This window comes from Bidens hawaiensis, unplaced genomic scaffold (assembly GCF_021521415.1).
Source record: "Bidens hawaiensis isolate Kalapana, Puna unplaced genomic scaffold, B.hawaiensis_p1.1 tig00028094_1, whole genome shotgun sequence".
In the NCBI taxonomy this organism is placed as follows: domain Eukaryota; kingdom Viridiplantae; phylum Streptophyta; class Magnoliopsida; order Asterales; family Asteraceae; genus Bidens; species Bidens hawaiensis.
Window position 1 is genome coordinate 65,129 of NW_027505111.1, and position 72,089 is coordinate 137,217.

General features: G+C 35.9%; 1 pseudogene across 1 annotated transcript; it reads left to right on the plus strand.

Moving 5' to 3' along the window:
- The first annotated feature begins 48,935 nt into the window (after positions 1-48,935).
- On the plus strand, positions 48,936-51,203 carry LOC143610804 (putative WRKY transcription factor 40; annotated as a pseudogene). Its single transcript, XR_013149653.1, has 4 exons — positions 48,936-49,183; positions 49,284-49,563; positions 49,678-49,794; positions 50,668-51,203. The product of XR_013149653.1 is annotated as a putative WRKY transcription factor 40 (transcript).
- Positions 51,204-72,089: the final 20,886 nt, after the last annotated feature.

Consider the following 72,089-nt stretch of genomic DNA (forward strand, 5'->3'; position numbering starts at 1 on the left):
TCTGAACGAAATTATTATGGCTGTGTAGATGCTATTTTCGGACTCCATCGTCATTATTTTCTGCCAACATATGGTTTTATTTGGGCTTTTATTTTGTAATAATAACGGACTCTAAAATAGCGTTTACACAGCCACCACTATTTCAGAACGAAATTATTATGGCCGTGTAGATGCTATTTTCGGACCCCGTCGTCATTATTTTCCGGTGGTGGTGGTGGTTGTTTTGATGGTATAATCTGGTGATGTTTTGATTGAGAGGTTGAGCGTTTTTTGTGGTAACTGGCGAGTTGAACGGTTATAACCCGTGGGTATTTAACACAATCAAAATGGATCAGATCCGCCACATATCGACCTATCTGCCACGGATCTGATCTACAGAATCCGTGGCATATCGGTCGATATGTGGCGAATCTGATCCGCAGACAGATATTTCTTGTATTATTTTATATATTTCTTATTATAAAATATATTATTTTTAAAAATATATTATTTTTAAAAATATATATTATTTCTAAAAATATATATTGTATCATGTTATATCTTATTAAAAAATTGTTGATAACACAAACATTTTACTTTAATTTTTTTTAAATATATTATCAAAAATATATTTTATCATGTTATATCTTATTATAAAAATATATATTTTATCATGTTATTTCTTATTAAAAAATTGTTGATAACACAAACATTTTATTAATAATTATTCATAATAATACAAACATTTTATTCATAGTTTCTCAAACATCGTACATATCATCCTAAATAAACTGGCTCTTTAGTTTGCACTCGCCAAGTTTCCCTTATTCGCAGATACTCTTTTATACGATCTTCGTACAAGGACTTCCATTCGTGTGCCGCCTCATTGGCGTATCCTTCCCATTAACGTTCTGGTAGCGACACGGGGAAATTCCCTTCTAATTGTATGTTGAGCCAATAATAATCTTTAACATTTAAGATAGCTATCACTGGAATATGAGATTGTGGTTCCTGACTCATTCTCATAGGGAAGTAACTCTCACTGGAAGTCAGATGGAGATTGATTAAAACACAGTCTTACGTTTGAGCCACTACGTGTCCATGCCCAGGTACCATAAACCAGCTACTCTTTTGCTGGAATAAAGCAGACGTCGAGTAGTCTAGCGAATCACGAACCGTGTCATAATTACCGGTTGTCTCGTAGTTCAACCTGTGCCTCCACCATGATTGGTTAGTGTCCATCTCTTTCCTCATACGTGCTCTAACGTCCTTCCAGTATACTTGACGCATGCCTAAACCGAGAGCCATTGCTCGGAAACCGCAATAACCATCTGGCTTTACTTCGCTTATTCCTGAATGAACAGGAATGCCCAGGTGGGAATGAGGCGCGTATACTTTTTATGACTGGGACATGCTTTGTGTTACGCAGTAATGGGAACCCAAGGTCAGTTGCGGTCTGTTGCCTTTTAGATGACCGTTTTAGTGGTTTAGGTATCTTAAACCGGGGCTGAGACTGAGACTGGGAACACGATAACGTATGGGTGGGGGGTTTTGGGTGTTGGTTCCCGTAACAGGGAGGGGGCGTAAGAGCTGTGTCTGTGGGGATCAAATGACGGGGACGGGCCGTACGAGGTGTGTCTGTAAGGATCAGTTGACGGGGACGGGGAGTACGAGCTGCGTCTGTAAGGATCAGTTGACGGGGACAGGGAGTACGAGTTGTGTCTGTGGGGATCAAATGACGGGGACGAGGAGTACGAGCTCTGTCTAGGGGTTTCTTTGTTTTTTTTTTGGTTTGTCGGTTTAGATTTGAACGCCCCCGAGGGTTCTCTCGTTTCTCAGGCTTCTTCTTGTTTGATTTCCTAGGAAGAACATGCATTATCTTTGAGAGTAAACTTTTTTTTTGCATTCGGTTGTTTAGTCCTAGAACTTGTTTTTTCACATCTTCCAGTTCCGCTTCATAGTTTGGTTCTGCGTATCGAACAAATGCTGGACTGAAATCGAGCTTCCTCCAAAAGGGGTATATGTCTTTTAATGGAATACGTATATTGTTAATAGTGTACCAGTTAAGCTTACACGCACACGGCAAGCCCCATGATGTTTGTAACCGGTGGTCGCACGAACCCCCCGTATCTTGCAATGTGTCAAGCAAAGTCAGCTCTTTGTCAACTTTAGCGAGAGCTAAAATTGACACCCTATTACGTAGCTTATTAAACAAAGTCAACTTATGGTACTTCTTGATCCTAACACGGGAGTCTTCAAGGGTCGCACCGATTTCTTCAATTTGGAAATTCACCATTTCAAGGGCAAACGCCGCAATAGAGTCTAGCGAATTGTTCGGCCCTGGAAGGTATCTCTTCAAGTTCGCGTGATGGCACTTTACTCTGTTTGTTGTCTGCTCACCGAAGTTTAGTCGGTCGTCAATCCAGCAGGACACGAACTTATCTTCGTATGGATCCAACCAGTTGTCGCGAATATAATACCAAACCTCTACAAACAAATAAAAAAAAAATTAGGCAATGTACAACTAGAATCTAAAATCATGTGTATATACAGGACAAAGACTTACCACGTCTTCCGTGCCCAGCTAACGTTGCTTCCATTTGACCGCAGTTGTAGTCGTACATATATTTTGTTGGCGACTCGTACAGTACTTTCCACCAGTAAGAGAAGGATTTAAAGATATCTCTCTGAAAAAGACTCTTATGTTTTTTCTTTATGTTCTGTGTGATGTGCCACCTACAAAGGTTTCTGGTAGCTTCGGGAAAGACTGTTTCACAGGATTTCATCAAGGCTTGGTCCTTGTCAGTCAGGATCACACGCGGCTCCCTACAATCGCTGAGCATGTCTTTCAGTCGTTCCAGGGCCCATGTGAAGTTACACTCTTGTTCCCTAAAGATAACCGCGTGCGCAATACAGAAAGACTTTGATGTCGACATCACACCAACAAACTGAACAAACGGCCACTTGTACATGTTGGTGTTGTACGTCGTGTCAATCAACAACAAATTTGGGAACACACTCCACATGGTATGCGACTTCTCATAACAGAATAAAACATTCTCCGTCCTGTTGGTGGAAGGATTCTCCCATGTGTAAAAGGTAAACCCATGGGTTTGAAGAAAGTTTTCAAGTACCTACGTTGAATTTAACAAAAAAAATACTAAATCTTACAAATATTCTTATTAAATATCAGTATTATAATAAAAATAATATAATAAAATAATATTATAAATAATATTCTTATTAAATCTTACTGAATATATATATTTTATATAAGATAAAACCAAATAATATATATTCAAAATAATATATATTAAAAAGAGTTTTACAAAATAATAATATTCTTACAAAAAGTACCTGCATGGGGGTGTCACCAATTTTATCTTGGTCATCAACGAGCTTCACGACGTTGTATATGTCACTAGTAATACATTTGTTACCGGGAAAGCATTCCTTTATGGCCTTAATTTTAGTAGGCCTCAGACCCTGCCTATATAACGTCGTAACCATATCAATTTCCTCGTCGGTCAGTTTCCTTAGATCCGGGTGCCCCTCCTCAAACAGAACGGGATCGTGGTTGTGCGTCTCGTTGACAACCTCTAACTTCCAACAATCACCTGCCGAGTTGTACCTCCCGACAAGTTTAAATGGACAACACCTTTTAATACTTCCAGTATGCCTCACCCTTGCCTTGAGTTTTGGTTCCCCACCTCGGTTGCATACAAGTTCAACACTTTTGTTCCTTGAACGTTGGACAGAGATAACACAACCATGCTCCCGTCCTGTCTTCTTAACCCAATCCACCAACTCATCAAGAGAATTAAAATATTGATATCAAGCAATATAAATAAATTAATATTTAGTAACGTGTTGAAAAAGAATAATAATAACTTTAAAAAAAACACAGGTCATACATTATCAGTTACATAGGAAAATGTCGTCTCCCGTATGTAACTATCACCACCACCACCATTATCATCATCATCATCATCATCATCATCATCATCATCATCATCATCATCATCATCATCGCCTCCTTCGTCGTCAGCCTTTTGAATGCCATCAACAACGTTGCTCGTGACTGGTCTTGACATGTATGGTTGCTCTCCTAAAGGTAACTTGTACGAATTCTGGGTTCCGTAATACGGACTGTCTACATGTAACTGCTGCGAAGACTGACCATAAGGCTCCTAAAGTCTGAATTCATATGTATTCGGCGATGTCTTATTATCCTCCGGCCAAGAAGGGTGACTACCGTCGTATATGATATACCCCTGATAAAATATAATGGCAACGTATAATATTTAAAAAATAACTAACGCGCTATTGTACTATATAAATACACTAAATAACCTGTTCAGGATTTGGTAAGTCGTACTGCTCGATATTTGCATAGCCCGGCTCATGGTTCGAGTCTGGAAGTTCATTCAAATCTGGCAAGCCCGACTGCTCCGGCTGATCGTTATATGCGTAGCCCGACTGCTCGTCGTTCCCATCACCAAACAAAATATCATACAACGACATTATCTTGTTTTAACAAATACTAGGTTCATACTTGTTTTTATATTTCACAAATTGAGGAAACCTTCAAATATATAGAGAAAGGGAGACGAAAACCTTCAAATTGAATTATTGACTTAATCTGTGGCATATCGCCCGATCCGTGGCATATCATGTACGAGGTTTGACTGATTTGATAGTCCGAGGTTGACGTGTACGAGGTCTGTGGCGGATCGCTCAATATGTGGCGGATCGGGTATAGACATAATAAGACAAATCACTTTGACCTAATAAGACAAAAACCTGTGATGTGTGACGGATCGCCCGATGAGTGACAAATTGGGTGGGTGTTTTTAATTTTGGGTGGTGTCTCTAGTAGGACTCATTAATTAATGATGATCATTTACTTGCAGCCCACAAAAGACTCATGAAAGTACTGATGTAATTTACTGATATTGCACTTTATAATGCACTACGCCTCGACCAGGCCCAAAAACTACGATCGGTTGTGAAAAATTAGACCATCGAAAAAAGTGAAATAATTGGAAAAAAAAACCTGCATCTGTCACTGCAAGTTAACAACATGTTGTTATACGTTTAGAAAAAAAAATACTCAGGGCTGTTTTAAGAATCTTTTTACTCTTTTGGGCCATTTGGAAAAACATGGCAGCCATGGTTGCAACTAAAAATGTAATGGTGTTGATAGATGTTAAGAACAAGTTGTTTTACATTTAGGAAACAAAAATGAACTTGGAAAAGAGATATACATGATTCGAAACCAGGTGCTTTTTCAAGGAAATACTTAATGGGCAAGACTTTTACCACTCTACCAGACTTGAACTTGTTACGGATTCATTTTTAATATTCTTATAGGTTCACTTAAAATTTTCTACAATTCTACGAAATTTTCAAAAATCATTAGGTACCTGTAAACCCACGGGCTCCTATGTAAGTCCGCCACTACACATGTGAGGACAAACTATAATTTCTTTTAAGTGGAATTTTATTCGGCCACGTCAAAAAGCAAGTTCTTTTGTTATTGCTATGGTCAATTTAAAACGGTAAGACCGGTATGTTACGGCTGATGTAATACTCTAGCACTTGTGACGAGTTGAGAACATTTATGTCGTTGCTGGACTAGACAGAGCCAACGTAGGCCGACCAAACCCAAAGGTCGTATGAACAAATGGCTTGAGACTAACCATTAGTACTCCATGGTCACCACAAGTGTATTGACATCGCCATGCAAATAGACAGTTGCCCCACTCCCAATACATGCAATTTATACTCCCGATCATGCCGGGAAAAGAATGTTTACTTTGTGTACATCGTACATGCGACTTAGGTCGTTTGAAGTTGGAATCCTCAGATAATGAGGACCGTATAATTGTATTATTCCTATAAAAATAAACAATTAAAACAATTTAAATTAAAAACAAGTACGTTAAAAAATAATTAATTTAAAACAAATTAAATTTTACTGATGCAAAAATTCTCTAACGTGTCTCACAACGTTTTCTCCACCATATTAAAATACTCTTCGTTGATGTCGGTCGTGTTTCCAAATGCGAGGATACGTGGCGTCGAAATACACTTTTGGATAGCTGTGAACACTAAATATCCTCCTGCGTCACTTTTTTGTTGGAAATACGAATTTTCATCTCCAAATCTTCCGTAAGACGCAAAAAATAAACGTCTAGACATCCGAAAACGATGTTCAAACTTAGCGTCGTCATATCTAAGCGTGTCGTTGACGTAATCTTTCATTAAACGATCGTTCTCATCCACACGTTCTCGAATGATATACGATAGCCTACTACGCGACTGAGAACTAGTAGTAACAAAAGCTATCCTATTTGTTATGGCTTGAAATGCACTCATGATCTCACCCTCCTGCTCCGCCGCCTCTTGCATGATCTCATCTATCTTCTTCTTATTCTTAATAAATTGTTTCACATGTCGGAAGTATTTGTTGAATCCATTTTGTTAAAGAAAATTGGATGATATTGGTTTTCAGTGGTTGATTTGGTATATGAAATGAAGAAAATGGTTGAATTTTGTTTATTTTTTTTTTACTATTTTCGTATGTATTCTTCCAACGTTTACAGTGACAAGTTCATGCCCCCGTTATCGCTCCACTTATCGCCGGTGGGGGGGGGGGTTATCGCCCCTTATTGCCCAAACAAATCGCCCAATACGCATAGTCTTATAACTAAGATCTCACTTTTGTAGAATTTTCTTTTAGTCCTCAAAGCTCCAATTTTTCCTATTACTATTACTAATATATATATAAAAAGAAAGTTTGGCAACGTTGATATATAATTGGTCCACTTGGCAATGTTTCATTGGACCAAGGTTTTTTATATAATTTTTGTTTTTTTTGCTTTTCTTTTTCTAAGTTATATAATTATATTTCTAATTAGTTTTGTATGTTTTTTATTTATTTTATATTATTTTCGATACCGTGACAAATGTGATAGAAACTGACCTAATTTGCGTAGACTTAACGCATTTTGTTTTAATTCCAATACCGTAACGAGTAACGAAAATCAACCGAATGCCATTTTTCTTTAGTTTCCGGTTTCGTAACGGACGTGAAAAAAACTGACCGAATTTGCATAGACTCACCACTTCAACATCAGGGATCAACAACGCTCGAGTTTTACCAACTGACGCCACCCCATTTATCAATCTCAACTTTTATAACCTTTTGGTTTTAGTTCTCGTACAATAACACACGTAACCAAAACTGACCGTATTCACTTCGACTTACCGCCTCAACACTTAGGACCTTTAATGCTTGAGCTTACCACCGTCCGGATTTACCAACTTGCCCGGCTTAACGCGCCAGGTAAACAACTAGTTTAATTATACAGTACGTTTAATTATTTCTCGTATTAAGCCATAACTTTTCTTATATCCTATATAATAAATAGAAACTTCACTTTACTATTCCTTTTCAGTGGGTTCTACTTTTTGACATTAATTTTTATCTAGATGTGAGCTTATTTAAGTTTTGACATGGTTTTTATTTAAGGTGGAGACAGATATGGTGTATTTTTACATTTTTATATACACTTTCATATTTACGCTCATTCTTTAAAGGAACTAACTTTCTATTGATTACCATTGTGTCGTATGAATCAAATTGCCCCAGTTCACTGGTAAAAGTAATTGTAACTATTAAAAGGCAATGATGGTTACCTCACATAACTCACATAAAACATAACTCACCAAAGTCATTATTCATAACATTTTAATATTATTTTAATTAAAATTTGTTATTATCATCATTGGTAACCTACTTCAATGGATTTTATATATTAATTTACTTTCTAAAATCCAAAAAAACAATTCATTAAGGCCATGTGTACTGAAGGGCTATAATTGGGGGCGAATTGTGACACGTGACGTCTAGTCAGCATGGAGTGAAAATTTGTTTTTGAGGTGTAATGGTGTAGGGGCTACAAGTTGTGCACACAGTGTCTTTTTTTATTATTTTCTTTTTATAATTAAACTTGTTAAATACAAACCAATTTATTTAAATAATTAAATAAAAATGCATTAAAATTAAAAAGAAATAAAAAAAAAACATAACTAAAAATATTAAAAAACATAACTAAAGAAAAAAAAAACAAAACTAAAAAAAAGAAACTAATATCCGTAATATTCGCGCATTTTTTCACGTCGGCGTTGAAACAATAATGCGGCATCCTCGTTAAACCCCTCTGCTTTGAGGGATTCGTAGTCGTCTTTCATTTGTTTTAATTCCGACGTCTGGTTCAACTTTTCTTGTTGTTTGTTGGATGCTCGAAGGTCGGCTCCAATTACGGTGGCATTTGTTTCCAAACTACCGACCAACTCGTTTATTTCAACGGGCTCCGTATTGAATCGTGTTGATAACAAACCTTCCCCCTTATTTTTCCTTGATCTCCCGCGTGGTCGAGGCAACTCCTCTACCTCATCGTCGTCGGGTATATTAAAATCTTCGGCTAAATTAACTGTGTCGTCCAGGAAGAAGCTACGAGCATCGAAGGGTGTGTTTGGTGTGCTCGGATTTGTCGACGACGATGTCTTCGACCTTTTTGATTGTCGGGATGAGCCGGCTCGTCGGGCGACGGGAACGGTTGGTGCCCCGGCCCATTTCGCGCAAACGCGTAGTTTTTTCCAACAATTCAAATACTTGAACGGTTTCCCGGGCAGCTGAAAAGTTTGGCCCTGAGCTCGAAAGTCGCTCAAGGCTTGAGTTATAATGTCGCCGTCGTTATGCCCGCTACGCCAGCCTGGCCCCTGCAACCGATAATTATGCCGGCAAATTTTTGACAATCGGCGTTAAGCCCCTTCCAGTGGGCTTGAACCGCTTATTTTCCCCGGTAGTCTTCGGGTTTATTGGTTATCTCGAGCCAAGCTTCAAATACTTTCTTCCAAAACACCCTGGTGGATTGAAAGTTAGCTACAAATTAAAATTATTTTTCACAATTAGTATATATTTTAATAAAAACTAAATACATTTTTAATAAATACTTAATATTAAAAAACTTACCGACGTCGGGATCCTCCGAAATGACGATCCAAGCCCTTGCAAGGGCCACCACCTCCTCCTCACTCCAATGCTTGTATGGATCACGTTGCGCCATCGACTCCCCCGGTTGTTTTTTTTGTGTTTACGGGTCGGCTTTTTGCTTGAACCGGGGCCCGTGACGTTTGCGTATCCGGTACCGTCACCGGCTCAGACTCCGGTGGTGTAGACCCGAACGCCGGCGGCATTGTGTTTTGGGGGCTAAGATAGTTGGCGTACATGTTTAGGTTTGGGTCGGAAAATTGATACGGATTCATCGGGTTCCATTGTAAGTTCGGTTGGTTCGGTTGGCTCGATTGCGAACCATACGTTTGACCGAAACCAGGGGATTGGTAGTTCGGTTGGTTCGGTTGGCTCGATTGCGAACCATACGTTTGACCGAAACCAGGGAATTGGTAGTTCGGTTGGTTGGGGTTGTTTCTATGATTCATTTTGTTAATTTTTTGTAATTTGGGTATGATTTGTATATAAAATGGATATAAAATGGACAAGTAGGGTGTATGTGTATATATATATTGTTTAAATTAAATAAATTTTTTTTATATTTGACCGTTTGACAACGGTAAGAATAATAAAATATTATTATTTTTAACACAAACCTGGCGACAAACTAACCCCGCCCCCGCCCCTTTTCGCCCACATATCGCTGGGGGGGGGCGGTGTTCTCGCCCCTCTTCGCCCCATTTCGCCCAATCCGACGCCCCATTACACACAGCCTAAAAAACAATTAAAACTTGATATCATGATTTAGTACTTTTCATGCAGATACATATGTTTATTTATATAACTATACATGACAGACGTAAAACCCGTCGCGAAGCGCAAGGTCATTTACTAGTTATGTATTATTGTTAATGTGCGAAAAACTATATATAAATATTAATAACTAATTCTCGCAATTTAACACTAAGTCTTAAAATAAAATGGACAACCTAACTAAGCTTCACACAAACGGCAAGTGTACCGGCCGCGTAGCAGCAAAGTCTAGTAAGTCCGAGTATCGAACATGAAGACACGTGAGGTGGCTCAAATAGCAAACCCTAACCAAGTCCCTCCTAAATAATATATTTGTTTAGCTTATGTATCTAAACTAACTTAACTAATATTAATGAACTTAACAGGAAAACTTAACGTAACTAACAAACCTCTTATATATGATAAGCTTGAACCACCTAGGTAAGGATCCTCAACAACTATCAATGATGCTTGGGTGTCAACAAACCCATGAAAATGGGTTCTAAGGATAAACTAACTAGACAATGATGAGGGTAAATAGGTCCCTAGAGTCAGTTTTGCTAAAAACCCCTAAATAAATAAAAAGTAGAATAATGCATGGTTGATTCTCTAAGTACACTAATGACTTACCACTTGGTCAATGTCTAAGCCACAAATCCCTCTAAGGCTCGTAGTCATAACAATCCTAGGGAATAAGGGGTAATTCAATATTAAGGACCATATAACTCGACTTACAAATTAACCTAAACAACGGCTAAAAAACCGCACGTGGTCTCGTGACGGCTAACTAAATCAACTAGGCCAAAGAGATCAACCGACCCCTAATGTTTTGGTCCAACTAAAAGAGGTGAATTGTTGATCTAAACAACTTCAACCTCACAAAGACTATGGTGATATCTACCACAAACAACCAAAAACACCAAGTAATCAGTAAACATGCAACCCTAAACTAAACACGAAACTAATTCATGCAAATTAAGATCACATGAGGTTCAATGAGATCAAAACTAATAAATCATAGAAACTAACACATAATAGAGTCACAAAATATAAACTTGACAATAAAAAATCAATCAAAGACTCGTTAATTACCCAAGACAATCATCAAAACATCGTTAATTCACCAAACCTAGGTAGTTTAACGGGTTTAGCTACTCATAACAATTATAAAGCAAAACAAATCATAAATAGAACTAGAGCTCATGTCTAATTATTCTGGAACGAAGAAAAATAATGTCTAAAGCTCAAAACCGAATTATAAATGAACCGACTAGTGCTTCAGACTTGCGTCAAAAATCCCTTCTCGAACAGCAACCTCCAGATTAATTGCCAACTCCAAAAAAATCTTGTTTGCCCCCACTCTCTGTGTTCTGCCTCACAAAATTAAATATATATTCTCGCCGTCAGACTTTCTTTACCTCGTGACCTATTATTAGCAGTAAAGCGTATTTTTCTTGTGTTTCAGTGGAGCCCAGCTAATTGTCTTGGATATATTAATTCTTTCACCGGTGGCTCAAAGAAATAATTGAAGACTTGTGAACTTTTCTTGAATTTCATTTAATATGTGTAAATGTATAGAACAAGTCTTAATTTGCACTTTGAAATCAAATCTTTTTCCCAAGTTAAAACAATTCATTTAATGTCATTTAATTTGTTGCTTTAATTTCACATTAAGAATTGTAAAATCGTGAATGCTAAAATATGTTAACTAACTAATATAATATAACTAGTTTGATCCTCCCTTATTACGGGGGTTTATACAAGTTTTTGTTTTAATCATTTTGCTATTTTAATATGATTTATTTTACTTTTTACGTAGTTTAGTTTTAATTTAATATATATATATATATATATATATTAGTTTGTTAGGTTTTTTCAATTGAGATGTGTAGGTTTTTTAGATTTTTAACGAACAAACATAAACGGACACGAGCATGTTGATTTTTTTTAAATGAACAAACATGAATACAAATATTTGTCTAATGAAAACGAGGATGTTAATGTAGTTGACAATGGTGGGTAGTATCGGAAGTTAACCGGCGATGAAGATGATAGACCAGCAACAGAGAACATGTAAAAGAGATAAATTAAATTAGGCTTTAATGATAGTGTTTAATAATAAATGAGATCTTATAAGCCATTTGAGGGCTATTAGGGTTTGGTAAGACCCATAACCCGTGTAAACTATTCTTTGATGATTAAGGGGTTCGTTATTTCACAAATAAATGAGATGTTATAACCCGTTTAGGAGTTATCCGGGTATGGTGAACCCCATGACCCCAAAAATTCTTGTTTGATTATGAAAGAGTTTCATAAATATATGAGATGTTATAACCCATTTAAAGACTATCCGGGTTTGGTAAGACGCATACCCGTGAATTTGGGTCAAATGCATGAGAAGCCTCCATTTAGAAATTAAGCAATTTGGTGGCTCTAGATAATGAAGGGAACAATCTGTGAGCAACACATAGAATTTCATGTTAGATAATTATATAGATAATTAGATTATTATTCATTTAACCAAATACTTATTAGTTTGATATAATTTTTAAGAAAAACTAATTAAAAACTATATAAATTGTATGTATTAGCTAGATCACATCAATTGCTCAACTACATATAAAGATACGGTGAAAATTGTATAGAAAGCCTACTCAATAATATCTTCTAAACATGATAATAACATATTAATAAACTCTTGTGATTATCTCTAATATTCCCCTGTTGTTTGAATGGGAGGAAAACAAACCTCACATTGAAGTTAAAGTTTATGAAAATACATGATCAGTATTCATGTCGAATGGGAATGCGATTGACGATAGTTGGTTGTGACATCCAAAACTTTTGGGTCAATTTTGTCAGCTTATGAAAGATGAATGACTAAAAATAAAAAAAATATAATTTTCAGACCCATCACGTTACGCGACGGCCCAAAAATAAGTCCCTCACGATACTCAACGGACATTCAAACAAACCAAGAAGTGGGCAGTGTCGCGATATGCGAAGATCTGGTTAAGTAACCGGAGACACGTGTCAAACCATGTGTCAACACGTGGCACAATGGTACAGGACACGTGGCAGCTTCCGAAGAAGTCGAATCACCACACTATGTGACGGCTTGTCTTCTATGCCATCGCGATACACGATGGAATAAAATATTTTGCCTATAAAAGGTGAAGTCAGGCTTTGCATTAAGGCATTCCAAACACACCTTATAAACACACACATAACCTCGAAATTCGTACCACGAGCCGAGCTCCAAAGTTCCGACGGTTTCAGCCCAGTATGCGGGGTAGAGCAGATGTGTTGCTTGTTCAACCTTAGGCGTCTAACTCCAAATACCCGTATGTGGTAGGTGTTTCACTTATGTATTTTATTATTATGACTTAGAGCCTAATCGGAGGTATAGCTTAAACTTTGATCAAATGTAAGTGTGACATAGCTTTTCATATACAACGGTTATAGTCAAATAATGTTTCTTTATAACTAAGAAGCAAAAAGTTTTATATACAAGGGGTATAGTCAAATTAATATTTCTTATTGAAGAACAAACCTAACAAACACATTTCTTCATGAGGAAGAAACGTAAAATATAATTGGTAAATAAACAGGAAACTAAAGGTCTTAATGATTTATTTAAACAAATAATTTATCATGGTTAAAGCTATGCAAAACAGACTAAAGGTCTGAAGCTATATTGTTGATCTAGATATTAATATAAGGTTATTCTCGTACTATAGGTCTGAGGTAACTCAAAAACATAAATCAGTGGAAGTATTGATCAAAACAAAGGTGAATACGTATAATCTTTTTATAGGCATAAATATAAACAAGTCGGTATATAAAAGTTTGCATGGGATTACAGATCCCTACTTAAGTATCTGTTGGCATTCAGGCTAGTTTAACGTGTGTATGGATCCTTACATATGTGGGCACAAGGTACATATACCTCACCACGCTTAGTACCATGCCCCCGTCTCATTGAGCCCTTCTATAGGGCTGGACTGTATGATATAATTGGTACGCCGGTCTAGAGGGTCACTGATTGTTTTGAGTGTGAACTAAAGGTTATATAAAATGTTTTAAGTGTCAGTGTCTTCACCAACATGTGTTGCTAGCGTATTTTATAAACTGTTCAACATGTAATAAGGAATAAAGGTTAGAAGATGGTGTTGTTAGTGTATTTACAAAACATGTAACAGGTTGATATCGGAGTCATCTATCTTAGAGAATTAGGAATTTAAATGTACCTAACCTTTGATCAGATATAAGTTTATTACATTATATTTATAGGGATAAAATAGGTTTGCATTTTTTCTTATCCTTCCACAATCTCAACTTGACAGATGTCAACGAATCCTTTAATCCACAATTTTGGTCGTATACGTAAGACAACCATTCTTTCAAACCCTCATCTTGCGAAGATGTCAGACGGTAGTGACAGTTATATTTCAGACTTCTTTAACCGTGAGCATATCTTCAAAAGGATGATTGACGGGCTAGTATATTCTGACACAGAGCAAATGTCAATCGAACTATCAAGTGATTCTTCGACTTCAGGTTATAATAATAGATATTATACCTAAGAAGAACTAAACGCAATGGAGGAACTGAAAATAATTGAAGCAAGAACCCAATCCAGCTCCTGGATATTATCCATCAAATGTACCAGAGTATCACCCCTCAGATGTGATGGAAGTTAAAAGTTTGAACAAGAAGGAATCAGACAGATTAAGCTGGATGGAGTGTCACTCGGACCAGAGCCAGTGGCAATTTGGAACTCTGAGATACAATCCTAGAATATCCAACATTGAATCAGGCCAAAGTAACCCCCACAGACCCAAGATGAGAGCGATGCAACCACAAGAACGGTTTACCTTTCAAATTGCGGTAAACATAAACGATATAGAAATAGATTTTGTGGAAGACCCAGAAGAGTACCCAGATGAAGAATCAGGAGAAGAATCAAAGGGAATATCCATTTATCCATCGATCAACATACCATACACAAGGTATGTACCAACCATTTCAGAAGAAACAGAAGAAGACTCTCGTGGACCACCAGTCCACATATCAACATACACCAGATATGTACCCACTATATCCGAGGAAGCAGATGAAATTAGGCAGCAAGGAGAGGCTATTTTAGCATTTTAATTTTATAATTTGGATTTTCAAAAAATTGCGCCGCAGCCATACCTGAGTAATCTATATGACATAGTGATGATGGGATACCGGGATCCACCACCACAATTCGGTTATCCAAACGTCATCCCACAGTCAATGGATGAGCATCTTGATCATGCGTTACACGAGACGGATGACCTCATGAAGGAAATAATTAATGAAAAGTTGAAAGAAAAACATAATACGAAAGAAATTGTTATATAAATGTAATAAGATGAAGTAAATAATCAAGCGATTCATTGACGACTAGAATTTCGATCCTTTGAAATTGTACTAGTTGTATATGTGTCAGTTTGTAAAATACTCATTTGTATCGATGTCAGTTGTTAGTAAGCTTGTAATATACTCTATCCGTCAGCGTATAAACAAAAAGTTTTATGTTATCTTAATCTATTGTACTTTGATTATAGAATCTATGGACGTAACAACCTTTTGCAAAATGTCACACCCCATCTTAGGTCCTAGAAGTGTGAAACCGGTTGGTACCTGTTTTGTAAAATATCAGAGTTGTGGGTATGTTTTAACGGAAGAACTTTTGTTACAAACTATTGATTTACATTGAAAATTTATTTGGGAATTAAATATCCTAGTATCCGGTTTACAAAACATTTTCTCAATATATTACAAGGACGTTTAATTATCAAAATTGAGCCATCTTCATAATACAAGCGTCTAACTCCATAATCACTCCTAATCCTTGCTACATATTGTTTATGTAATTACCTGAAATGTGTGGGTTGGGTGGGGGGGGGGGGGGTGGGGGGGATGAGTCAGCGATTTGCTGGTGAAACTTTTGACTCTAAAATCTTTTAAACTATTGTTACAATACAAATAGAGTTTTATGTACAATCTCAGTGAAAACGTCTCTTATTTCCAGCATTTGTACCACTGCCATAGACACACAATTCAGGAGTTCTACGGGAAGAGATGACCCCCAATGGGGAACTAGTTATGATTGATAATTGCATGCTTGCTTGGTCAGTTATGTTTGGATCTAGACACTTGTGTGATCGGTGTGAGTTGCTTTTATTTTCATGTAAACTTTTTGACCGACTCTTTAAGATAAACACTAGCTTCTCTTATAGAGTTTAAATCTGTTTGTAAAGGTAACACATTCACATGTACCGTCGGTGGTTCATTTGAAAACCTTCGTGAATGAATAATGTCAACCTACAATAAAATAAGTTTGCATTAATACCTGGATCATATCTCTTGATCTAGCTACATACCACACTGGCCTGGTTTAGTCGTTTCAAAGCTCATTTATAAAGACCGGTTCGGTTTACAGGTTCAAAAATTTAATTTCCTTTATAATAATGAATTTTAATATAAGACGGCCGTATCATTATGAGACGATCCGTCTATGTGTGATAGGTCGTCACAAATTATATTTTGACCCGTATCAAAATTGGAGATGAGACAGTCTGCATAATGATTAGACAACCCATCTAATCTCACTGTTTGGCCTTTAAGGCTGAGAATGAATTTGACATGTTCATGACGCTTGTTTAATTGTTCTATGACCTTATGCATGTATAAAATCACTTATATAACTTATGTAAATCATGTTGACTAAGGTTTGATCGATAATAGCTTTAATACTTTGCTTACACATTATAAACTAACTTAAACGAGTGTTTGAACATACCTTTTTTTTATTTCCAAGCTAGGTCAGAACCTAAATATGGTTTGTGATTGCTCCTAACACCATTTCAATGCTTGATTAGAACTTTCACTCGTCCAGAACTTATGCCCTTGGCTTGTTCATGCTTAAACACACTTGAAACACTTAAGACACTATCTAGCTTTGATCTTTGAGTAAGGTATGATATTCAGATTATTGATGCATGTTATGGACGTCCAAAACTCTCTATTTATAGGCTAAAATGCGAGAATGAGTCATCGATGGGTGTTGGACACATTTGGGCTGTGTTTTGACACCTCTTGATGACATGTGGTGAGATGGACTGTCAGAAAATGAGACGGTCCGTCTCATCCATTATAGGCGGATGAGACACCCCATCTCAATATAGTAGGCGTTTGTGACACCCCGTCACAAATGAAAACTTAGTACCCATGTTATGTATGACACGTACCGACACAAAACGAGACGGCTCGTCTCATCTGAACTTTGAAAAAAGTACAGATTAGACCTTGGACTTTAAGTTTGGAAAAATGACCAAATAGTCCATAAACTTTGAAAGTTGGCAAAAAAAATGGTACGAAAGTCTTGGGAATGTTTCATCCTCCCCACCTTTAGTATAATCTTGTCCTCGAGATTTACTGGAATAGGTAAGGGTATTTCCTTTTCATTTCAGTCTCTAATTCCCACTTATACTCGGGACCACGCCTACAACCCTAATGAACCTTTCCTAACTTGAGTCGTTTTCGTTTAAGGAATTTGGTAATACTATCTTAGATTCGGATTGGTTGTTCAACAAATTTGAGATTTTCATTGATCTTGACATCTTTTAAAGGCATTGCCATAGAAATATCAGCTAACCACTTGTGTAGGTTTGACACATGAAATACATTGTGTATGCCTTTCATCTTACGGTAGTTCTAATTGGTAAGCAAGTGGTCCTATTCTTTCTAGAATCTTGAATGGTCCAACGAAACGAGGACTTAGTTTACTTTTCTTTCCAAATCGAACTACACCTTTCCAAGCTTATACTTTGAGTAACAACTTGTCTCTTTCTTGAAATTCTAAGGTTTTGTGGCGAATATCATCATAACTTTTATGTCCATCTCTAGCTGTTTTCAATCGTTCCCTTATTTGTGTTACTTGGTCTGTTGTCTTTTGTGCTATTTCAGGTACTGATAACTAATTATCACAGAATTCTGACCAACATACTGGCGTTCTACACTTTCATCAGTATAATGCTTCGGATGGTGCCATTTGAATACTCGATAATTGTAGTTATAAGAGAATTCCATTAGAGATAAATGAGTGTCCCAACTACCTCCTAAGTCTATTACATAGGCACGAAGCATGTCTTCCATAGTTTCAAAGCTTGTGGTCCCAAAGAATTATATGACGATAAAGGAGACATGACCGCTCTACTATGGCTCAAAGAGATGAAATCAATCGTATTTATCAACAAATGTACTAAAACCAAGATAATGTAATATTGTTATATGAAATTCAAGCGAAAAGCATTATATTGGTGGAACAGCATAATTATGTCCAAGGGTAGAGAGACTTTATACCAAATGAAGTGAGAAACATTGAAAGAACTGGCACTCCAAAAGTTATGTCCGATGCATTAAACAGATTTGATTCAAACCAAGTTCTTTAATCCAAGAGTATAGTAGATTGGTTCCACAGCTGGTAACACCAAAATCCAGAAAAGTAATCCGTTTCGTTTAGGGGTTACCAAGGGATATCCGAGACATCATTAGGTCTCATCTACCACAAGCCATTGATTCCGCCATTGAACTGGCTAGATATTTGATGAATAGTCTTATCCGCTACAAAGAAGAGGATAAGAAGGAAGAATTAGGTGAAAGTACAAAGGATGCCCGTTTCAAGGGTAAACAAGTGGAAAATAAGAGGGGAGGATTTACCCTTACAATTCTAATGTGCAGAACGTGCAAAAGATGCCACTTGGGTAAATGTAGATATGAAGAATCAACGTCAAAGGTCCATGACTCCTACAAAAAGACAAGAGATATTGCAGTAGACTGCTGGAAAAGAATACAACTTTCTTTAATTGCAAGGAATTGGGGCATCTCAATCTCGATTGCCCTAAAAAGAATGTGTTGGAGGAGGTGCAGGAGGAAGCGGCACCAAGACTGGAGAAAAAGTAGGAACTCCCAAATGTTCATATTAGACACCAAAAAGGTTGTAGACATACCAGAGTCCATCACTGGTATATTCATAGCCAATAACGTTTATGCTAAGTTTATTTGATTCAGGTTCCAATCAGAGTTTCATTGATGATAATTTTGTAATCTATTAAACGAGTCCTTAAGTAAATTAAATTAACCCTTAAACTTTGAAACCACCAACGGTGATTTAATTAAAATTTCCGAAGTAATTAAAAATGACACAATCTTGTTAGCATAATATGTCATACCAGTTCAATTGTTACCCATGACATTTGTTGGTTTTGATCTAGTCTTAGGTATAGACTGGTTATCCGATAACCATGCCCATATAATTTGTAACTAGAAACCATAGAACTCCAAGCCCTAGATAGAAGAACAATTCAAATAGCTGGAGAAAAAGATGCTGCCAAGTTAGCATAATCTTCATGATTAAAGCTAAAATATGCTTAAACCAAGGTTGTTTAGCATTTATAGCATATGTTACCGAAGAACCCAAGAAGTAGGAAATCCAAGACGTGCCAGTGGTAGCAGAATTTCCAGATGTATTCCCAGACGAACTACCAGGAATACCGTCCAACAGGGAAGTCAAATTTCGAATAGACTTAGTTTTTGGTACATCTCTAATAGCTAAATCCCTATATCGTTTAGCCCCAACAGAGATTAAGGAACTCAAGAAGCAATTTGACGAACTTTTAGAGAAAGGATCTACCCGACCAAGTTCGTCACCATAGGGAGCTTTGATATTGTTCGTTAAAAAGAAGGACAAGTCGATGAGGATGTGCATTGATTAGAGAGCTTTGAACAAAGTAACTATTAAGAATCAATATCCGCTACCCAAAATTAATGGACTATTAAATCAATTTCAAGGAGCGAGTTACTTTTCAAAGAAAGTTCTACGTTTAGGCTATCATCAGCTCAAAGTCCCAAAAAAGAAAGAATATATCCCAAAGACAACCTTTAGAACAAGGTATGAGCATTATGAGTTCACGACTATGCCTTTTGGACTTACTACTGCTCAAGTTGCGTTCATGGATACGATGAACATAATATGTAAACCTTATTTAGATAAATTTGCACTCGTATTTATCGATGATATACGCATTTATTATAAATCAAAGGAATATCATATTGTTCAACTAAGAATTCTACTTGAATTACGTAGAGAAGAGAAGTTGTATGCTAAGTTCTCAAGGTATGAGTTCTGGCTACATGAAATGAAATTTCTGTGCCATGTTGTGAGCGTGAGCGGGATTCAAGTAGATCCTTCAAAAACTGAAGCTATTGTCAAAAGGGAGGTTCCAAAATCGTCAACCGAAGTTAGAAGTGTCCAAGGTTTGGTTGGATATTATAGAAGATTTATTCAAAATTTCTCTCGAATAATAGTCCATTTAACCTCATTAACTCACAAGAATGTGAAGTATGAATGGGGACCGAAACAACAAGAAGCATTTGATGTGTTAAGGCAGAAGCTTACTCATGCACCCATACTAGCCTTGCTAGAAGGTGCAGAGGATTTTTTTTGTATTTCGCGATGCATCTCATTCATGTTTTGGCTGTGTACTAATGGAAAAAAGATAAAGATATAGCTTATGCTTCTAAAGAATTGAAATTAAGGAGACACTATCTTTATGGAGTTAAGTTTACCATGTACATTGATCATAAAAGTTTGAATCACTCAATATGTGTCAAAGAAGATGGACGGAGAATTTGAATGACTATTATTGTGAGATAGTCTATCATGAAGGAAAATCTAACATTGTAGCTAATGCATTAAGCCAGAAAGTGCATAAGAAACCTAAGAGGGTTAGAGCTTTAAGATTAGAACTTCAGATAGACCTAATTGAACAAAAAAAGAAAGCTCAAAAGCAAGCAATAGAAGAAAACCAAATCTCGAAAAAAAAAACAAAATGGCACCATTGATTCACTTGTCAAAAGAGATGATTATATTCTCATAATTGAGAATGAAATCTGGGTACCAATTATTTGAGATTTACGTCAAAGAATAATGAATGTAGCTAACGTGTCAAAATACATGATGTACCCCAATAGTGATAAAGATGTACCAAAATATTAAGCCCAACCACTGGTGGAATGGAATGAAGAGAGAGATTGCTTTATATGTTGACAAATGTTTGACTTGTGTGCATGTCAAGGCTGAACATCAGAGGCCATCAAAATTCTTTCAACAGCCCGAGCTTCCAGTTTGGAAACGAGATAATATAACTATGGAATTCATCACGAAGCTTCCAAGAAATTCAGGACATAATTATGCTATCTGGGTTATCATTGACAGATTAACCAAATATGCTCATTTCTTACCAATCAAGGAAACATATTCTATGGATAGATTGACACATATATACGTAAAAAATATTGTATCATTATATGGTGTGCCAAATCTATCATATCCGAGCGAGACAATAGATTTACGTCTCATTTTTGGAAAAGTTTCGAAGATGCTATAGGTACACAATTAAACCTTAAATTTACTTATTATCTACAAACAGATGGGCAAAGCGAAAGGACAATTCAAACCTACAAGATATGCTCCAAGCATGTGTGATAGGTTTAGGAGGAAGTTGGGAAGTCCATCTCCCTCTGATGGAATTTGTAACATCACGGAATTTTGAGCCAAAAATGTCAACTTTTCAAAGTCTAGGGATAAATTATGCCAAAATTCCAAACTCCAAGGTTAAAAATGGAAATTCTGATTTCTTGTCCTATCGCGATACGCGACGGGACAAAAGACAAGCCCATTGCGTATCGCGATGGGGCTTGGTCAAAGCTTCTAGAAGAAATCAATGGCGATACGCTATAAGTGTAGTACCTACGTCATCGTGTATCGCGATGACGTGGTCTGACAGGTTGTGACACGTGTGCTACGTGGCACACGGTGGCACCGTCTGCCGCCACGTGGCAACACGTCCGCCACGTGTCGCCACGTGTCTCCATCCGGCACAACGCCTGTCACGTGTCACCACATTGCAGGTCTAGTTGGTGAATCATTAGGCCTATATTGCGCTACGCGATAGGCTAGCCTAGGGACCCATCGCGTATCGCGATGGGATCCAAAATTATGTCAATAAATAGCAGGTCCGGGCTTTCACATTTTCACACCAAAATTCAGTGTTCTACTCTCTCTCTAACATCTCTCTACACCTCGAAGTTTGTGCCCTCGATCCACCTCGATAACCGTGCTCGATTCCTCGTTTTCCATGCCATACCTCGATAATCGTGCCACTTCCCGATGATGTTAAGCATGATGATGTTCATGGAGTGATGTCCCGACAAGTTACCTCGTAAAGCGTGCCGACTTGGAGGAATATTGGAGTGTCTCGTTGTGAGTGACGAAGTGAAGTATTCTAGCGGCGTCGGAGTGCTGCTCAAAGTTCTTAGGGTTTCGAAAACGCCAACAAGGTTAGGCATAATGTCAAGTGAATATAATATAATATTGTATTAAAGACTTAAACCTTAAGTTGAGGTTATACTCGATACCTCGATAAAAGAAAAGAAAAGAAAACATAACAAAGAGAAGAATAAAGATAGAATATGAATGCTATAAATGTGTGTAATACATATTCTTTGTTATGAAATTATTATTTAAGTAATAATGAGTATTCTTAAATAATAAAGAAAAGAATACGTTTCTTAAAAAAAAAGAAGAAACGTAGGGTTTTTATAATAAACTAAAGGTTTATAAACATTACTTTTAAACTAAAGGTTTTCAAGTAAACGAGAATTGAACTAAAGGTTCGTCGAGATAAATAAGACTAAAGGTCTTAAACCGGATTGTATATCCGACTAACGAATGGTTATACTCGTACTATAGGTGCGAGATAGCAAGGGAAAGACCCTCGGACGGTGTTGAAGCCGATCCCAAAGCGAAAAGGTAAATATGCCCCACTTTTACAAACTTGTTTTTAAAAAAATAAATGTGTTATGTGTAAAACTTTACATGAGATCAAGTATCTCTAAAACATTGTAAATAAGAGTATAAGCCTAGCCCTCAGGCTGTAGTATACGTTTGTCCGAATCCTTACATATGTGGTTAAATGCGGTGAGCACATCGCACCACGCCTGGTCACGAACTCCAGCCACGATGGGCCGAACCTAAGTACGTTCGAGTGAGACTGACCTTGTATATATTTATGGTACCTAAGTACGTCGAAACGCTGCGGTGTTTTGCTGAGGTGACCTAGTGTAGAGACTCGAATTTATAATGATATTGTTTTAACTTTGTTATTCCTAAGCCAAGATGGGCCGAGGCTTGCGTAACCCTCGAGGGGTGACAAAGTAAAAGAAATTATTTTAGCGTTAGCATATTCACCAGCAATCATTGCTAACGTATTTTTATAACATATTGCAGGTAACCAAGAATAGAGCTTGAAGGACGAAGGACTCAAGAATCCGATGGCTCGGATAAATTTTGATTAAATATTAAATATGATGGTTTTTGTAAAACAAGTAAACAAATAAACTTATATGGAACTTTTGTTCCATCTTTTGTAATGTAAATATTTAATCTTAAATCCACATGTTTTATAAAGTCTTCCGTTTAAACACGTAACTCTGATTTATTTACAAATGTGGTACCAACTGTTGGGTCATGCCCCTAGGCCTAAGATGGGGGTGTGACAGGTTGGTAACAGAGCCATCGATCTTAGCGAATTGGGTATCATAAAGCAATACCCAAGCTTCGATCCAAGCATATGAAAATATTTTACTTGTTTATTTGAATAGGGATAAGATTGGCTAGTAACCTTTTCTTTCCCTCTCTACATTCTAAACCACCCATCAAAGATATCTTATAAGAAATTAATGGAGTATTATGATCGTGAAGCAAGAAGAGCAAGAAAATACTACATATTCCCAAAAGACATCATGAGTGAAGATTATTTTGAGGCTTTCTTCAACCGAGACCAATACATAGAACGACCCAAACCAATATACTTCCCTAGAACTGAGCGTTGTCCAATTAAATTACCCGATAGTCCACCGAAACAAAGAATCGAACCACCAAAGCACTCAAGCTACCATCCACCAACAATGCCCATATGCTATCCCTCTGAAATACCGACGTACCACCCATCAGAGATACCGCAATACTTTCCCACTGGATACTTTCCAAATCTACACCCATCTTATGCCTTCCTTTCAAACCGACCAATAAAGGAAGAACCAAGATCCCCATCCTCCGATTGGATGCAATGCCACTCCAATTAACGACGATGGTATACCGGAAGCTCCACTCTCAACGAAGTCAACTCGCAACCCAACAATGGCAAAGGGCCATCTCACAAGCCCAAGATGAGAGTGACGATGCCATACGAGAAGATCCACGTGCCTGCAATAACCGAAGAGGAACCGGAAGAGGAACCAGAGGAGGAAACAGATCCTGAGGAAGAGGAATATCCCGACAACCCGAATGAGATGATGACACCGGTGGAAGAGCCATTCTCTCACCCAAGTTATGGTTCTGTTGATCCCTACATGCAATTTCTTCAAGAGCTCAAGGGCAAAGCCTCATCAAGCTTCCCACCGTACACAGGCAAGATCCCATCAGTTGAAGAACAAGCGAATGAAATCCGAGAGCAGAATGAGGCTGCTGACACTTTCTTCAACTACCAATCCGATGTGACTGCTTCTCCATACCCGGATCCAAGGAATCATTTTGATGTGGTACTGATGGGGTACCGAGATCCACCACCTCGCTATGGTTATCCCAATGACATTCCCTAGTCACAGGAGGAACATCTGGATCGAGCTTTACACGAGACCGATGATTTGAGAAAGAAGATTGCTGTTGATGGGAAGAAAAATAAGAAGATAGAAGAGACGCTTCTTCGCAAGTGCAACAAGTTGACAAGGGTTGTAAAGAAGTTCATGAAGGACTAATAAGATGGTGATGATAGCGTGTTTCAAGAAATGAAGTTTATGTGTTTAAACTAGTTTGTGTGTTATGTGTAAAATACAATGTAATAAGGATAGGAGTTTTTGTATATCGTATGAACGATATATAAAGAATGTTGTAAGATAATATATATATCATTTTATGATATATATACGTTTGGTTAATAAAATAAAACTTATGTTTTATAAAAGAAACATGTTAAAATTTCAGATAAAAAGATTGAAAAAGAATAAAAGATAAAAATGTCTTGAAAAAGTGATAACTGAGAGGCCTCCCGAAAGGAAGCCGAAAGACGAGAAGAAAAAGGGAAAGGACCCGAAAACTAACAAGAGGAACCGATTCCAGATAAATATATGAAACAAATCCAAAAGTTAGTAAAAGATGCCGTAAGGGCTGAAACCGAAAATAGATCCCAATCTAGACAAACAAAACATTCACAATCTGCAAATCCTTCTCGAAAATCTGTTTCCAAACCTCGTTCTAGACCTTCACGTATGGAAAAAAGTGTGCATGACTCGAACGCTGATGGTGGAGTTCGTTAAGAATTTAAGAGACTTAAAATAGGCGGGTGTTCGTTTAAAGAATTTAAGTATTATGGGCCGAAAGAATTCCATGGTGATAAGGAATCCATCATGACCGTGAGGTGGCTTGAAGAGATGGAGACGATTGTTATCACAAGCAAGTGTTCCGATGAGGAGAAAATTCAATATTCTGCCCTAATGTTAAAAGGCAAAGCGCTAGAGTGGTGGAACACGTTAATCTTGAGTAGAGGAAGGGAGGTTATGTACAATATGACTTGGAATGAGTTCAAGGAGTTACTGATGTCAAAATTCTGTCCGATGCACGAAACGGACCAAATTCAAACCTAATTCTTGGCTCACAAGGTTGTTGGAACAAACCTTCGTGAGTACAACACAAAATTCCACGAATACTGTCGTTTGGTTCCCCAGCTGGTTACCTCGGAATCCAGCAAGGTTACACGCTACATATGGGGACTACCACGAGAGATTCATGACATGGTGAGGTCACACTTGCCACAAACCGCTGACTCCGCGATAGAGTTGGTTGGGTACTTGATGGTCGGAATGATCTGCAGTAAAGAAGAGGACAAAAGGGTCGTGACAACACAAGACCCGAAGAAAGTAGGAAATACCCGTTTCAAGGGTAAAGGAGATGACCAACGAAGGTCTGGCTTCAACCCCGGTATCCCACAATGCAAAGTTTGTAAGAAATACTATAGGGGCGATGCCATCTAACTCCACGACTCTGTGAGACATGTCACAAACCCGGCCACGCCACGGCCGACTGTTGGAAAAAGAAAATGACCTACTACAATTGCAAGGAGATGGGACATCTTAGCTTCGAATGCCCCAAGAATAAGCCCGCAACTGGTGGTGCGGGTGGTAGCGGTCAAAAGAATGAGCCCAAGAAGGGTAATGCAAGAGTCTTCGTTTTGGATACAAAGAAAGCGGCCGACACGCCGGAAACTATTACCGGTACGTTCCTAGTTAACAATGCTTATGCTAGAGTCTTCTTTGATTCACGAGACAACTTAAGTTTTATAGATTATAAATTTTGTAGTCTATTAAACGAACCTTTAATCAAACTTAATAAAACTTTAAGCGTCGAAACCGCTAGTGGCGAAATCGTTAAAATCTCCAAAGCCCTAGAAACGGAAAAATCTTAATAGATGGTTACTTTTTGCCTATTCAATTGCTACCAATGACTCTTGCTGGTTTTGATGTTGTATTGGGTATGGATTGGTTATCCGACAACCATGCCCGTATCCTTTGTAATAGCAAGACTGTTGAACTTCGATCCCCTGATAAACGAACTATTCGAATTGAAAGGGATAAAGATGCTGGCCAAGTTAGCCTAATCTCCATGATAAGGGCTAACAAATGTTTGAATCAAGGAAGCTTAGCATTCATGCCTACGTCACAGAAGAATCAAAACCCAAAGAAATCAAAAACGTTCCCGTTGTTTCCGGCTATGCCGATGTCTTTCCCGACGAACTTCCCGAAATCCCTCACGATCGTGAAGTAGAATTTAGGATCGATCTCATTCCCGGTACTGCTCCGATCGCCAAAGATCCGTATCGCCTCGCACCAACCGAGACGAAAGAACTGAAGAAACAACTTGACGAGCTTCTCGAGAAAGGATTCATACGACCAAGTTCATCACCATGGGGAGCGCCGATACTATTTGTCAAAAAGAAGGATGGATCCATGCGTATGTGCATCGACTACCGAGCTCTCAACAAAGTCACAATCAAAAACCGATATCCACTCCCTCGAATCGATGACCTTTTCGACCAACTTCAAGGTGCTAGATTCTTTTCTAAAATCGATCTTCGTTCCGGCTATCACCAACTCAAGGTCCAATATGAGGATATTCCTAAAACTGCCTTTCGAATAAGGTATGGCCATTATGAGTTCACCGTTATGTCATTCGGACTTACTATTGCGCCAGCCGCGTTCATGGACATGATGAACCGAATTTGTAAGCCTTACTTGGATAAATTTTTGATCGTATTCATCGATGACAAATTAATTTATTCTAAGTCTAAGGATGATCATGAAATCCATCTCTGAACTCTGCTCGAAATTCTTAGAACCGAGAAGTTGTTTGCTAAATTTTCAAAATGCAAATTCTGGTTACAAGAAGTACAATTTCTTGGTCACATCATTAACGTCAACGGTATTCAAGTCGATTCCGCTAAGATTGAAGCTATCTCTAAGTGGGAGATCCCAAAATCGACAACCGAGATCAGAAGTTTCTTAGGTTTGGCCGGCTATTACCGTAGGTTCATTGAAAACCTTTCCCGAATCGCTGTTCCCTTAACCTCCTTAACCCGAAAGAACATCAAATATGAGTGGGGAACAAAGCAACAAGAGGCGTTTGATATACTCAACCAAAAACTCACCCAAGCACCTATACTGGCCTTGCCAGAAGGTACTGAGGACCTTGTGGTATTTAGTGATGCGTCTCATTCTGGCTTGGGAATGCTACTAATGCAACGCAAGAAAGTAATCGCCTATGCCTCTCGTCAACTTAAGGTACATGAGAAGAATTATATGACTCACGATCTAGAGTTAGGCGCCATAATCTTTGCACTTAAGATATGAAGACATTATCTCTATGGAGTAAGATTTACGGTGTACACTGATCATAAAAGCATAAAACATATCTTTGATCAAAAAGAGCTCATCATGCGTCAACGACGCTGGATGGAGACTCTCCATGACTACGATTGTGAAATTGTATATCATGAAGGCAAAGCCAACATCGTGGCTGATGCCTTAAGTCATAAAGAGCACGAGAAACCAAAAAGAGTCCGAGCATTGAGGCAAGAACTCCAAATCGACCTTTTTGAACAAATCAAATCCGCGCAAACTCAAGCAATCAATGAAAACCAAATCTCCAATGAAAAACGTAACGGCACCATTGACTTACTAGTATATGATGGTATCCTTAGACTCGGTAATAGAATTTGGGTACCAATCGTTGGAGGTTTACGTGAGAAAATTTTGAACGAGGCTCACAAATCCAAGTATATGATGCATCCCGGGAGCGATAAAATGTACCATAATCTTAAAACAAACTATTGGTGGAATGGGATGAAAAGGGATGTCGCTTCGCATGTTGCGAAATGTTTAATATGATTGAAAGTCAAGGCTGAACACCAAAAGCCTTCGGGATTGCTTCAGCAACCCGAATTTCCCGTATGGAAGTGGGAGTTGATCACTATGGATTTCATTACTAAACACCCCAAAAAGACTCGAGAACTTCCTTTCTTTGCTTAATTCTTGGTCTCACTTCCCCAACACCTCACCAATACCTCCTCCCACAACATTATTTTTAGGGTAATCAACCTGAGATGCCAGATCTCCTTACAGTTAAAGAAAGTCATATTTTTCTTCAAACAGTCAACCGCCACATGTCCTGATCGTTTGTAGCAATCGTAGACTTTGGTTGTTGGAGTTGAAGTTTGTTTGGTCTGAAAAATGATTGAAATATTCTCAACCTTCCCAGAACTTGCTAAGTAAAGATTACGAGCAAGCCGGTGCACTTCGAGCAAAGGATTTACTTCCTCGAGCAAGATATCCGCTATCAAGCATGATAGTTCTTAGGAAATCTTCTAAGTGTTTAGTCCGAGCAGACTAAAACTTCTTCGAGCAAAGGATTTCCTTGAGCACAAGATTACTATTCGAGCAAACTTGTTAACGAGTAGATGCTTAAACTAAGTTCACGAGCAACTTAGTGGGTCGATCAAGTGCTATTTGAATAAAGAAGATCACGAGTATGCTGGCAGGGATTTATATAATTCCTTTAATTGTTACTCCCAGCAAGGTTCAGTCTCGAGCAAACTAAACAGTACCCAATCATACTTGGTTGTTCAAAATAAAAGACTAAAGTGATTTGAGCAAGGATTCTCTTGCTCGTGGTAGCATTGTCGAGCAAAGTTTGGTTGTGCTTGTGAAGATGAAGTTTGATTAAGAGGAATATTTTCCCAATTCAAATATTCTAAGTATTTTCTTGCTCTAAGTAAGTCCTGAGCATACTCGAAGATTACAATGTCAAAGGAGCCATTGATATAGTGTCACACCCGGCCATAGGGGCCTAGACGTATGACCAATAGTTGGTATCGGTTTTGAAAATATATCAAAGATTATTTTGTTGCAGCGGAAAATTCTTTTGAAAAAATATTTATTTATATAAACAGGGATTTAAATACCCTTGATGATATAAAACATTTATTTTAACATAATCATGTTTTATAAGGAGATTAACAAAATGAGCCCACAGATCCTTCTATATCTCGAATGAGCTGTCTCTCTGTTACTCTACTGTCCTTATCACTTACTACTGATTACCTGAAAATGTTAAAAATAATACATCAGCTAAAAGTTGGTGAATAACATTAACAGACACAAAGTATTTTATGTTGGCAAGAATTTAAAACCCGTTTAATCGTAATTTGTATTAGTATATCTGCACACTCAGTGGAACTGTTTCACCCGAGTGTACAACCACAGAGCACACTAGTCTTTTTACTCAGATTTACCGTAGTTTTATGTATGCCTACAACTAAGTCTCTTTACTAGCCACGTTACGACCTTTCATCCGTAACACGTGTATAAATTTGGATCCAACTATACGTGCACTTATGGCCTGAATGCTATGTCGTTAGATTACCTTTACGCATCAAACGTTTTGAAAACCATTCAAGCCATGTGTTTTGATTTTTAAATCATATGTAAAATGCTTAACGCCTTCGCGTTAGATTTAGAGTCAATGTACTCACCTTTTTTGATCAAAATGTCACTATTGATTTATGTTATCTCGAACCTGTAGTTACGAGAATATCTTTATATGAATATCTAGATCAAGTGATCTAGCTTTATACCTTTAGTCTAAATTGTAGCTTTAAATCTTGATAAAACATTTATTTTGATATAAAAGTCGTTTTTATTCAAAATTCTTGTTTTAGTTCAAATAACGTTTGGTGTGGCATGCTTTGGCCTAATAGGTTTGAACACTCTCATCAAGCTCTCCAGGAAAGTAAACGGGTCATGCGGTTGATTGGGATTTATACGAATTACTTTCCTTAGACAAGAAACTCGACTACCGGTATTGTCACCCTTCCAGTTACTACATGCCCGTCATGCTTTTCTTGTTTAATTATTTATAAATATCTTTTATATAAATAAATTAATGTTTCTTCATTTAGAAGAAAGTCAATTAACAATAACAGTTGCATGTAAAAATTTATGTTTCTTAATAATAAAGAAACGTTTATTTTTGTAAGTCTTTATATATATATAAGCTTAAATCTATAAACTTTTCAAGGTTTAGGCTATACCCTCGACTAGGATCTAAGCAATGAAATTGAATATATTAAACATAACTCTTACCTTAAAATGGGTATAACGCTTAAGGGCGAACGAGGATTACTTCGACTATATGTAGAGTGTTGGGGTATGAAACGTCGAAAATCTAGAGTGGTATCAAGACTCCAACTCGATGGCACGAACTACGAGAAAGTAAAAGTGGTTTTATGTTTTTTTTGGATGCCACAATAAGGAGCCCATTTTCACTATTTATAGCCATCCTCGGTCGAAGCGCCAATCACCACCATACGACATGTGTCATTATTGATGATGAGTCGTGCTATTTGGTGTTGACATGTGTTACTATAATTGATTAGTCATTAGCCACATGTCACTTTGTGAGGATACATGTGGTTATTTCCATGTTGCCACCACGTGACATGTGTGTTTTTCTTGGTGATGAGTCATAGGACATGTGTCGATTCCACATATCTTTTGCTAAATGACTATTTAGTCCCTCAACTTCCTAAATTGACAAAATTGGTACGAAAAATTTAGGGATGTTACATCCTCCCCACCTTTGAATTAATCTCGTCCTCGAGATTGATCGAATAAGTGTGGGTAATTCTTTCGAATTTCTGACTCAAGTTCCCATGTATACTTTAGACCACGCCTAGAATTCCATCGAACTTTAACGAGTTTCAATCTTTTCCGTTTGAGGAATTTGATTTGGTTATCCTCAATTTTGATTGGTTGTTCTACAAATTTAAGCTTTTCGTTAATCTGCACATCTTTTAAAGGCATTTTAAGAGATTCGTCGGCCAAACACTTGCGTAGGTTTGACACGTGAAATACATTGTGTACTCCTTTCATCTCTTATGGTAGTTCCACTCGATAGGCGACTGGTCCGATCTTTCCGAGTACCTTGAATGGTCCAACGAAACAAGGACTCAGCTTTCCTTTCTTGCCAAATCGAACTACGCCTTTCCAAGGTGATAGCTTTAGTAAGACCTTGTCACCTTCCTGAAATTCTAATGGTCTCCGACGAACATCAGCATAACTTTTTTCTTTATCTCTGGTTGCTTTTAAACGTTCTCGGATCTGTATCGCTCTGTCAATCGTATTTTGAACTGTTTCAGGACCTGACATTTGATTTCTCCAATTTTTGACCAACACACCGGTGTTCTAAATTTACGCCAGTATAATATCTCGAATGGTACGACTTGAATCTTGTGTGATAACTTTTGTTGTAGGAAAATTCCATTATGGGTAAATGTGTATCCCAACTACCTCCAAAATCTATCACGCATGCTCGGAGCTTGTCTTCCAATGTTTGAATTGTTCGTTCACTTTGTCCATCAGTTTGTGGATGATATGTCATGCTTAAGTTTAAGCGCGTACCCATCGCTTTCTGGAAACTTGTCCAAAAATGGGACGTGAAACGACTATCTCTGTCAGAAATAATGGATAGTGGCACTCCATGTAAAGATACTATGTTATCCACATATAATTGTGCTAACATGTCCATATTATATGATTCCTGAATTGGTATGAAATGGGCAGACTTGGTAAGTCTGTCTACGATAACCCAGATTGCATCATTTTGTCGTGAAGTTTTTGGTAACTTCATTATAAAATCCATGGTTATCATATCTCATTCCAAATTGGCATTTCTGGTTGTTGTAGTAAACCTGTCGGCTTTTGATGTTCTGCTTTAACTTTAGAGCAAGTTAAACATTTAGAAACATAGATGGCAATATCTTTCTTCATGCCTATCCACCAATAATCATTTTTAAGGTTATGATACATCTTGTCACTTCCAGGATGCATCATGTATTTGGATTTATGGGCTTCTTCGAGAATCTTTTCACGTAAGTTTCCTATGATTGGTACCTAGACTCTCTTCCCTAATCTGAGAATATTATCTTCACCCTTGACTAATGAGTCAATTGTTCCATTTCGTTTTTCTTCAGCAATATGATTTTCTTCCATAGCTTTCTTTTGAACATTCTTTATTTGCTGAATTAGATCTATTTGTACCTCTAATCTTAATGCTCTAACCCTCTTGGGTTTTTCATTTTCTTTTCGACTTAATGCGTCGGCTACTACATTAGCTTTACCCTCATGATAGACTATTTCACAGTCATAATCGTTTAGGGTTTCCATCCATCTTCTTTGACGCATATTAAGTTATTTTTAATCAAAGATATGTTTTATGCTTTTATGATCAGTGTACACGATGAATTTAACTCCATAGAGATAGTGCCTCCATAATTTTAGCGAGAATATTATGGCACCTAACTCTAGACCGTGAGTTGTATAATTCTTTTCATGTACTATTAGTTGTCTTGAAGCATAAGCTATAACCTTGTTACCTTGCATAAGGACACAACCCAATCGTGTGTGAGATGCATCACTATATACCACAAAGTTTTCCGTACCCTCTGTCAAAGCAAGTACACGTGCATTTGTAAGCTTTTGCCTTAGAATATCGAATGCCTCCTGTTGCTTGGCCCCCCACTCGTATTTTGCATTCTTTCGAGTTAATGAGGTTAATGGGATAGCTATCCGGGAGAAATTCTCTATGAATCTTCTATAATAACCTGCCAAACCTAAGAAACTTCTCACTTCGGTTAGCGTTTTTGGAATCTCCCATTTAGTTATAGCTTCTATCTTTGTAGGATCTACTTGTATGTCCTTTGAATTGACCACATGTCCAAGAAATTGTACTTCGTGGAGCCGAAATTCACATTTGGAGAACTTAGCATACAATTTCTCATTTCTATGAAGTTCAAGTAAAATCCTGAGGTGGACTTTGTGATCCTCCTCTGATTTAGAATAAATAAGTATATCTTCGATGAATATGATTACAAATTTATCTAAATAGGGTTTACAAATTCTATTCATCATATCCATGAATGCGGCTGGAGCATTAGTAAGTCCAAACGGCATAACCGTGAACTCATAATGTCCATACCTTGTTCTGAAAGCTGTTTTGGGTATATCTTCTTCTTGCACCTTTAGTTGATGATAGCCTGAACGTAAATCAATCTTCGAAAAGAAACTCGCTCCTTGTAGTTGATCAAAGAGATCATCTATTCTTGGTAGCGGGTGTCGATTTTTAATAGTTACTTTGTTCAAGGCTCGGTAATCTATGCACATTCTCATCGATCCGTCTTTCTTCTTCACGAATAATATTGGAGCTCCCCATGGTGAAGAACTAGGTCGAATGAATCCCTTCTCCAAAAGTTCATCCAACTGTTTCTTTAACTCTTGCATTTCCGTTGGTGCCGATCTGTATGGGGATTTAGCAATTGGAGTTGTACCCGGTAACAGATCAATTCTAAACTCCACTTCTCTATCTGGATAGATTCCTGGTAGTTCCTCTGGAAATACATATATGTACTCCTTAACTACTGGCACGTCCTCGATCTGATTCTGCTTTGGCTCTTTGATCACAAATTCCATGAATCCTAAACATCCATTTCTTAGGCATTTGTTATATTTAATCATCGAGATTATACTAACATTACCAGCACTTTTGTCTCCTTCAATTTGAATACTTTCTCCTTTTGGTGTATGAATTTCTATAATCTTTTTGTGGCAAATGATACGAGCTTGATTATTAACTATCCAATCCATACCGAGCACTACATCAAATCCTGCTAGTGCCATAGGCAATAAGCGCACAGGAGTGATATGACCTGCCAAGGTAATTTCACCATCTTCTAATACTTCAGATATCTTGACTAGTTCTCTGTTTGCTGTTTCGACGTCGTAGGTTTGGTCTAACTTTGCTAAGGGTTTATTTAATAGACTACTGAATTTATAATCTATGAAACTTTAATTTGCACCAGAATAAAATAAAACCCTAGCATATGTATTATTTACAGGAAATGTACCGGTAATAACGTCTGGTATCTCTGCGGCTTCATGAGTGTTAAGAACGAAAGCTCGTGCATTTCATTTCCTTGCACTTCCGTCAGTCTTGGTGCCACTTCCACTGACTTGGTTCAACTTTGGACATGCTGTTTTGACGTGCCCCTTCTCACCACAGCCAAAATATGTAATGTCTTTATTCTTGGTGTAGCATTTCTCAGTTGAATGACCAGAAATGTTGCAATGTTTGCAAAATTTCTCAAATCGGCATTTTCCTAAATGCCTCCGTTTGCAAGTCTTGCATTCAGGGATTGAAGGTTGAAACACCTTCTTACTTGATCTCTTATCAGATTTCTTTGATTCACACTTCATTTTTAAACTCTCTTCCACCTTCTTAGTTACCTTCTTCTTTTCTTTTTCCTTCAGTGTTCTCATCATTCCTCCAGTTAGGACTCCCGCTAGCTCTGTCGCTATATCCATTTTTGTTCAAAATAAAAGACTAAAGTGATCCGAGCAAGGATTCTCTTGCTCGTGGTAGCATTGTCGAGCAAAGTTTGGTTGTGCTTGTGAAGATGAAGCTTGATTGAGAGGAATATTTTCTCAATTCAAATATTCTAAGTATTTGCTTGCTCGAAGTAAGTCCTGAGCATACTCGAAGATTAAAATGTCAAATGAGCCATTGATATAGTGTCACACCCGACCATAGGGGCCTAGACGTATGACCAATAGTTGGTATCGGTTTTGAAAATATATTAGAGATTATTTTGTTGCAGCGGAAAATTCTTTTAACAAAATATTTCTTTATATAAACAGGGATTTAAATACCCTTGATAATATAAAACATTTATTTTAACATAATCATGTTTTATAAGGAGTTTAACAAAATGAGCCCACAGATCCTTCTATATCTCGAATTAGTTGTCTCTCTGTTACTCTACTATTCTTATCACTTACTACTGATTACCTGAAAATGTTAAAAATAATACGTCAGCTAAAAGCTAGTGAATAACATTAATAGACACAGAAAGTATTTTATGTTGGCAAGAGTTTAAAACCCGTTTAATCATAATTTGTATTAGTATATCTACACACTCAGCGGGACTGTTTCACCCGAGTGTACAACCACGGAGCACACTAGTCTTTTTACTCAGATTGACCGTAGTTTTACGAATGCCTGCAACTGAGTCTCTTTACTAGCCATGTTACGACCTTTCATCCGTAACACGTGTATAAATTTGGTTCCAACTATACGTGCACTTATGGCCTGAATTCTATGTCGTTAGATTACCTTTACGCATCAAACATTTTGAAAACCATTCAAGCCATGTGTTTGGATTTTTAAATCATATGTAAAATGCTTAACGCCTTCGCGTTAGATTTAGAGTCAATGTACTCACCTTTTTTGATCAAAATGTCTTTACTTATTTATGTTGGGCATGTTATCTCGAACCTATAGTTATGAGAATATCTTTATATGAATATCTAGATCAAGTGATCTAGCTTTAGACCTTTAGTCTAATTTGAAGCTTTAAACCTTGATAAAAAATTTATTTTGATATAAAAGTTATTTTTATTCAAAATGCTTATTTCAGTTCACATAACGTTTGGTGTGGCATGCTTTGTCCTAACAGGTTTGAACACTCTCATCAAGCTCTCCAGGAAAGTAAACGGATCCCGCGGTTGATTGTGATTTATACGAATTACTTTCCTTAGACAAGAAACTCGACTACCGGTATTGTCGCCATTCCAGTTACTACGTGCTCGTCATGATTTTCTTGTTTAATTATTTACAAATATCTTTTATATAAATAAATTAATGTTTCTTCATTTAGAAGAAAGTCAATTAACAATAACAGTTTCATGTAAAACTATATGTTTCTTAATAATAAATAAATGTTTATTTTTGTAAGTCTTTATATATATAAAAGCTTAAATATATCTATAAACTTTTCAAGGTTTAGGCTAAACCATCGACTAGGATCTAAGCAATGAAATACAATATCTTAAACATAACTCTTAACTTAAAATGGGTATAGCGCTTAAAGACGAACGAGGATTACTTCGATTATATGTAGGGTGTTTGGGTATGAAACGTCGAAAATCTAGAGTGGCGTCAGGATTCCAACTCGATGGCACGAACTACGAGAATATGAAAGTGGTTTTGTGTTTTTTTTTTGAATGCCATAATAAGGAGCCCATTTTCACTATTTATAGCCATCCTCGGTCGAACCGCCAATCACCACCTTGCGACATGTGTCATTATTGATGATGAGTCGTGCTATTTGGTATTGACATGTGGCACTATAATTGATTAGTCATTAGCCACATGTCACTTTGTGAGGATACATGTGATTACATGTTGACATGTGTCCTTCCATGTTGCCACCACGTGACATGTGTCTTTTTCATGGTGATGAGTCATAGGACATGTGTCGATTCCACATATCTTTAGCTAAATGACTATTTAGTCCCTCAACTTCCTAAATTGACAAAATTGGTATGAAATATTTAGGGATGTTACATATAGCTTGCTCGAAAACCTCTTACACTTGTATCTTTTTATGTTTTGTTAATGTTTAGGGTTTCTAGAAGGAATGTGAGGTTTACTATAAGTAGAATGATTCTTATCATTGATGGGATAACCGTGCACATCTAAGATTCACTAAATATACCTACTATGCCAACATTCCTTCAAAACCCTAATATTCCATTGTACCTCATCGAATGATATATGATAATGAAATTTTTTTGTTAATTTGATATGTGTTCTTTCCTGTTTCAGTAGCTTACTAATGCCAGCTATAGTTAATGTTCTACGTTATTATCTGTCCCGTGTGTTTGTGTTCTTGTCCGTTGTTGTATTAATCACGAGACTGACAGTCCAGAAAAACTCTTATATCTACATCGCCCCCAAGTGGCGTTTTTTGTAAGTCTTGCACAATGAGATTGTTGGGATAAATCCTCCCCTTTTCTTTTCCACCTATTTACCCTTAAAACGGGTATCCTTCCTTCCTTCACCATCTTCTCCTTTCTTATCCTCCTCTTTGTTACAAATCAGGTCATTCATAAAATAACCAACCAGTTCCATGGGGGGAATCGACAGTTTGTGGCAAATGAGACCTCACCATGTCTCATATATCCCGTGGTAACCCCGGATGTAGCATGTTACTTTACTTGACTCTGGCATTACTAGTTGAGGAACAACTCTACAGTACTCCTGAAACCTCGTATTGTAGTCTTTCAAGTTTTTCCAACCACCTTGTGGTTTAGAGACGTTGTTCGGATCATATTTGTCTCATGCATTGGACAGAACTTTTGCAAAACTAATTCTTTAAATTCTTCCTATGCTAACTGATACATGGGTTCACTACCTCTTGACATTATTAGAGTGTTTCACCACTCTAACGCTTATCATTTAAACATGTGTGATGTATACTGGATCTTTTCTTTTTAAGTTAATTTGCTAATAATCGCGATTGACGCCATCTCTTCCAACTAACGGAGTGCAGCTTTGGCATCTTTGTCTCCATAAAATTCTTTTCAGTCCATAAGTCTTGAAATCTTTGACGAAACAACCTTCAATTCTTAACATCTTTCTGAAATTTTGTCTAAAGTTGTCATCAACATTCGAAGTGTACACACTTATCTTGGCATACTGAAGGACTCGTACGTGATCTGGATTTGACTGTTTTATTTGATTGTCGATTTTAACTCTTATGTGTCGATCCTTCTTTCATTGCTTGAATCAGCGGGTTTATTGCATGAGTTATCATTTCCTGCATTTTTTTTGTCAATTGCTCAGGTATTTCTTGAGCAGGTTCAATTCTGGTTCTGTTGCTTCTTGGTTCTAAAGCTTCCTTATTTTGTGAAGGGTTGTTTTGTTCTGATATTCTACAATCACAGTAGAATTGATTTAGAAGCATAAAATTTATTTATATGCTGATGGATATGTTATCTTATAAACAACTAAAATATTTTACAACCAACCTAACAACTTATACAAGTGTCACACCCCCGACATCTTTTGATAAAATGATATAAATCTTTAAAATCAATAAGGAAAGGATTCCTTATAGTTGATATTGGGATGAATTGTGATAGAAGAGAATAAACAAATAAACTATAAGTACGATATCATAAGTAGTTGGAGGCACACCTTGCGAAGGTGATTAGGGTTTCCACCATTGTAGCAAATATGGATAGCGAGTGTGTAGGGTTGAGAAAACGACAAAGCATGGGTTGTACGAGTAGATGACAAAGACCGTTGTGAGATGGCTTGTACACTAAGCGATGTATAGCAAGTGTTAACAAGGATGATCGAAGCAATTATCTTGGCTGCAAAAATGATATGAGCATTAAGTTGAATAATGATAGTTGTAAGTGAAACATAATGAGTGAATATTGATATAAAGTTTTCTTGTTTGAGATGCTATGATTTTGTTGAGATTGATTGTTGATTTGTTTAATAGCATAGATTAACGATTTGACTTGCGCCTTGTTATTAGAATTTGTTGTTGTAATGAGAATGAGTAGGGGTAGATAAATTGAAATTAACAAAAGAATTTAATGAAAAATATTGAATTGATTTCCTTAACGTTTTGAATTTGAGTTTATATTCTAGAGATCACAAGAGCTACCTCTTTGACTATACATGAGGCCTTAAGGTGGTTATAGAAAATAGATGATTATGTTGTTTGATGTTGAGAAAACATTTTTTGGTTAACTAAGTTGAGATTTTATGCGAGGATTAATATGTTGTGAATAATATATGAGCTATTGAATAAAATGAATTTTAAATATGTTATGCTACTGTTTATTCGTAACTTAAGGATAAGTTAGAATTTAATATGACATTATCATTTGAGAAAATTGGATAAGTGAATAAAGTTTATCAAATCATGATAATTGAGATGTTTATCAATTTAAAATTTGAGGTTGAGCATTGAAAGTATGTTTAATAGTTTGTGAATATGATAAATTATCTAAAATATGTTTGATAGTTGAAAATGTGATACCATGAATATAAGAAAAACCATTTGAATAATAAGTTGTTCAATAATGATATTCAAATTGATATAATGTTTGATAATTTGATAATATGATAAGATGTGTATGAGAAAAAACCAAAACAAAATGTTAATTATTCTTGGAAACTTGTGAATGTGATGAGATGAATATGAGAAAAAAAAACCAATTCAATCATAAGATGTAAATTGTTTGACTTGTGCTAATTGAGTCTTGATGAGTGAATGATTTGTGTCCTATCATGAGGATGAAAAATGTTTTTGAGTATGTAAATAGATCAAATCAATAAGTCTTAATTCAAATGTAATTGAGTAATTGAGTAATTAAATCAAATCGTAGATTGTTTCAAATGAAATCAAATCTATAAACAAATAAACAAATAAAGGATTCTTCGGCGTGTTGGGTTTCCCATGAGCTCTCCATGGAATTTTATTTTCCCAACTTGTTAGCATACCAAAAGAAAACAAATGTGTTAGTTGGGCTTTCCCATGAGCTTGTCTATGGCATTTTATTGGCCCAACTAAATAACATATCCATAATATAATTGAGTTTGTCGGCCCATGAGCGTTACATGGTGTTTTAACTGACCAAACTAAATAACAAATAAATGAATGTAAACATGAGTAGTTGAAGTATCTTGTGTATTACCACGGATGATAATGCTCCAACAAAATATCGCAACTAAAACAAATTGTGCAAATGAACAGTTGGCATGTCCATGGCGTCCCATGGTTTTCCACCCGACCAGACATTTTAAAAGAATTACAACATAATAAAGAATGTAACCATTTAGCCGATTACGTTAAACGCTTAAAGTGTCGGTCGTATGACAATTTCTAATTTGGCGGGGAATCTTGTCACACTATCTCGCTTTAAGGGGAAAGAGGTAAAAACAAACTTAGGAAATTCTTAAGAACTTTCCAAACAATAAATGACAATTTAATAAGATTTAATAAAAATATTTTGAGATTGAGGCGTAGCCACGGAGCTATAAAAATATTCTGAAGGTGAAGCATAGCTTCGGAGTTGTGTGTGCATGAAAATAAAAATTAACATTTAATTAAGCAATTAAATAAGCGTTTAATCTAGCAAGTAATTATGTAAGCTGTTAACAAATAAATATAACACATAAGGTATAAAAATAAGCACGTATGGAGTCCTAAGCATGCTTCTAGGGCACCACTAACGACCTATTTTAAACATTCGGATCTAATACCAATCTGTCACACCCTAACCTAAGGCGGAAATGCCGGGGCGCGAACTGATTTTTCACAGCTCACAAGGTACTATCATGCAATTGTAGGGTGACAATATCTAATTAATTATTTAAAATAAATAATTTACATACAAGTACATCAACGAATAAAATATTACAAACCAATCTAAAAAAAAATCTTTAGAACTTCTACTACTTGCATGTACTTCGAGAGAACAAGCACGTCGACATGTCGGGATCATGGCATGGAAATCGAGGCTAAATGTGTGTATAGGAAGGTGCGTTTGGAATGAATCAAACTTCATCTCGCTCTCCCTATTTAAAGGCCGAAGTTCTCATTCGCCGCTTAGCGCGACGGATATTAAGCTTGGTCGTCGCGTTGCGCGATGGGCCATAAGCCGCCTCATAATAGTTTAAATCACTGAATAGCGCAACGGTTAAGATGGTGGGACTTCGCGTATCATGAAGCCACCTCTAGGGTTGCATCGTCACACTAGGCTTGCCACGTGTCGCCACGTAGTACGTCCCGTGTTGCCACTTGTTGACACATGGTTGTACATGTGTCATTCCGCCGTAGTGACTACGTCGCGTAGCGCGACACCGCCCATTCATGGGTTTTGAAATACTCCTGTCACGTATCGCGAAAATTTACATTTGACTCGTCGCGTAACACGACGAGTCTAAAACTCAAAAAATTTATTTTTAGTCCCTTAGCTTATGAATTTGTCAGATTTGGCCTGAAAGTTTAAGGATGTTACTGCGGTGATGGTTTGATGGTGGTGGAGGTGATGTAGAGTGAAAGAGAGAATGAGATGTAAAAAAACCAAAGGGGATGTATGGAATGAAGTTGGGGTGTTTTAGGTGGAATGGAATGGACTTAGTAATAGGTTATCCATTCCATTGATCAACCAAGCACATTTTTTTCAATCCCTCTCATTTAGTCATTCCATTCCTTTCTCCATTCATGCATACCAAATGTTACCTAAAGGTCTAAGCTAAATCATTTATCTAGGTATTTATACAAGGTTATTCTTATACTATATGTCTGAGGTAACTCGCAAGCATAAATCAATGGAAGTGCTAATCCAAATAAAGGTGAATACGTCTAATCTTTTTATAAGCATAAATATAAACGGCTCATTTATACAAAAGTTTGCATGGGATTACAGATCCCTAAAACTTTAGCATATATTGGCATTCAAGCTAGTTATACGTGTCTTTTGATCCTTAGATATAAGGGCACAGGGTACGCATGCCCCACCACACTTAGTACCATTTCCTTGTCTTATTGAGCCAAAGGCTGGACTATGTGATATAATTGGTACAACAGTCTATTGGGTTGTTGATTGTTTCGAGTATGAACTAAAGGTTTATATAAAATGTTTTAAGCGTCAGCGTGTTGACCAGAATGTGTTGTTGACGTATTTTATAAATTGTTCTAAAGGTAATGAGGAATAGAGGTTAGAAGATGGTGTTGTTAACCGTCAGACTATCTGATAACTCAGGTGTTTTAATATTGTAAATAGATTTAAATTAATGTTGTCTTAAGATAAACTCTTTTTGTAACAATGAAAGGTATTTTTTCCCGGGTTTTGAATATAATAATATTTTTTATCAAACCAAGACTTTCGTGACACATACAACTTTGATATATTTATAAAACATGGACCAATGTTGATCATGCCTAGGCTCATGGAGCCAGGTGTGACATTAGTGACTAGCTGCAACCATGTTTTTGAATTCTTTTTTTAATTGAAAGAGCATGTGATCGCAAAACTGAAGTCATGGATTTGCCATCAGGGTAGTCCTTGAAGTGACATTGTAGAAATGATCAATTGTTAGGTGGTCGATATTCAAGTTAATATGTGTTTACATAACTTCGCATCCTTGTCGGTGTCAATATGGGAAAGGTTGAACTTTGGAAGAATTAAGGATAAAAAATTATATATTTAGTTAGATAGGGTACGTATTTCATTTTTTAGGAATGTTCATTGTAAGGCTTCGATCTCGGTGCCTTATTTGAACGTTAGATTTACTCATAAACACAGTTCTAAATATTAGAGTGAATTAAAACTTTTTGCGAAATTTAAAACTTCAACGATATATTACATAACCATTCAAATCTTTTCAAAACAACATACTTTTGTCTTTAAACATAATATAAGAAGTCATACTAAAACATCATAACATTCTTTTAAATATGTTAGCCTCTTCAGTCCAATGTCATGTGTCTTCATGCAAGCTAGCGGTCTTAGTCTATTTACCTGCGTGCATACTAAAAGTCATCTACGCTAAGTGAGTTCTAGTTAATCAGGCAACATACATTACATTCACATACTTCATACTAAACATACTTTACTTTCTTTTATACATACGTAAATATTTACCTTCATTCTTACCTTCTTACTTTCGTATTTTATATTACTTTACATACATAGTTATACATTTTAAAGAGCCTCACGCCTTATAACCTCACATATATTATTAGGGTCTGGTCCGTATCCTCTTAGATATTATAAGGGTCAGGTCCCTATCGTCTCAAATATTATAAGGGTCTGGTCCTTCCTTTCCCTTTCAGCCATACATTCATACATAAATTGTTCGTATTATCATTCACATAATTACACACATACCTTCAACCTTTCCTACATTATTCATTTACTATTCATCAAACATTCACATAGCATACACTTAACACTTAAGATAAATGTATTAACTAACCACATTGGAGTATGCACACTGCCCTGAAAACATAACAGAGAAAAAGGCTAGAAACTCACCTGGGTCTGGTTCCTTTAAGAGTTAACGGTAACTCATTTTCTTAACTGGGCGTGGCTAACTATATGACAATTACAAGTATAAATTAATTAGCCCTATCCATAACATATTTCTAGGTTAATAAAACCCTCAACAAACGAAGGTCCGGGGGCAGGGCCCCTGGCAGCGGGGTCTAGGGGCAGCAACCCCTACCAGGGTCCAAGGGGCAAAGCCCCTGGCTGGGGTCGAGCTAAAAATTCTCATTAGTTTCATTAAAGTCCTTTACTAAATTTCATCAGAAAACTTAAGTTTGAACTAATCGAATAAAAATTCTAATCGAATGGCAGATTCTAATCGAATCGAATTTGATTCGATTACTTTGTCCATTCGATTCGATTACTTTCCTCATTCGATTCGATTACTTTGTTTATTCGATTCAATTACTTTGCACACTCGATTCGATTACTTTGCCCACTCGATTCGTTTACTTTGCCCATTTGATTCGATTACTTTGTCCACTCAATTCGATTACTGTTCGTTTGAATCTGATTTTATTCCCATCATTTTCCATCATTCTTTTCGACTCGTTTTGCCTGTCTTGCATGATAAGTGAGCCAAGGACTTTAGCCATGTTGTTTCCTTGCACTAACCCGGTCCAAACGTTACCCTTTTGTCTCGTTTCATTCAAAACATCTCGTTTACGTTCATGTTTATATTTCCTTGCATAATAATGCCTGATTTGCCTTATTATCAAATCTTAGGGCAAACCAACCTTAAAAACGTAACCTTTAATCTAAAACGTACCTTTTTGGCTCACTTCTAGCTACGAGTTAGATTCAACGCGTGATTATGGACGTTTTTCTTGATTGTATGATGAAGATTTAACCCTTCTTGGTTCGGATTCAAATATGATTCGTAAAGGAAGAGGAGTGTTTGTGTATGTTTTTGAGTGTGTTAAGGAAATTGGGGTTTAGGGTTTTAGGGAGGTTTAAAAGGGTTTATATATCCTTAAGCCCATGGACCTAAGGCCTATCATCATTCCTTATTTCATCTTTTATTGTCCAAGCTCACACTCAATTATTTTTATTTAACTTGGCTAAATAATAACACAGTAAACAAAATTTCTTTTATTTATTATTATTATTAAAAGTAGGATGTTACAAGTTTTCAAATGATTCTTTGAATTTTGCAAAGATGTAAAATGTTAATACTGTTTTGGGTCAAATGATGCGAAAACCATTAAAAATGACTATAAAAATATACTCAATCAAGTTTGGAATCGACATTTGTATTTTCATTAGTTGATCCGCTATTACTTGCAAAATACTATCTTTCTAACCTTTTATCTATCGACACACTTTTATTGTCCGAGAAGGATAAGTCATTTTGTTCATTACGCACTGGAGTTTAGGGGTGTTTAAAACCGGATATCCGAATCCGTATCCGAAATTTCAGATATCCGAACTTCGAATATCCGTTCGGATAGTGAACCGGATATCCGAAAAATTTGAAACCCAAAAAGAAAAAAAGAAAGACAACTAATTCAGTAATTCTTATTCAATATTATTATATAATCTATATTTGTTATTGTTGTTTCAACACCAAATTAATGGTAACAACAACTGTTAACAATTTTATGAATGAAGTTTAGATTTGAACATTTGAAAAGTGGTCTTCATTTGGATCTTGCACTAACGCACAACCTGAACATTTGAAAAAGTGGTCTTATCTAGCACCAATGTACAACCGTCGTGCTGCAACCATTAACCACTGCATAGCTACCGTCCGGTTGTACCTATACTCGTCTGGAATCTGAATAGTAGGGAAGTCGGTTACCGGCGATGTAGTTCGATAATCACCAGTCGACCACCGGCAAGATTCGTTTGATAGCGGCAATAGGAAGCGATGTTTAGACTTTAGAGTGGTTGGCAGGCAACCTTTCTTGGATTTAGGGTTTTTAACTTTTAATAGTGTATATATGTGTTTAAATATAAATATAATTTCGGATAATTCGGATATCCGAGCTATCCGAAAATTTTCAAAATCACTATCCGAATCCGAATCCGAAAATTCGGATATCCGGATATCAGAATTTTCGGATAGTTCATATTCGGATTTTCGGATAATTCATTTTTTTTAACACCCCTACCGGAGTTATTTATAATAAAATAACATACTATATATAAAAAATGACCACATAGTTTCTTCATAATTTCGACCCTGTTAGAATAATGTTTCTTGCATCGACCTTAAAGTTGTTAAAGAGAAAGTCTTCAATTGATTCCAAGTGGCCTCAAAATATTTATTTTTCCTTTGGTTTTCCCATTAATTCCAAGTGACGTCATTACAATGACGTTGAGTAACATACGTCAGTTTACGTAGAAATACACTAGGATGGGTTAGTTAACATTGACCAAAAGTTTGGATCTTTACTTTTTAAACGATGGACAAAAAAGTTCTTTAAAAGACGAAAAAGTAATAACTTTAGTCGTTTGAATCAGGAAAAATCGATTAAATTAAACATGATTTTACCAAACTAAACACCTTTAAAAAACGTATACGTTTGGTTCTTTGTCGCGTGGTGTGGTATTCGGCTGCTTACCCACGCGAGCCATTTTTTTTCTTCCTTTTTTTAACGTTGAACCCTACTAGCCATTGAACGGCTAATTTGACCACCCACAAACAGTTTATAGACAAGATCTGACCAAAGCAGCCCATGAACCAATCACAGGGTGACAGCTCACCGACAAACAGTACGAGGAGCATGCTCTAGTACTGTTTGTCACTATTAGCCGCTGCCTACTCACCAACCCTTGTCGTGGCACGCACATAGCCTGCAGTTGGTGGAAAAGGAATAGTACACAGCCGGCCTGGTCACTATCAGCCGCTGCCTACCCACCAACCAGCATGGCACGTGCGTAGCCCGTAGTTGGTATAATTTTTTATTGACACAACGAAAAGTGCATTCAAGTTATTATTCAATGATGAGCATATATCGGGTCCAAGAACAAGAACAGTTCGGTTAAATCAAGATCATGAAGGTGCACACAACCGTTTGATGTCTGACTACTTTGGCGAAGACTCGACTTTCACGGATAATTAAGCGCTTATTCCTAAAAATAGTAGAAAACGTGGAAAGAACCGATTTGGTTTTTACATTAAGTAATTAGGTTGGGATGCGAGAGGGAGCAGGGCCGGCCCAAAGAAGTGGTGAGGTGGCCGACGGCCACAGGCCCGACACCCTGTAAGGCCCGAAATTTAAAAAAAAAATCATATTTATTTTTATCAAAAACAATATGTATATTTAATGTTTAAACTTAATTACATGACCACTAGTTTGGTCTGGTGGCAAAGTGGTATTACTCTCAACCAAAAAGTTATATGTTCAAGTCTCATTTGAGACATGTTTAATCCTATTTTTATACAAAAATTTTTTACACAACCCAAATTATAACCAAGTAAACCTATATAAAAATTTAATTGTTTAAACCAACAAAACACTCATTTTTAATTAAGGCCCAAAAAAATTTCGTCTTTAGCCCAAAACTTTTTTTTCTTTCTCGGAGCCGGGCCTGAGAGGGAGAAGAGCCGGGCAAAGCTTCTTTAGGGCCAAGGAGATCCTAACCCCTCCATTTTTTTTGCTCAGTAGCAGGGATGGAAGGTTCAACCACAGAGGGTAAGTCAGGGCCTAAGATCAGGCCGAAAGGCATAGTCAATGGACAACAGGTGAATATTGTTGTACTGCTCCTTGTTGGTCCTTGAGGTCAACAGATATACTCGAAACCCAAAGCATCTAAGATGGGTATACTAGACACCCAAAGAATCTAAGATGGGTATACTCGAAGCCCGACGAGTATTATACTGGGCATAAGATTAGTTTTGAAATTTTTTTACGGGTATGGCCCGAGTATAGGAATTGATTATACTCAGTCCAGTTACCCGAATTATAAACCCAAAAATTTTAATTATTAATTTTTATTTTTCTTTAACCTTTGTCTAATAACACTTAGTTATGTAGATTAATTATATTAAAAAAAATATTTTGTATTTAAGATACATAATTAAAAAATATTGTTTATATTTTACATGTCATAAAGTTTATAGATATAGTTATATAATAATTGTAGTAATATTATGTATTTATGAGAATGTTTATACGTACATAATATGTCATGTTTTAATTTGTAATAGCTCATATATAAATAAAAAATATATGTGATAATTATGATGATAAAAAAATATACTTGAAACTCTAAGGGGAATTTTTAACAAACTACGGGTATACCCGATACCTGCGGGTATGCTTGATACCCAACGGGTAATGGCGGGGTATGGGATTGAATCTTACAACCTGGTATCGGTATGGGATTGGCAATAGCCGGCCCATTGACATCCCTACTCAGTAATATAAATTTATCAGTTTTTGTTCGAAAACTTGAATCATGCCCCCTTCGTTTGAAATGAAATTTTTTATACGCGTTTTTGTCCCATTGGTGTTTTCGTTTGAGCTTCACCACTAGAGAAGAGGTTTTGCCCATTTACAAAAGTGCACTACAACGATTCAGTATATGGCATACGGCATACAACATGACATATGACTATTTGGATGATTATCTTCAAATGTTGGAAAATAACAGTATGAGTAAGTATTTATAAATTCTGCGAATGTGTCATTAAGTTATATAGCAAGAGATAGTTACGTAAATCAACTTAGATGGACATCCAAAAAAAATATATGAATGACGCTTAATTGATGTAATTACTACATACAAGGTGATCACCCACATCCGACTATATATCTAAAAGCAGTGGCATCACAAGATTTATGAATTTGGTTTGCCTTCTTTGGCATTGCCTTCTCAACTATTTACTTAAATGCTCTTCAACAGTCGGGATTTTTCAATAATGGCCAAAAAGGTATGGCACAAGGAGTCTAATTTTTTAAGTATCAAGAGTAGAATACAAGCATGGCTATTATCTTACTGAGAGGGTATATCTTGAGTGATCCATGATTGTGAAATCGTTCACATGTCTACACGATGATAAACAAATGAAATTTAAGGCAACTCAAGAGGTAGATAGAAAGGATGCGTACTTGGTGTCATGAAAGGAAAGTGGCATGTAGTGAGTAACACGGCACGAGCATCGACACTAGACAAAATTAGACGAATGATGTATGCAATAACTTGATTATCGAAGACAAAGGTCGGACAATTTATATCAATAATAAAAATAACATAAAATATTGAACCGTGGGTATGATAGATGGCCTTAATGAATTAGAATTTTAAGGAATTAACTATATTAACTTTTTTATATTTGAAAAGAAAAATAAATTAGTAGTAAAGAATTGAAATTCTGCTCAAATAATTATTTTTTTTAAAATTCAGGAGTTTATTTTTTTAAGAAAATTAGAAAGCTTAAAAGAAAATAATTTGGAAATTTAAAATGGAAACATATGGGGTCCAACTGAATGATGATTAAACATGCATAGACAATTCCAACAAGTAATTAAATACACATTGTTTTATTAGGCAGCCCCTTCCATTGAAATTTCCAAACCAAATTAAACCAGACCAAGACCTTTGACTTCATTTGTCCTCCCACTTCTATAAGAGCTGTGACCCCTTGTGTGTTTCTCCTTCAATCTTTTCAATAGACCTTCAAACCAGCAGCTAGCAATGGTAGCCACACCATTCACCATAGACCTCAATCTTAATGATCCCTTCTGCATAACTGATCATGACACAGTAAGTAAATACCTACCTACCTACATACATACATATATATATATATATATATTATATAAGTATTTAAGTCCCAATGATTAATTGCTTGTTTATGTATGAGCAGGTTGATGATGATGATGATACCGTTTACAATTTAAGTCGAAAAAACAAGAAGCTAAAAGAGATGCTTACTGCTGTATTGGACGAGTATAACTCTCTTAACAACTCATGTTAAGAAACTAATGCAATACAAAGAAGAACACGAGTCGAGTCCGGTTAAGCGAAAACTGGATCATGATGAAACCGTTGCACAAGGCTCGTGGAAGAGGCTGAAAGAGGACTTACCGGTATCAGGAATTAAGAGAGTTTATGTGAAAGTAGATCCGTCCGATAAAAGCCTGGTAATTATTATCTTTTGAACAAGAAGTAGTAGTAATCAAGCTAGCTAGGACTCTTGGTTTTATGTGATTTTTTTTATGGAAAGAGTTGTTTTAATTAAATGTTGCATTTTAAAGGTGGAGAAAGATGGATATCAATGGAGGAAATATGGACAAAAGGTGACAAGAGATAACCCTTCACCTAGAGCTTACTACAAGTGCTCTTTTGCACCAATCTGCCCAGTCAAGAAGAAGGTAATATATATTGGGTTAGTGTTAAAAATTAAAACTTACTATACCCCTCTCATTCTATTTGTCACACCCTTTCCTTCAACTTGTTATATCAGTATATTTTCAGAGGACGTTGATGAAAATTCAGGGGTGGTTATATTTAGCCAATTCTACATGAAATTTGAGTTTTAGTGGTGACAAAATGTGGATATAGAACTCTCTCTCTCTCTTTCTCTCTACAAGATTTGCATAAAAATTTCAAGAATACATAAAATTTACTAAATAATCAAAGTTTTATATAATTTACTATAAAACGATTACAATAAAGTGGCAGACAAACGGGCAACAAGCTGCGCCGCAACCCCCTTTTGAACAGCAAAGCCAATCCTGCTAAAAACGAAGCTTTGAGACTTAGAAGCTGAAATTTGAATAACCTAATTAGGGTTTGATCCAATTTAGGTGTCAAACCATCCCGTCATCAATTTGAATATTTCATAAGAAGATATTTTAACAGACCAAACCGTTGATCAGTTAGCTTAATAAACTCTTAATCAAACTAATACAACTTAATCTACACATAAGTAAACCTAGAAAGGCCAAAATCAATGATATGGATGATGCGGTAGTGGGTGACTGACACGAATACATCAACACCATATGTAGATTTCTGAAGCAATTAGCTACAAGATTTCAGTAATTAATCTTCACAATTACTTATAAATAATAGTAGCTAACTAATAGTATTTTATGTAAGTGGGAGATTGTAGAATTCTAATAATGATTTTCGCCAAGTATTGAACTCTTTTGCCCAGACTACTACCTTAGGATATCTTGAGTGCTACAGACATAAGTTAATAATTTCATGAAAGTTGTCTAAGCACACAACGTTGTTTTCAGGTGCAAAGAAGTGTGGATGATGATGGTGTTGTTGTTGCAACCTATGAAGGGGAACACAACCATAGAAGCCCTATGCAAGAGGCTGCATACGCTTTAGCAAACGAACGAGATATTTCAACTAACGAAAGATGGTTTGACTCGCCAAAACAGCTTGATGAAGTTTTGGTGGAACAGATGGCTAATTATCTATGTAAAGATCCAAACTTCACCTCAGAACTTGCTGTTGCAATAACCTCCAGGCTCCAAGATCTCAGAAGTCCGTTTCTACAAAGTATGTTAATGGACTAGTACTGATCATTGGTCCGTATAGAGCCTATATATATGTGAATGAAGTTTTGTTTGTATGATCATATGTTCATATGGAGAAGAGGCTTTGCATATACATGTCCAAAAGCCAAAATCCATACTCTTCAATGATGGAACCAAAGAGAGAGTGATAAAATTAAACACATGATTTTTCACTGAGATTATCTTTTTAGTGTGAATAGATTCAATATTTGGTTTTTGCCATGTTTAGTTTTGCAACTTTTGTAGCATTCAAATAAAATTTCTTTAATATTAAGTATGGTGATTGCATAATTAGATCCCGCTCCACATTCTTTGATAACACGTGATTCCCTCATTCCACAAATTCAAATACTTGAATTGTTTCTTGAGCTCAAAATGGGTAAAGTTAGTGGTAGGGTGTTCGGTATTCAAACCGAACTTAAAATCTTACTTGAATTTGGTTTTTAATTTCGAATTTGATTCGGCTAGAATAAGAAAATCGAATTTCGAATTAAATACCAATTCGCTTGAAATTCGAATTCGATTCCAAGTAATTACCTTAAAACCCCAACATGTTTAAAATTCTAAATCACTAATATAGCAAGTCGCTCCAAGCCTCTAATCTCTATTGCGCCCCTTTTTCATTTTTCAAAAATCTGAATATACAATTCCACTAAGTTGAAAAACATAGGCGATTGAACATTTCTGGCTCACCGTTATCTCAACCCTCAAAGCTAGCTCATACCTATCGCCGAAGAACATTAAGTCAATTTGTTTATGTATTTCATTTCGAATTTATTTACATTTACCCCCCCCCCCCCCTCTCCTATGGTTTTATTGTATTAAAATTGACGACCTCATCGTAGTCTACCAACTACCCTCAACTAGGGGTGTTCAATAGTCGAATCATATACGAGAAACTGTAACTTAGATTTGAACTTAATCATCAAATAGCATGTAACTTTTATATACTTTGTTACTTTTAAAAAAAAATATATATACCATAAAATCGAGTACTTTTTTTCTTTAATATGTGTATAATATTGGTATATATTTTATATAAAAAAAGTTATTTAAAGTGTAAACTACATGAATAACTTTGTTTGTTATACAATTTACACAATGTTATGTTTTGTCTAGGTCTGAAATGATTTTTTGTTATGTAGAAAATAGTGTTGCTATTCTATTTACATGATATTGTTACGTAGATGGTCTGAATATCTTATATTATGGTAAGTAAGTTGTTAAACGTTTGTATTTGTGTGTGTATACATGTTAGATTTTTAAGATGAAACCTTAACTAATATGTTTTAGATTTTATCTTAATTAAGAGCAATTTAATGTATACACTTACAAACTTGGAAAATATTATACATATTCATGTATCATATATGTCTTGACAAAATAGTTAAAATATCAAATATATCCAATTCACTGTGACCGATTTATTATATAACCATTTAACCATTTTTTTCTAAAACTTTAAAATTTCATATATTACATCCATCTTTGACCTTAAATCTTTTATTTACCCATTTTTAGCTTAATTTATTTTTTACCCATTCGATTGTTCAATTATTTCCTTCCAAGAGAACAAAAGAAAAGAGATAATGGTTCAGTTCATTTGCTTATCTTCGATCATCCAAATAAAATATAATGGAAAGAGATAAAATGGTCATTAAGTTAAAATTTATTAAAGTTTGGTATATATAATTTTTTTAATTTTACTTGGGTGCATATAAAAATTTTCAAGTTTGTGAACGTATATATTAAAAAAATTTTAACAATCTACAAACCAATTTTATAATACAAATAAACAAGTAGTTTCTTAGGAAGACTAGGAATAAATCATAGCCATTGGATCATATCAATCAATGGTTGAGATTTAAAATTACAAAAACCTTCATAGTTTCCTATAATTACTCTTTCACCATTATAACTGACATAGTTTCCTACAATTGTTCTTTCACAATAGGCTTTTATGCCAAATGTCAAAATTGTATTGATTCTTACCATTTCTAAAAAACAATTTTTTTTATTTGAACCATTTTCTAATCTTTTATTATATATTATACCCCACTCCACTTTGGTTTGTAAAAGAGATGTTCCCTCATTTGGCAAATTCATCTCTTTTAAAGTTTGTATGGAATGAACTTCTGTTTGTATATATTTATGGTAGTGTATAAAGGACATTTGTCTGCTTTATATGGAGACACCACTTTGCATAAATCCTGTGGATTGTAGACATGTGAAATATTAAAGAGATTTGAATTCCAACGTCAATGATTGAACCAAAGAGAAGGAGATAAGAGCACATGTAACATCACTGATGAGATTATCTTCCCTGTGTGAACAGATTCACGAGTTTTTTATTTTTATATATTTATTCCATCATCACTAATTGTTGGATGTTGAAGAAGGTGTGAAATGTGACCAATTTTGTGTGAGGATAACTACTATCAATAATTCAGTACCAACCGGATTGAAAGCAACTTCATATAAATAATCATCTTTGAATACAATAGTTGTTTATAACAGAGAAAAGAAAACATGAATATAAACATTATAAACTCTTAAATTTAAGAATAGAATAATCATATTATGATTATAGCATTGTTATTTGTGGGAGCTTTCTTGTTTTTTTTAAACAATACTTAAAGTCTGATGAAGTATGTACTACATTAAGACCATAGATATGTTATAAATAAGAGTAATACACAAATTGAATAAAGAAAATAATAAAACAGATAACTAATGAGAATTTAGGAATTATAAAACGGCATTTTAAGATAAAATATGATTAAATTACATAAATATTACTAACTAATAATTAACTATATTTAATGTTAAATATTTCACATAAATTACTCTATTTAATTTAATATAGCATATGTATTAAGTTTTATAATTATAAATACTTAAGAGTGAAATAACATAAACCAGAAAACAATTTTGGCTCACAAACTTATGAATTCTAACACAATTAGTTACTTGTTTATGTATTTACTTATTAACTTTTTTATAATATTTCACATTCAGGAAAAAAAATCAATACTAATGTAGCATGAGCCAGTAGCCACGAACAATATTTTATAAGATTTCACATTCACCAGCAACATTTCCACATTAAAATAACATGGACCACATTGACAGACAATGTTGTATCAATCTTAAAATAATACTTCACAGTATTTTAATAGCGGTTTAATTATAATTTTTAATGCATTACATCAACAAATTGATAATGAATAATAAATTATCTATATCTATACTATATATAATACACTATTTATGGATAAATTAAGACACTATATTTTTAAGTAATTTATAACATCCAAACATTATGTACAACCAATAAAACATGTAGTATAGGGGCAAAGTTGTCCACTACAAAATATTCAGATTGTTAGAAAATAATTACAATATTGGCCCTTAAACTTTACTAATCTTTTGTAAATTTAAGTAATTGTTACAACTTTTATCCCTCATGTATTTGAAAAGTTTATATATTTTCGAATTTTTTCCTAAACTAGTGTTGAGGAAAAAACTATTTACCAATATGGTGTTCCCTAGAAACTATTTACCAAAATAGTGTTTTCATTTATTTTACTTTCATATTTTCCTTCTTGGTATACCACTCCCCGACGGTTAAGTTCAGAAACCAATCTCCAGTTAGGTTGTTCTTTACTTTGACGAGGCGTTCATAAAAAGTCGAATCCCGTTTTGGTTCAATCCTGTTCAACGATTTTCACCATCCCTCTGTTCAAATTGATTGAACTAATCTCGACGATCGAGACAGGTATTTTTACTAATCGATTTTAGTAGTTCAATTTCATAAACAAAGCTACATGTAATGTATTTCAATTTCAAATTTCAAAGTACTACGGTTGGTGATGATCAAAGTTTTTGCAGTTGATTGGATTGTTTGAAACATTCATATATTATTAAATAGGCTTAATAATCTTCGTATGGATATTTCAAAAACTACCAGTAACATTTTTGCATATATTAGAATTAAAGTAACAAGAAGTCAAGGATATCTCTAAATGAGATCGTATTTTTGTAATACTTCCAGTGGGTGTTTTGCATTCTGTATTTCACATATAATAGAAAAAAATCAAGGATATCCATGATTCTATATATATTCATATTATTTGTCTTTGTTTTACATAATGAACCAGATTAATGCAGTATCACAGAGCTTCAAATGAGGATTTCAACATAACGTGTCAAAATGCTATTGTAAACAATGATGATGTGAATGAAACTGGTTTTTTGTAAAAAAGGAAACAAAAAAGAAGTCTGGTTACTAATATTATAAAAGATAAAACAAATGAAAACACTATTTTGGTAAATAGTTTCTAGGGAACACCATATTGGTAAATAGTTTTTCCCTCAACACTAGTTTAGGAAAAAACTCTATATTTTCTTGTATTCTTCTATACCAAATATATTACGTTTAAAAGAAAACTGAGCTTACCGATGCATCGTACTTATTTTTGTTGACGTTTAGATATAAAATTTATACAATACCGAGGCACATATTATAATGTACAAGTCACTAAAGCATTAATGTACAACTCAAATATGTAATTATAAATCAATAAAATGTAAGGCCCCGATCCCGGTGTCTCACTTTAGATGTTAGATTTACACATAAACACAGTTCTAAATATCATAGTGAATTAAAACTTTCGCGGAATATTATAAAAGTCAAACATTCATTACAAACATCCATAATTTGTCTTTTAAAACATAACATAAGTTATAGCATTCAAAATATCATGACAAATCTTCAGATGCCAGCCTCTTCAATCCTGCCATGTGTCTCACTCAAACCAGTTGTCTCAGTCTTTTAACATGCGTGCATACTAAAAGTCAGTTACGCTGAGTGAGCTCTTGTTAATCAGGGAACATACATTACATTCACATACTTACGTAAATACGTATTCGAAGATACATATCTTCATCTTTCCTTACATACTTACATACATTCATACGCTCATTCTTTCTTCCATACTTACATACATACATATTTTCATTCATACATATACGTTTAATTTAAAGAACATTGTGCCTATAACCTTCGCAGATATTATTAGGGTCTGTTCCCTACATTCGCGGATATTATTAGGGTCTGTTCCCTACATTCGCAGATATTATTAGGGTATGTTCCCTACTTGAACCATGCCTTTCATTCGTGCTATAACCATACATACCTTTCTTTACATAATCATACTTTCGTACATACTCATTTCATTACGTGCTTTCATACTTACATATTTCATACTAGGCATACTACACATTACTTTCCCTGTCGATATGTGCAATATCCGAAGATCGTTCACACACCGACACACGTTCATTCATAACATTCATACAGACTATCACATCAATCATTATAGTATACACTTACCATTTAAGGTAAGTGTATTAACGTTCATATCGAGTATGCACATAGCCCCGAAAACATAACAATGAAGTGGGGCTAGAAACTCGCCTGAGTCATGTTACGTTCACCGTTAATGGTTATTCTCTTCTTTAGATGTGCATGACTAACTGTATAACAATTACACGTATCAATTAACTATCACTACCCATATCGTGTTTCTAGTTTAATTATAACGCTCAACGAACGGGGGTCCGGGGGAAGCGCCCCTGGCAGCGGGGTTCTAGGGGTGGCAGCCCCTAGCAGGGTCCAAGGGGCAGAGCCCCTGGCTGGGGTCGAGCTGCCAGGTCAACTTGGAAAAATTTTATTTCCATTAACTGTCTTAACACATTTTTCATTAGAATTCTTAATTTGTTATTTTATTTGCTAACTCATAAAGTTCGAGGGCTTCTTTGTAATTAATCCATTTTATCCTAAGTCCAGGGACTTTTCTGTCATTCTTTCAATGTCTAATTCGTTATCCACTTCCCTTAACGAATGGGGCTCATTCGTTACTTCTTAACGAATGGACCTTTATATCGAACTGGCCTTTATAACGAAGTGACCTTTATAACGAACTGGCCTTTACGAATGATCATAACAAACTGCTGCTAATTCGTTATTTCTCCCTAACGAATGGGCATAACGAATTGTTGTTAATTCGTTATTCTTTCTTAACGAATCGGCATAATGAATTGATGTTAATTCGTTATTCTTCTGTTAACGAATTAGGGTTAGGTCAGAGAATGTCAGAATATTCTCTGACCTTCCCTTTAACCTCGTACGCCGTTCTCCGGCGCCGCCTTTCCGGCGCCGTCATAGCCGGAAAAACGGGATCTCGCCGGAAAAACAAAATCTTACTCGTTTTCCACTGTTTTTCATCGTTTTTCGTCCCGTTCGATCCAGATTTGAGCTAGGGTGACCCCTAAGCTAATCTTGTAATCGGTTTATGCCCGATTCCATCCGGACCTCGTGACTTTAACGGTTTAGGGTGTCAGCTCGTCGTTTCGCGACTAGATCTAGCGGGTTTGGATCCATATGATATCATATTGTTATTACCTCATATCGATGCTCGGTTTTTCCCTCTTGGTTTCGGTTAGAGAGCTTAAGTGTGTGTTATGATGGTGTATGGAATGAGTGGAAATGAATGGATTATGGGTTAATTAAGGTTTATATATCACGGGTCATGGGTTTAAGCCCATGGTCTTTCTCCCTTCCTTATTAACCCAAGTCCATTACCCATATTACCTAACCCAACACAAGCCCGACTCATAATAATTCATATTTTATTTTATTAACCGAAACGAGAAAACGGGATGTTACAAAAATATTCAAACACATAAACATCCATTAAAGTATAACCATCCATGTTCTGTGTTTTAATTTATAAATAATGAAATTACAAATTCAGTCCTCCCAGTTATACAACTCACATTACAAACACAAACACAATAAAATCAACTCAAACTAATGTTATACATATTCCGATTTGTAATCGCTTCACAAAAAATTTGAAAGCCAAACTAAAAACCACTAACATATACATATGGTTTATTCACCTAAAAATAAGTGGTGTATAAAGCTTGACATTTTTCAATAAATGCAAAAAGTATTATCCTCCTATCAATAAATACAAATAAATTATTAATATCAATTTAACCGTTTTTTAAAATATCTATACTAAGCTGTCAAAACAATATGCAAGACCATATGCAACAGAAGTATTCGTCGGCTCGTTGATTATTCTAGCACCACTCAAAATACCAATCACAGCAACATCATTGGTAGCCCCTTTTTGCATTATTGAAGAAAGTTGTACCAATAATAAAGAAATAAACAATTAATCAACACCCGATTTAATATAAATAGTTTTATAATGACATATCTATTTTTTTAAAGAAAGAAAAAATAATTTAACGAGAAAGAGATAATTCATAAACCTTATAATTACAAATTTTGTAGATAATTATTGAGATAATAATGATATACGATTAAGTAAATTGTTTTATACCCACAAATATAATTTTTATAAACAAACAAAAAGTATATTAAAAAGATATAGATAACTTATAATTTCAAGTTTTATGATAATAATGATAAACATAAGTACATTTATCTTGTATGTTTGAAATCCTATTAAAACATTAATAAAACAAAATGTCATTAAAAAACTGAGCGGGAAACAAATAAACATTCTTCAAGTAAGTAATTCGAAATTTAATTACATCCATAACTACTCCTATATCACGGTTAAAAAGAAAGTGGGGCAATGCAGTTTTTTAAAATTTAACCATATATATAAAGATATTATATAAGCAATAAGTGTTCAAATTAGACACAATTTCTTTGTTCACTCATGGATCATTCGAATGAAATCACTTCGGCTTCCCCTTCATTGGTAGGCCATGACTAGATTCATTTACTTTTATGATGTTCTGATTTCTTATATGTTTTTAATGTTGATTGCATTCTTTGTTTTAATACACTACAACTCTATTTTAATGTAAACATGACTTGCATTCTCAGATTATATATTCTGTTTGTGAATGCTGAAGAATTTTGTATCTACTCTCAAATTTGTTTCAAAGATACGTACTTTATTTGTTTTATAATTGCTCTTGATCTATATATAAATTTTAGAAAATAAGCTACACTTTTATTTTTTATATGTTTCACTTAATTTAGTTTGTGTTTACATGTTTATCTATTGCTTAATGTTCATAACATAACATATATTTCTAACCCAACCATAATATGCCTAATGTAATATTTTTCATGTGACATTAAATATAAAAATGAGGGTAATAACTAACTCACAGTATGGGCTCCCAAGTCAGGGCATTCCATATAATAAATAATAAGCCTTAATCTTCAAACCCTTGAAGGTCTCTCAAGCTTCTCGCTTCAAAATCATTCATAGTCGCATCCGGTGCAAATTTGTTGTGTTTTCCGGTGGTGGTGGAGGCGGACGAATGTTGGTGAAAGGCTGACATCAACAATAGGTTTTGGTTACTTTTAACATTGAAGACTTGGGAGTTGTGACAATTTGATTCCCCACCACAAAATAAACGGTGGTGATGTTGAAAATTATCTTTACAAATTCTTCTTAATTTATTTTAGGATTATTGGATTTAAATAATTCCATATTTGATATGTTGGCCAATAATAATCCCACCTCAGTTATTTTCCTCTGACAGTCCCACCTTTTCCAAGTTTTTTGTTTTATGATCCCCCGTTTAAGAAAATTAACGGGGTTGAGTTTTTGCTGACGTGGCTAATGACTTGGCATTTTAAATATTGTATTTGATATAAACATAAAAAACAAAATATGTTATTTATTTAATTATAACTTAACCCAACCCACCTCCCGTCTCTCTCTTCTGTATGCCTTGTACGATTTATATATGATGACGTTAGTACATTAACGATCTTCGGATATTGCATGCACTGCCAGGTAATAGTCAAAGATATGACTATATAAATAAATTTGATATATGAATGATTGATTGTCGTACGTGAACGATCTTCGGGTATTGCGCGTACTGTCAGTTTATAAATAAAGATATAAATGTCTTATGTAATATATGGATGATGTATGAACAATGTAAATGAACACTTGTCGGGGCGTGAACGATCTTCGGATATTGCACGTACCGAAAAGGGGTATGATTGTTAAACGAAGGATGTGAAGAACGCCTAGCGTGTTCTTATGCTACAATGTACTTATTGTACATGTATACAGGTACATGAATGGTATGTAAGTTCTATGTCCGACATAGTAAGTTAGGATGACAAATCCCACTAACTTCCGATGGACATAGACTTGGCATGTGGTGACGTAGTTAAGGACTGTGGGCCTTATACGTGATATTGATGATAGATGTGAACGTAGATAAGGACGGTGGGCCTTATACGTATTATAGATTATAGACATCAACGTATATAAGGACTGTGGACCTTATACGTATTGTAGATAGGCTCCAGCATAGGACAGGACTATGGACCTTATACGTGCTGTATGTGTGTTGTGGTAGCATAGGGGAGGACTGCGGACTTCGTACGTGCTATGGTTTAGGTTGCAACATAAAGAAGGACTGAGGACCTTGTACGTGTTGTTAATATAGGATGGTATAGGGAAGGACTTCGGATCTTGCACATACCATAATTTGGTGAACATAGGTAAGGACTGCGGACCTTTTACGTGCTCACGAACTTGAGTACAGGTATAGACGGCGGACTATGAACGTACTCTCGGTAGACTGAGGTTAGTGATTGTAGATATGCATGTATGTATGGTAGTAGGGTAATTGATTAAGTATGGGTACGTATATTCGGATGTGTATGTATGTATGATATACGTTTGTGTTGTATGTCGCCTGATTAACTAGAACTCACTCAGCATAGCTGACTTTTAGTATGCACGCAGGTGATCAGGCTGAAGAGTTAGCACGAGGATGGCATGTGGCATGGATTGAACGGCTGGCATCTGAAGATGAAAGAAATGATGTTTTAAATATAATGTTTTATGTTATGGTTTAAAAGAAAAGATTAATTTTTTGTACCGAATGATTAAAGCTAACGTTTCCGCGAAAGTGTTTAATTAACTCTGATATTTAGAACTGTGTTTATGAGTAAATCCAACGTCAAAAGTGTTGGAACTTATGTTTTAGACCGACGAAATCGAATTTACATGTGGGTGAAAAATATAATATTTGGTCTCAACCAAGGGTGGATGGCTTGAAGACCAAGTCATGCTAGACTAGTATAAATAGATATTTTTATTCATTTGTCTAGTATGAGTGACTGTATTGTGTATGTGTGAGATTTAGGGTTTTATCCTTTTGAGAGAGTCTCCGCCTCTAGGATGAGCTCTCCTGGTGGTGGCTGAGATATTTCTTAATCGATTGTATGTATGAATGTATGTATGAGTGTTTCATCTTAATGAGAATCATTCGGCTAATATTTCATACTACCATTTCTATCTTGTTTGTGTTTTGATTGCAATTGTTCATCCTATTATTGATTGTTAATCAAATCAGGCTCTCTCCCAATACACCTCATCCGTCCAAACATCTTTCAAGAGTGAATCTGAGTGAGATTCGATCCTAACCCTAGACCCGAGCTCCACACACTGTTTAGTACCGACTATTCACGCTTCACACCTGGGCTCGGTTCTGTCAGTTGGTATCAGAGCAGGGTTACCGAATCGTTCAGACTAACCGCTGAACAGATTCATTTCGCTCTTGAATCCACCATGGACGTTAAATGATGAAGTTCGTTGAAATTATTTTTGGGGGTTTTGAAATTATTTGATGATTCGGAGAAAATTTTACGGATTGATGTTTGGGTTGATGACTCGTTTGGAGATCCAACATCAATTTCATGTTTATTTGGTCAGAATGGTCCAGATCTGATGTAACAGTGTTATTTGGCTTGTTTTGGAGCAACACTGTTCATTTGACGATTTCCAGATCTAAAAAGGTTGATTATGATATGAAGATAGGTTTCTATGATTTCGAGATAGCGTGGATATTGCTACAACGATTAATTTCAGATTATGATACTTGTTTCCAGATCTGAAAAATTAGGGTTTATGTGTGCTCGTTGTTGTTTATGTTATTTGTGCTGCTCGAACTGTACATGATTTGGTAGATAAACATTGCCACTGGTACAAACTGGTATGGAGAATGTACAAGTCGAAAATGAACATGTACTAGAGGCAATATCATTACGTTTTGTTGCAGCAGATGCAAAGTGAATATTCAAGCAGGTTCTGCAAGGGCAAATCAGTAATTGATTATGCAGAAATGAAGTTTTGGTGTCTCGAGCGTACTATGATCATATAAGACTGAACTCGAGTATGGAAAATGACTAAGTGTTGTTTCGAGCACAGGAGGTGTTTTGCCCAAGCACATCTTTGTTTGGCTCAAGCACAGGTTATTTCGAGCACATCTTATATCGAGCACATCAAATTCGAGCACACTTTGTGAAACCAAAAGCATATCCTTTGTCTTCTCAAGTAATCTATCTTCTTTAAGTCTTGAGCACACTTTGTTATTTATTCGAGCAGACTCTTTTTTTTCGAGCATACTTTGTTTTGTCTTGAACAATTATGCTTGTGAAGAGAAAACTCAAGTTTGTGTCGAGCACGCCCTTGCTCTCGAGCACACTTTTGTTCCTGAGCATGTTTGGTGGAAAATGAAAAAGCACTAAGTAATCCGAGCACACTTTTTTTTCCGAGCACTAAGTAATCCGAGCACACTTTTGCTTCCGGGCACACTTTGTGCTAGTGGAAAAATTGAAAAATCACAAGTGTTTTGCTTTTCGGGTACACTTTGTGCTAGGAAAGTGCTTCCGGGTACACTTTGTGCTAGTTGAAAATTGAAAAATCACAAGTGTTTTGCTTTCCGGGTACACTTTGTGCTAGGAAAGTTCTTCCGAGTACACTTTGTGCTAGGAAAGTTCTTCCGAGTACGCTTTGTGCTAGGAAAGTGATTCCAAGCACACTGTGTGCTAGGAAACAGAGTTTGTGAAACATTTCAAAGTTTTGAAGAAACTTTTGAGATTTTTGGTGCCGTTGACCGTTTGACCAAGATGTTCTCTACGGAAGATATATACTAGGTGTATTTTGGTAATTTTTCTCCAATCATCAAAAAGCTTATGGAATTCAAACCTCATCAATTTTCACGACTTCATCAAAAGCTTTACAAGAACAAGTGTTGACCAAGCTTAAGGATTTAATCACTTTTAGTGTCAACCAACTTTTGAATATGTTTATCTGAGATTTTTACAATCTTGATGAGGATAATCAAGATTGTTTCACCCACACTTGATTTGAAGACACAATTATTAAAGACAATTGCAACGAAATTGGGGGAGTAAAAATCTTTGAATTTCATTGCAAATGGTTAGCTTCAAATCAAGTAAAAGGCTCAAGTTAAGAATTGAAGATTATTTGATTATCACAATGAGTTTATTTCTTTTTATGATGACCTTGTTACTTGAAGTTGATCTTTGAAGTTCAAAGCCTCGTTCATATGCCCATACAACTATATCCAGAAGTGTTATAAGAGTGATGATTCGAAATGAACAATGGGAGAAGCTTAACGTGAGGGAGAGAATTTCAACGAAAGACAACGAGTTATGAGGTGATCATGGAAGAAATTCGATGTCATCGGTCTAAGGGGGAGATTGTTGGAACTTATGTTTTAGACCGACGCATCGAATTTACATGTGGGTGAAAAATATAATATTTGGTCTCAACCAAGGGTGGATGGCTTGAAGACCAAGTCATGCTAGACTAGTATAAATAGATATTTTTATTCATTTGTCTAGTATGAGTGACTGTATTGTGTATGTGTGAGATTTAGGGTTTTATCCCTTTGAGAGAGTCTCCGCCTCCAGGATGAGCTCTCCTGGTGGCGGCTGAGATATTTCTTAATCGATTGTATGTATGAATGTATGTATGAGTGTTTCATCTTAATGAGAATCATTCGGCTAATATTTCATACTACCATTTCTATCTTGTTTGTGTTTTGATTGCAATTGTTCATCCTATTATTGATTGTTAATCAAATCAGGCTCTCTCCCAATACACCTCATCCGTCCAAACATCTTTCAAGAGTGAATCTGAGTGAGATTCGGTCCTAACCCGAGACCCGAGCTCCACACACTGTTTAGTACCGACTATTCACGCTTCCGCACCGGGACTCGGTTCTGTCAAAAAGTGAGGCACCGGTAACGGGACCTTACAAAACCACCACCAACACAACCGGCTCACACCATCTGCAAAATCGTTGGAATAGCCCTACCTTGGAAAATCCCTGAAAGCCCTAGTTTCCACCTCAACTTAATTAATTAACCAAGTTTCGTTATGGAGCTGCAAAATTTCCAAGGATGAGAGCTCAAACTTTGAGCAGAGTCAACGGATATAGAAGACGGACGCGCGGTAGATTGTTGATTGTCGCGACGGAGGAAGAAAGTAGTGGTAGAGCTGGTGCTACTGCAGGTAATGCAAATGGAGGAGCTTAATCGGAGATGGAACTTTGGTGAGTAGATCTGGAATTGATGTTTCAGACACTAGCAAGAAAACAAAGTGTATATCTTTAAGTTGATGAACATGGAGGTGGATTTTGGTGAAGGATTTAGTCAGCAGGTTGTTCATGATGTGATTGGAATTGGAATTGGAATCTGAATCTGGGTTTGATTGATGAAGGAGAAAGAAAGATTGAAATTGGAAAGTGGGTAAAAGCCATGTAGGAAAATAAAAATGCCAAGTCATTAGCCATATCAGCAAAAACTTAACAGCGTTAATTTTTTTTTAACGGAGGATGATAAAACAAAAATCATGGAAAATGTGGGACTGCCAGAGGGAAATAACTGAGGTGGGATTATTATTGGCCAACACATTAAAGGTGAGATTATTTAAATCCAATAATCCTTTATTTTATTAATCTTTAATAGTATAAACATTATTTTTATTTCATTTTTATTGAATAAAGAAAATTGGTTTGGTTGAGTTGTTAACTAGAGTGGAAAAATTATATTTAGTTGTTGTATAGATTGGGTTGCGAATAGATATAGTCTAAGACGACTCGCATCGATGGCCATTTTGTTATTCGGTCGGCATTTCAATTAAAGGAAAAAAAATGAAAATAAATTAAGCCAAACAATCATAACCAACTTAGTCGGTTCGCCAACCTTGGTTGGGTATTTCTTTATTATTATATTTTAAGTATTATATACTTTGACTCAATTAATCATTTGTACAAGTTAAAACATTATGCAATTCATAACTTAAATACATGTATTTTCTATATTTTACTTAATAAATGCATTAACGTAAATACAAACAACATTAAATTAATAAATTCTTAGAAAATAGATATACCACATTAATGCTATCAACTTAACTGTAATAAGTGTAAAATAAAAAAGAATTATACATTAAAGTTTTGTAAAAATATTATATGAACAACAAAGCTAACTCATGTACTATTATTTAATAATATATCAACATTTCATTTATGAAGCAACATAAACGAGCAGCTTGTTGCAAAATATCGTCACCGCAGCATCGCGCGGTTACTCTACTAGTAATAAAAATTTAAAAGACATAGTTTAAATAATTTTAACATTTTCTTACATTGTATTTGAAATAAGTATAACCGCTAGTTAAAAGCAAATTGTGTCATCACTACAAAAAAAATATCAATATTTGAGGCTGAAAATTAGTCTCTGATACTCTCTAATCAGTATCTAATGCTTATCCGGGACTAATTTGTCAGTCTCCGGCCAGTAGCAGATGCCTAGTCCTAGATAATGGTTTTAGTAACTGAAAATCAGTCTCCATTGTATGGCACAAACCGGGGCTAATTGTCAGTCTCCAATACATAAATAATCAGTCCTTATTTTGACTGACCCCTGGTACCATGTCATTTCAGTCTCTCAATGATTTTTTCAATGACTGCAAATCAGTCACGGATACTATGATATTTTAGTTCCTAATGTATAACTTTAGGGACTAAAAATCATTCCAATAAACAAGACGATATTGTCTCTAATAGGTACATGTGGTTTGTGATTAAACATCAAATCAGTCTTTAATAAAATGCTTTAGAGACTAAGAATTAGTCTCCTGTACCACGTGATTTCAGTTGTTAATATGCCTCTTTTAGAGACTAAAAATTAATCTAAAATAGCATGTTATTATAGTCCCTAGATTATTTACTTTTAGAGATTAATAATCAATCTAAGATAAAGTTTATTTTCATTCTCTAATATGTTTTTCAATGACTAGTTTGTAGTCTCTAATATTATGACTTAGTTCCAACAATTTTCTTTTGGAGACTGAAAAATAGCTTCTGATAACATGTATGTACGAAAACTAGAATTTTATACAAATTCACAACTTTTTCAAATGCATGAAATGTATATAAATTTAAACAGTGTATAAATTCTACAAATCCAGGGAAATAACATCACATAAAGAGAGTTGAAGAGAGGGCTTGACTTCGGCCACCACATGTGCGTTTGAACCGATTGATCATTGACACCAGACTTTGCTTCAATCACCATTTCAACACCACCAAATATAGCCTTCTGCATAAATTCATTTAAAAAATATGTTAGGATAATGTTAAGAAACAACCAACTTTTATGATTTTCCATACCATTTTTTTTTCTTAATATGTTTGTCTAAGATAATTTAAAGGTGAGTAGTATAGGTAATCATATACCAGAAACGTTCACAGGATTAGGTTAATGAAGTAAAATCAAAAAAAAAGAAAGAAAAGAAATCATACCTTATTCCTCTTCAACATACTAACAGTAACAGTTGCATAAAGCTAAAATTATAACTAGATATAAATACATACACAAACGTAAGTGCTACAGATTATGGCCAGAAATAAATCAATTACCTTCTCAAGTAGCAATTGAGCCCATAAGATGTTGACTATTTTTATGACTGCCTCGGTAAGCTACTCAAACTACACTTTTCTACAAACAAACAAACAAAATATGACGATATAAATTACCAAAAAAGGGAGCCACAAAAGTATTTAAGCATGTTAAGCAATGCATATTAAAGAAAATGATTAATCACAATTAAAATTTTGTTTTCCCTTTTTTTATATGCATTAGAGCCACCATGTTGAACTTAAAAGTGGGTATCTAGAACAACGCAACACACGAGCACCGACTCATGGTTTGCTTGATTAGTTTTTCTTATTAATAGACTTATGAAAAAGAAAACTAGATACGAAATAAACGGAAACAAACTAATGGGTTTATATAGACCCATACATAACAATCCTAACCAAACTCAACTAGGAATTAAATTCAAATAAACTAATAAAAACAATTTAAGATAAACTCAAACACTATTAAAAGAAAAACCAAATCTTTCTTTTAATACACGGAAGGAATTCAAAACTAACGATCAGTTCTTATTTAGGACTGGTGAAATTAATAAGTAAATATATTTCCCCCATACCTTATATTGCTCAAACATATTAATGGTTGAAATTTTGTTTCAAGTAAGGTTCCAAATATTAACGATTGATATTCAGTCTCTACTTATTTCTTCTACAAAAAAATTTCGAGACTAAACATCAATAGTTCAATACCGAATAAGGTACAATACATGGTTTTTAGGTAGATTTTCAACTATCAATAATTTTCTTAAAATGGTAGAATTTGTGCCAAATAAGTAGTCTTTGATCTTTTTATATACAAAATACGTTAAAGACTGAATATCAGTCCTTATTTTGGTTAGTTTAGGGAATATTAAGAACTGATTTTCAGTCTCTAATATGTTCCGTCAAGATAGAGACAGAAGATCATACATCATAGATCTTGGCAATTTTTCATTACGTATCTGAGACTAAAATTCAGTCGTTAATATGGTTCTCTTCAAAGCCTTATATTTGTTAGACATATCTGTGACTGAAATTAGGTCTCAGATAATTTCCCATTGTATTAGAGACTGATTATCGGTCATTAACATCAGTCACATAAATATCAGTCTCCAATAGTATTAGCAACTAATAAATCAGTCTCCGATATCCAACATCCAAGACTGATATATCAGTCCTTGATAGTTTAGTCTCTAATAATCACTTTTTTGTAGTGAATTAGTTCTATTGGTTCACAACATAGGCGTGCGTGCTAATTCTTTAAACATCTGTTCTTTTTTATCCTCCTCATTGGTGAGACCATGTAAAGTGTAAATGGTCGGTGGTGGTGCGAGCGAATGTGAAGACAATTATTAATGGTTGTGGCAGCGTGCAATGGCCGCGTTGCCTCTTTAAGGGTTAATGACTCGATCAACGTACAATGCATCAATCTTCAAGTAAACCAATATATGTTCTTGTGGTTTCAACCTGTAACCTATTGGCCAAAGAAGATTAGAGAGAACCATATTAGAATACTAGAAAGATGATCAGATAATTTTCATATCTCCATTCATACTTTCATTCCTAATCAAACATGCCTTTTATAGGCTTCAATTTGAAAACTAAATAGACCTACTAACAAAGAAACTACCTATCCACCATTTGTAGACTAACAAATCATTTAACTACCAATACTCAAATTAAAAGTACTAGGATTGCATGTTACTTCTCATAATCTTCGATATGCCCATGTTGTGCATGTTTTGTGGCACACAAACATATGTTCAAACCAGACACTAAATTTCAACGGTCAATAAATGTCAATTTTCACAAGAGTATTTTCTAACAAATCATTTGTTTAGAAATTTATGACTGTCACAGGAATATTACTTTTCTGTTGCTAAACTTTTCCTCATTGGATTATTACTTTTCTTAACCAACCATTGGATTGCTAAAATATAAAGTGTTTGTATTTGTTCGGTTCCTTTGAAGTCCCGGTGATAGTCATCTAAGATATCACATGTATTATGTTAGGATTAAACGCACACACGAAACTGAACACACACACAAAAGCAGTAAACGAACACGAGGATTTAACGTGGTTCGGTCTAAACTGACCTACGTCCACGGGTGGCAACTAGGTATTTCTTTATTGAGTGACCAATATTACAAGTACATAATGTTGTTTATATAGAGACTGAACTAGGGTTAGTAAATTATTATGCAAGAAATCTAAACCGGGCCGGGCTTGGGCCCGACCGCCCACACCCGTCTCCTCTTTTGACTTCATATAATAAACCGGGCCAACAAGGCCTACGAACCCAACAATCTCCCACTCGGAGGCCTTGAGTACTCTCGTCTGCACTCCTGATTGTACTTCTGTAATCTGAACATTAAACTTCTTCTAGTTGCCACCCGCCTTCTCATCAATTAACCAGAAGGCCCGTTGAAGCTCCCCGGAGCTCCAACACGTCAGTCATGGCTGAAACTGCCCCTGACCCGTTCTCTGTCCCTACCGGCTCCCACTGTAACGAACTACCGGATCCTGAGATAACCTGAGAACAAACACTCTCCATATTCAGCAAGTAATTCATTGGAGAGACTTTTACAGCTGGAATACTGGTTTTCTTAATCCACTGTCGACCTGGGACTGTAACTGAAACACGACCTGTGCTCCCACTGTCACGATGTCCCCCAACTGATTTAACCTTCCTAGCTCGTTCATCCTGAATCTTCACTTTGGCTCTGGGTTTGTTACTTGCAAAACGAACCTTCTTCTGCCCACGAGATTCTGTGAACCGGACTTTGTCTTTCACCAAAACTGGATCCACTCCTTTCGGTGACATATCGACCATATACAACGAACCCATTTTCTTGCCACGAGCAACCACGAGATTCCCTTTGACTACTTTCCACTGCCCATTCCCGAACTTAACATCGTGCCCTTGGTCATCCAACTGCCCAACTGATATCAAACGTTTCTTCAAACTTGGAATAACCCTCACGTCTTTCAAAGTCCAAGAAGTACCGGCTGAAGTTATCAAATCAACGTCTCCCATACCCGTAACCTCTAAAATATTATCATTCGCTAGTCGAACCTTTCCAAAATCCCCAAATTTAAGATTCTTCATCGTTTCACTACAGTGAGTGGCATGAAACGATGCACCAGAATCCATCACCCAAGCATCAACGCTACTCTCAACACTACAAACCAAAGCCTCATCACTACTGACCCCGTCATCTGTGTCGTCTTCTGTAACGTTCACCTATTTCTTACCATTCGGACACTGATTCCTGAAGTGTCCTTTCTCTTTACAACCCCAACATTCAATATCCTTACGAGTCTTAGACTGACTCCTCTTCCTGCTCCCACTGCCTCGCTGTTTTCCCCTACCTTTACCTTGTGTGACTAGCATATTGCCTGATGATTCACCTGAACTTCAGCGTCTTGAATCTTCTCCCAGAATCAGATCTCGAATCCCATCGAAAGTAATATTTGTAGACGAACTACAAACTGCAGTCACTGTTTGCGACCAACTGTCGGGCAAAGAGGATAATAACAAGAGGCCTTGAACTTCATCATCAAACTTAATGTCAACTGACACTAAGCGGGACAAGATCGAATTAAGATTATTGATATGAGTTGTAACTGACCCACCCTCTTTCATTCTTGTTGTCACTAGCTCTCGGATAAGATAGACTTTATTCGCTGCCGAAGGCTTCTCATACATGTTGGATAGTGCGTCCATCATACCACGGGCTGTGGTTTCTTTCATGACGTTAAACGCCACATCTTCCGACAACGACAATGTAATACAAGCCCTAGCTTTCTTGTCTAACTTCTTCCAATCTGCTTCTGACAACTTTTCTGGTTTTTCATCCTCGAACACTACATCCAAGTCTTTCTGACAAAGTAGTGCCTCAATATGCATCTTCCACCAACCGAACTTCTGTCCGTCAAACTTCTGTATCGAAACTTTTCCGTCTTCTGCCATGACAATGACTAAAACGAAAAACTGGATAGAACAGAGACAAACACAGCAATCGCACGGGCCTGAACTTAACAACTGTTTTACTGAACTCTGTTAAATAATCAACCTATTTTAAACGCAGCGGAAATACGAACTATAAATCAGAAACTGAAACGATAAAACCTGACAAACGCGGTTGGTACTGGTTCTTGGTTTCTTTAACGCTTCTTCTGACTCGACAACCGTTCTTCTAAAAAAATAGGATCTTGATTTTCCTAGCTTGTGCTTTGCTATAATAAGATCTTGACCCGACCCAAAAATTATTTATGGGCCAAACTGTCCCAAGAATTGGGCCACACAAGTTCAACCAAATTGGGCTTACTGCCCTTGTATCTAGCCCACCAAATTAAAAGGAAAAACAATATGGGCTACTGCCCTTTGATTCCACGAGGCCCAAAAAAATGAAAAAAACACTTTTCTGGTCCAAATTCCTTTTAATCTGCACCACAATTCCAAGCGACGCCTTTCTCACCCAAAAGTAATAATTTCTCTACCGCAATCTTTAAATCAGCGACCAGTTATTCTGAACAAATTCCAACCGTCGCGGGGGTTACGGTCAAGACGAAATTAGTGTGGCGGCGGTGGTTTTCTGCCAACGGAACACTAAAACAAACGGTTGCTACCGACTTTAGATATCCGACCTACTGGTGCGGTGTGACGGGATGGTTCAACGTGTTCTTCGTGTGATCCGAATCTAAGCTCTAGATACCACTTGTTAGGATTAAACGCACACACGAAACTGAACACACACACGAAAGCAGTAAACGAACACGAGGATTTAACGTGGTTCGGTCTAAACTGACCTACATCCACGGGTGGCAACTAGGTATTTCTTTATTGAGTGACCAATATTACAAGTACATAATGTTGTTTATATAGAGACTGAACTAGGGTTAGTAAATTATTATGCAAGAAATCTAAACCGGGCCGGGCTTGGGCCCGACCGCCCACACCCGTCTCCTCTTTTGACTTCATATAATAAACCGGGCCAACAAGGCCTACGAACCCAACATATTAATAGTTAAATATTGACAAAAGTATTTATTGCTTCTTAATTCTTATAGTAACGATAATCATTTTATATTGCGACGGGAGTAGTTAAGATGTGTAATGTTTCAACAACTTTTACATTACAATAAAGCCCACAAAAATACATTCACTTTGAATCTAAATCTATTAGAAAAACAAAATGCAAATATACATTTACTTTGATTCTAAATCTATTACAACAAAAAAACGCATTACCAAAACAGCAACTGACTTGTTTCTTCCTCTGCCAAACTTTCTTTCATAGAGGAG